Raw genomic sequence first — 69,521 nt, 5'->3', positions numbered from 1 at the left:
AATCCAGGCTGGCATCGTGAAATCCAGGACCGTGCTCACCGGCGCAGACTCTGTCCCACAGCTCCGCTTGCTTTCCCCAGGGACCTTCACCATGTTCACTGGTCTCCTGTACAGATACCAACTACCTAGCACTCAAGCACCTAGCTGTCTGGCCGCTAAGGGATCCTACACCCTTAAACCTCACCACACTACTCTCTCTGTCTTGGTGGCCAAAGCTACCCAAAATAGGCTGGGGGGGTGGCGCTTCAGAGAGAGGTGCAGCATCTCACATGCCTCGGAGAGGGGGCTGCCGGTCATGTTGGCTTTGTCGTGGAGGGGTGCCTATTTCAAGGTTTGTCCTAGGGCCAAACACAGTTGCTTGTACCCTGTTAGTCTGCCAATATGACCCTGTGGTGGTGTGTGGGGATTCTGTTTGGCACACAGTAGGCCTCTGCTTTTAGAGTGTTACGATGAATGAACAAAGCCCTAGCAGGAGAGGGCCCTGTCCCTTGGGTTTGCTTTGGGGTCCCAGGAGGTCTTCGCACCCCGGCTGCTTTCCTGACCTTCTGGCTCACTTCCACCACATGAGAGCAGGACCCAGGTGAGCCAGTCTGCCAGGAGCGCCTGTGTCTGGGGATGGCAGGCAGGCAGCCTCAGGACGTGCCCACACACAGCTCCCCCGCGGCCGCACGCCAAGCCCACGCCAGAAGCAGGCCAAGAGTCGCAGTCTCAGGGCCTGCCCACCACCCACGTCCTGCCCAACCTAACACGCCTGCTCTGTCTGAGGGGAAAACCTGGCAGGATCCAGACTCTTGGCCACATACCAGCCACCGGGAAGGACAGGCCTCTCACCCTGCCAGTCTTCCCGAGGCCGCTGCTCACAGGTAGTCAGAGACCTTTGCAAAGGTCGATCAGATCATGTTCCAAGTCCAGCCCACAGAGGCTCTCCAGAGCCTTAGCTTGGTGCTAAGCTCCTTGAGTCCTGTAGGGCCTGGCCACCCGGCCCCTTGCTCCTGGGTTCTAGGCAAGAATCCTGCCATTGAAATCTCCAGGCTTCTTGCCCTCACTAAGTTGCCCAGGCTGGGCTTAGAGAACTTAAAATCTGCCCTGGCTCCCAGAGTCGAGGGAAGGAACAGGTCTTCACCATCCAGCTCAGCTCCTCCTCAGGGTTTGGCTGTATATGTCACCTCTCGGGGAAAGCCCTCCCAAAGTGACCCCTGGGCACAACCAGGTCACATTCCATTACCCATTCCTCTTGATTTCTGAAATGGTGTCAGCCACGTGCGTATGGCTGTCACCTCCCTTCCATACAGGATTGTCAGTCCCATGAGGGCGAGGGTTGTGTCTGTCCCAAGTATTGATCTAAAAAGGGTGTATATAACAGGCTGTTGACATTCTATGGAGGTCTTTCTTCTTACTTTCCGGTTGCTGTTGTTGTTGTGTGTGTGTGTGTGTGTGCCAGAGATCACACTCAAACCCAGGGCCTTGAGCATGAGAGACAAGCACTGAATGTAGCACACAGCCAACTCCTCAGCTCTCTGTGGTGTTTGTCGGATGAATGCATGACTGACTGAGCAAGAGGAGACAAAGCTGAGCCGTGCCAGGGGTGGTGCAGACCTCCACAGAGGGTGGTGGGCACGCGGCTGTTGACACTTAGGCGGCTCTGCTGAGCCTTCCCCCCTTCCAAGGGTGTGTGTTGCTCTGGCTGCTCCGTGCCCTGCCTGGTGAAACCCTTCTGTAGCCATTCTACCGAGGAGGCCCTGTCTCCTGCCAGCTCCTGCTTCCACACCTGTGTCCTGGACATTCTGCTACCTGGAATGTCACCTGCTTTCTGGCCAACCCTTTCCCACCCCAGTACATAACCAGAGCCCATCTTTGCTCTCAAGCCCCTCCCATTACACCCCACCCCAAGCTGCCTCTGCCCCTGTTAGCTGGCCAGGCTGCAGGCAGGGCTGTGCTGGGGGGGGGGGAGGTTGAGGAGGTGGGGCTACAGCTCTCCTGGGCTTCTCTTGGGGCACTCACAGCCTCAGGCAGGTGGGCAGGGGGGGACAGGAGAGATGCCTGCCCACAGGTCAGCGAGGTAGATTGGAAGAAAAGGGGTCAGTCAGGCCTAAAAAAAACTCAGAGACAGGAACCCCTAACTTCAAATCCAGGAGTTAAGGGCCGCATTACTAGCTGCTTGGTTCAACGGTGGATTGGCAAGTCCGTTTGTATGACGGTTCCCTTCATTTGTGGAGTCACACTGTGTCTGGGGTAGAATAATTCTGCTTCTTCCCTCTCTGTGTAGCAAGCAGGCTCTGGGTTCTTAAGGGATAATGGGCCAGCCTGGTCTCCAACAAATCTGGGGGAAATTTACTTAGTTCTAATCCCAGGCCAGGGATCCACCAGCAAGAGCCCCCATCAAAGTTTGCCACTGTGCTGGAAAAACAAAACAAAAACAAATACCCAAGGGGCTGGAGAGGTGATCCAGCGGTTAAGAGCACTGGCTGGTCTTCCAGATGACCCAGCATCTGCATGACAGCTTACAACAGTCAGTAACTCCAGTTCCAAGGGATCTGATGCCATCTTCGTGCCTCTAAGGGCTTCACGAATGTATACGATGCACATACATACATATAGGCAGAACAATAATATATACAAAATAAAAATAAGTGCTAGGGGACGTCTTTCTGTATGCTATGAATATATGTTGTTCCCATTGGTTAATAAATAAGTTGCTTTGGCCTATGGCAAGGCAGCTTAGAGGCAGGCAGGAAATCCAAGGAGAGACTCAGGAAAGAGAAAGGCAGGGTCCAGAGAGACTCCAGCCTGCTGCCCAAGGAGCACCATGCCAGCAGACTGGTAATGCCATGGCCACATGGCGATACATAGATTAATAGAAATGGATTAATTTAAGATATAAGAGCTAGCTGGCAAGAGGCCTGCCATAGGCCATACAGTTTGTAAATAATATTAAGCCTCTGAGTGATTATTTTATACATGGCTGTGGGACCATGGGGATGGGCAGGACCGGGCAGGACCTGAGAAACCTTCTGACTACAAATAAGTGAAACCTTCCAGCTACAAGTGAGTACTTTTGGAGAAAAAAAATCAAAAGAATACTTTATGACACGTGAAAATGATAGACATTCAATCTTACTGTCTACCAATAAAGTTTTATTGGTACTCCACAACAGTCCGTTCATTTGTGGGTTGTTAGTGACTGCCTTTGCAAAACAAGTTGAAAAGCTGCAGCAGTGGCCGAAAACATTGGCCATCTGGATATTTTTAGAGGAGGTTTCCTGCCTCCCTGCTCTAGGTCCAACACCTACCATCCACCTGACCACGAACAAGTTATCCCTGCTCCAGAACTCAGTTTCCCCTTTTTATGATATTGGGGATGGATGCGTGCTAAGAAAGTATTGTATCTCAACTATATTCCCAGTCCTTTTTGTCCTTATTTTGACACAGGGTCTCCCTAAGTTGCCCAGGTTGGCTTTGAACTTACTCCATCGTCCAGGCAGGGGCTGGACTAGCTGTGATGATCTTTGATCTCTGCCTCCAGACCCTGCTTAGTTTCCTTTTTGGAGAATGTAATGAACAGCAGGGTCCTTAGAATGACAGCTCTCTCTCTCTCTCTCTCTCTCTCTCTCTCTCTCTCTCTCTCTCTCTCTCTCTCTCTCTGTGTGTGTGTGTGTGTGTGTCTCGGGCGGTGGGGGTTGGTAATTGTTGAGTGACAGAGCTGTGCTCCACCTTTTCTTCATTATAATGCATAAGAAGCACTTATTGTGTGCCAGGCAGATGTTGTCCTGATATCCGGGGCCTGATTTAAAGGGTCACACATCCAAGGACATGGTGAACATTCAACTGGAACATAGGTTAGGGCCAGGGGACCTAACCTGGGACTTTCACATAGCTCCCCAAAGTAATGATAAACAAGCTGAGTGTTGAAATTTGCATGGTGGGGCTGGAGTGATGGCGCGGAGGCTAAGGTTTGGTTCCTAGCACTCACGTGGCGGCTCACAACCACCTGTAACTCCAACTCTAGGGGACTCAACCCCCTCTTCTGACCTCTCCTCGGGCACCGCATGCACATGGTGCACATACATTCATGCATGTACACACAAACACACACATACACACACAAATATAAGTCTTTTTTTGTTTTGTTTTGTTTTGTTTTTTTTTTCGAGACAGGGTTTCTCTGTGTAGTTTTGCGCCTTTCCTGGAGCTCACTTGGTAGCCCAGGCTGGCCTCGAACTCACAGCGATCCGCCTGGCTCTGCCTCCCGAGTGCTGGGATTAAAGGCGTGCGCCACCACCGCCCGGCTCAACAAATAGAAGTCTTTAAAAATCAAAATGAACTATGCATAGCAATTTGTAGGTGAGAGGGATTAGCGTGCTGGGTGCCAGCCATCTTAGCAAGCAAGAGAACCCAGGCTGAAAGAGCAAGCAGACCTAGATCTGATGGGGGTAGTAGAGCCAGGTTGTGGGGGACTCTGGGTAATCAGAGGTCAGTACCCACGCCTGCCCTCTCACTGAGGTTTTGCTCTGGGTAGGGTGTGATACCAGCTAAGTGTGTCGGTCAGAATCTGGTGGAAAAGGAGTAGGGTATTGGAACCAGGGGGGGTGCACTCAAGTCCCCGTTCCTGGGCCTCTGTACACAGCTGGCGGTGCCATTGGCGTTGGAGGAGCCGGCTGCTGGTGGGAGGAACTTAGTGAGGCCTGATGCCAGGACTGAGGCCGCCCCGTCCTGCCCCTGGCCCCGGGCAGTTGATGGAGTCCAGAGTGAAGGCAGGCTGCCACAGGTGAGATGGGGGGAACCTGGCAACAAAGGTCTATTCTTCAGGGTTTAAAAGAGACTCAGAGCCCGTCCAACTTTCCTTCATTAGATGCTCCAAGATGTTTCCCCTTCCAGGCTGCCCGAGATATGTGGCTGATAAGGGTGCGATTTGAAGAGCCTTAATTACGGCCCTGAGACCATGATGTAAACACCTGTGGAGTGTTTGTTTTGCCCTCCCTGCTCGCTAGGTGTGAATAGGGAACGCAACTCAGGTGCCAGGGAAGAGGACCCAGTGACCCTGGCTTAGTGGAAGGAGGAAGCCAGGACCAGGGTTTAGTGTGCGCTTCTGCGGCGTGGCCCTGGGCTTGGGTCCTGCTGTCAGGCTCTCCTGACCATTTGGCCATAAGAAGCTCATCTGTGACAGCTGTAGTCCTCTCTCACGAAGGCACCAGTGAGGGCTGGGGAAATGCGGTGGGGAGATGGGGGGCAGCACTGTGAAGGGGATAGGGAGTTTCCCAGGCTGGCCTGACCTTGACATAGGCCTCGGCCCTCTAGGAGGAAGCATCTGGTTCCACAGGTCTTTCTGGCCAGCTGGATGACAGGGAGGACAAGGCTTTGGCCACTTAGTAGCCCCCCCCCCCCCCCCCCCCCCCCCGCCATGCTTCCCCGCAGCTACCAGCAGGCTGCACGGTGGTTAAGGACTGCCCAGGCCTCTAACGCTGCACCTTCTTGGGGGAGGGGACATGACTCCAGTGGCTCAAGGTTGCACAGGTTCAAGCCGCCCAGTGTTCTCCGGTTCACGCCGTCCTCCCATGCCCAGTCCTAGGTACCCAGACCTCAGTAGCCACCCGCATAGGATCCTCCACTATAAAAAGATTGGTTTCTTCCTACGTTGTCCCAAGCCTGGTGACCAGCAGGACACAGCTAAGTTTCATTTGGGAAGAAACTCCTTTTGGGAGTTAAGGGGAGTTAGAGATGGGAGGAAATGGTGCCCCCGACCCAGTCCAACACAGATGCGTGCCTACCTAGCTACACACACATACATCACGCATGAACACTGCAAGCTCACCGAACCAGGTCTCCACTGTTTCAAGGATGCTCACAGGTGTGTGTGTGTGTGTGTGTGTGTGTGTGTGTGTGTGTGTGTGTGTGTGTACAACAGCCAATGACGTGCTGTTCAGGAGTAGTCAGGAGAGAGACCCCGTGTGCATAGCAACAAGAGGGAAGCTCGCTTGGGCAGGGTCCCCTAAGATGTTAGGCAGGTGTTTTCACTGGTCTCCACTGGAGGAGCTTCAGGGACCTCATTAGGAAGGACCGGAGCTCAGCCTCCAGAGATGCCCCCACAGAGGTGCAGATCCTGCTCCCTTCTGTAGATGGCCACTTGTTTCAGCACCACCACCCCCACTAGGCCTCCAGTGGAGACCAGGAAGCCATTTTGATCCGTGATGAGAAGAGGAAGTCCTGTGGCCCCAAAACAGAAACAGGAACCTGGGAGGGGGATATGGATAGGGAACGGGAAGGGGGCACACACCCAGCAGATGCAGCCAGAACGCCTCAGCCTCCACTGACCCTGCACCAGCAGACAGGACTGAGCATCTCTGCCAAGTCCTGATGCTATGGTCCTTGCATCCAGATGTGCCTGATGAAGACTAAGCTTGTCAAGGGTCCGTCCCTCCTGGAGGCAGGGTGACTGGCTGTTGGGCTGTATTCAATTGCTCGGGCTGATCTGTCCCATGGAGAGAGTGATGGAACTTTGCTGTCCACTCAGGTGTCGCATACTTGACCATGTTCCTGGCTCCTGAGTATTGCGATATGAGATCGCACACAGAGTTTTCCTGCCTCACCTCAGCCCACTGTGTCTGTCACTACCCAGCCCATCTGAGAAATCCCAACTCCGGAGCCCTGCTCATGAGCCTTTTGGAACCTTCACTGAGCAGTGGATGGCTCCTCCTGCACTGTAGGATGTGGCAGGCCCATGGCCTCTACCTTACTGGACAAGTATACTCAGGATTGTCCTGGTCCATTCTGCACAGGCCGGAACCAGGAATCTGCCCCATGGGTACCACTGTTTCACACTATCCTGGGCCAGGACCATCCTCAGCTAGTAACTTCTTTCCAAGCCGGGCTTTGGGGAGGCAGGAGAACAGCTCTCACTCAGGGAAGCCGCTTGCCTGTTCCTCCTCCTTGGGTTTGGAGGTTCCTGCGGGAAGACTCTAGAGGCCGGTGGGCGGGGGCCAGAGCCGAGGGGACAGAGACATATGTCACCAATTTCAGTTCTGCCCCGGCTGGCCTGAGGCAGTTTGGGACTTCCCAGGGTGGAAGGACAGGCTGGGGGTCCAGGCCACCTGGTAGCAGGGCAGGCTCTTGAGTCCCTCTGCACACCCTGTCTACCGGGGAGGTAGGAAGCTCTGCACTGCTTGTGCCTCCATGGGGTACCTTTGTGCCTCCTCTCTTCCTGAGCCCCCAGAACAGGACTTCCTGTTAGTCAGCCCAACATTATCACAGTAAGATACTTTCTTGGCCCTCCAAACCCCCCAACCCAATGAAGCCTTAGAGGGTTGCAGATGCCCCCAGGGTGTCTGGGAAAGGTTTTCAGTATGAAAGTGGGGTGTGCCACAAAGATGACCTGCTTCCCCAGGTGAACTGCTCTTCCTCCCCAGACTGAAGGAGAAGGCAGAAGCCACAGGACATCCACCCTAAAGGGCCCCTCCATCCCAGCCCCCCGACTGTTCCCCAAAGGAGCATGGGGAATGGAGTGGGCAGGTAAGCAAAGCCCCACCTCGGCCGAGGGCGGTCAGCCCCGAAGTCAGCTGGGAAACGGCTTGGCCCGAGGTAGCACATCTGACCGGACCCTGTGCTTGGGAGATCAGTTGTGAAACTCGCTTCAAACCCCCAAACCACAAAAACGGCCGATTTTCCCAGCTCTGCTCACATTTCTCAGATCAGCCAAGGAGTCTGCATTATTTCCATCCGAAAAAAGCCAGGCCAGCCACCTGCCCTGGGTGGGTGGGTGGGGGCACAAGAAAATGCCAAAGGTGCAGAGCTGTGGGCGCTGTGGAAGCCCCTCCTGCATCGGCACCCTGTTCCTGTCAGATGTGGGGGCTGGGGAAAGGGCAAAGCCTGCTGGGCCTTCTGGAGAAATCTGGAGATCCAAGCAGAAAGATCTAGAAGCTACGAGGGCCGCCTCAGAGAGAACTCTGTAACATCCTTGCAGGAGGAAGATGGTGTCTGGCAGATGTAGGGCCGAAAGGCGGTGTCCTGGGGACATGAACTCGTGTTAGAGAGAAGGTGCCTGGCTTCTCCTCCAGTCTCTTCGCATGTGAGGAGATCTCCTTCCACTAGGACTTGGGTGTGACAGTAGACTGTCACCGGCATGTGTTCCAGGTGTGCTCAGGAAGGCGAGCACACCCCTGTGAAGGGCTACCTGGCTTTTCTAGCTATATTGTGAGTGACAGTTAAAGCCATCTCCAGAAAGCAGGAGCTGCCTCTGGGTATTTTGGGTAACAAAAAGCCTGGAACCCCCAAAGCTCCATTCCACCAAAAGGGTAGCAGGCAAGGCTGCCCTTATGGACCTGTCTCTATAGTCCCCCCTCTGCTTCCTCCCAGGAGATGCCCCATCTAGTCCTCGGCCCCAGACACAGCTAATTAGAAACCCCTGTGCCATCACTGCACCCTGCATCTGTCTCAGCTACCACATATCCCAGAAGCCCCTGCGCCCTGTGCTCTGCCTTAACCACCGCGTATCCCCAACGCCCTGCTTCTCGCCACGGCCGTCCATCCAGATCCCAGCCTCCTTTGGCAGGGACAGACAGATGCCCCGACCTGTATTAACTTCCGGGGTGAGTCTGCAAACAAAACCTTGGGCTGTGTGTGCCTGTCTCCACCTCCTTGAGTGCTGCTGGGCTTCGTTTTATCCCGTTACATCTGAGGGGGTGAATGCTGTGCTGTGTGTTGACCACAGTGCTGGGAAATACTGTCCGTGACAGGCACAGAAGCCACTTGCTGTGAGTGGAACACAGGGCAATTGCTGCTAAGGCTCAGAGAACCCTTCCTACCTAGGACGCACTCCCTGGAGACAAAGGCAGGCCCACAGAGTCCAGGAGGCCCACCTGGGGGAGGGAGGCTACCTGAGGGGCAGGTTGAGGAATCCGCTAGCTAATGTGATGCAATGGGCCTGGAACACAGCAGAAAAAAGTGTATATTTGTGTGAGTTTCAGCCATGTGTACCTCTCTGGGTACTTCCCTTTGTATGCCCACATCTGCCAATTTGTCTGTGGACGAGCCGCATGTGGCTTCTCTGGGGGCCTGGACTCATCTGCGCCTCAAGACGAGTTTATATTCCTGTTTGTTCTGCCCTTGCCTAATGTAGGCAGGTCCCAGGCCAGATACTGGACAGACAGAAGGGACACAGAAGAGTCCCTGTATCATTTCACCCACAGTCAGGTGGGAGACAAAGAAGAATCATATCTATGACAGCATGCGTGTGCTTTGAGAGCAGAGCAGAGGGGATCTGGTGTGGTTTGGCACTGGGGACCTTGGTTGTTTGGAGGAAGGGTCTGGACAGCAAGTGCCCTAGGCTGTGTGTGCGCGCGTGCGTGCGTGCGTGCGTGCGTGCGTGCGTGCGTGCGTGCGTGCGTGCGTGCGTGTGTGTGTGTGTGTGTGTGTGTTTGGGGGGTGGTGGTGTCAGGTAGCCTCACGCAGAAGGAGTTGCATGTGCAAAGTGAGGCAGAGAGACTTTGGGGGCCAGGCGGCAGGAGCTACAGAAACCAGGAGTTTAGAATGTGGCTGGAGCCAGGGTGAGAGCCGCAGCATCGGCCTACAGGCCAGAAGGGGGATCTATGTGCTGAGAGCGTTCCAATCACGTGGCTATTGGGTGCTCAGATGGGCTGTGGGGACCCTGGATAACACCAGCACAACCACGCAGTAGGAGCGACAGCGGTCAGGACGTGGGGTGTACAGGCATGCCCAGACGACGGAGCTTAGGGAGAGGTGCGATGCACAAGGCCTGCAGGCTCCCTGTGTGTCTATCCCACGTGCATGCCCGTGGCTGCCGCACGTGTTCATATGCTGGTACGGCTGTGCAGAGACCTGCAAGGGGCTCCATCCACCTTGGCCCTCCTCCTTCCCCCTCTCCTCACCAACCCTGGGCCCCGTCTCCCACAGCCTCGCCGCCTCCGCCGCGGCCATGACAGTGATGGTAAGACGGACTCCGTGTCGCAACTGTGTTTCCTCTCGAATCCAGGTCCGCCAAAGATTAGTGAGAGCTCCGGGTGCACTAGGCGATAACACCCCCATCTCGCCCCCCCATTTCCTAATCTCTGATTCATTTCCAACTGATAACAGGATGAGGGACAAGGGGACTAAGAAATAAAGTACCCCAGCAGGTCCTCCCCAGGCCGGAGGCAGCCGCCTGCAGGGGCACTGGCCATCAGCGTCCAGGGGCACCAAGCAGAGAGGAAGCGGTAGAAAGAGGATGAAAGGGAGGAGGAGGAGGTCGTCGAGATGTTGAGAGGGAAGACTAGAGAGAGGGGAGGGGGCAAGAGGGATGAAGGAGAGGAGAGAGGACGAAGGCGGGGGGGGGGGGGGGGGGCAGATGGGGAGACAAGCCAGGGAGGCGAGAGAGACCAGAGGGGGAGAGACGGAGAGAGAGAGAATGAGGAGAGAGAAGAGAGAGAGGTGGAGACCAAACACAGAGGCTAGAGAGCCAGAGGAAAGGTAGGAGGAAGTCGAGAGAGAACGGGGAGAGGGAGCAATCCGGGCCAGACAGGAGGCAAGGCCAGAGAGCTGGGGGCCAGGTGGTGGGAAAGAGCAGAGAGACGTGCTGACGGATGTGTGCGTCAGAGAAGGGACTTACTAAAGAGACAGGAAGGGAGAAAGGTGAAGCGAGGAAGGTCCAGAGAGGTGGCCAGTGTACGAAAATGCCATCACATTGTAAATGAAATATGCTAATAATGAGCAGGGGTAGAGGCGGGGATGTAGAGACCGAAACGGGGTGGGCGAAGCTAGCTGGTTTGCTACAGTCTGTGCAGCCTGGACATGGTGGGGGGCACAGGTACCAGCTGGGACCAGAGGACCAGGGCAGAATCCCTCCCCTGCATACCTGTCACTGACTCAGGAACCCAGACCCTCACCACCTCAAGGCTCAGGCTGGGGCTGGAGACGCTTACAGCTGGACTAGGCTGACGAAGGCCGTCGTCCGCTGGGCCCAGCAGAAGCAGGCTTTAGCTAGGGCAAAGGGATCGTATAGTCTGTGTGGGAACCTTGGCAGAGTCTGGTGGGCCTGAACCGTCCAGCCATGAGGTTTGTCCTGATGGCGTGAGAGCACTCTGGGCCTCGCTGTGAGGTGGAAGGACCAGGAGACCAGGAGAGGCGAGAAGTCCGGGCCTGGCTCTGCTGAGAGCTGGGAGGTGAGGGTAGTCAGCTTCCCAGCTCTTCCCTTCCCTGGCCCAGCTTCTCTCTGACCACAGAGGCCTGACCATGCTCAGTGATGCTCAGCCTTTAGGGGTGAAGAGAAGGGAGTCTGCTAGCCACCGCCTTAGCTTCAGGACCCCTATCCCAGCCCCTTTCCTAACCTAGATGGGACTCCAGACAGACAGCTCCTGGTCTGGGGGCACCGGGAGCCAAGAGGACATTCCTGGGCTCCTGGTGAGATCAAAAGGTCCCAAGATAGCCAGGTTAGTAGCTCCAGGCTCCCCAAAGGGGAAGGGTGCCAAGCTGCTCTGAGGGATGTATATCTTCAGTGCTCAAAACCAGGCACAAGGAGTGGGCATCTTTTAGAGGGAATGTGATGAGCAGATACCAAGAAGGTGCCAGTCCCAGAATCATAAGGCCCAGGGCAGCTTCAACCCCAAGTGGGTAACTTGTGGCATTTTAGCAAGTCCTTCTGTCTTCTCAGGCCATGAAGGATGGCAGCTGGCTGTGCCAGGCCAAGGGGACTTATGCCTCAGGCCTGAGCCAGAGAAAGCTCTCCTGGTTCAAGGAAGCCACCCCCTGATTTTGCCATGCCCACCTCCTGATTTGCCATTCGTGCCCGCCCCATGCCCTGACTACCGGCGACCACAGGAAGCGCTGCCCCAGCTCAGCACTTCCCTTTTCTGAAATCTGCCCCCAGCAGCCTGGTGGCCAGGGAAGGCAGACTTCCCGCTGCCTCCACCCTGGGCTCTTCCCACCGGTCACAAGTGGTTTGTGCCTGGGCAGAGGTGACCTTCTTGCCACAACCACAGATCAGTTATTTATCAGAACAGGAAAGATGGCACCAGAGATATGTCTTCACCCCACCCAGGAGGGCCTGACCTGCTCCAACGACCACACTCCCTGTTCCCCACATCACACAGTGCCTGCTCACCACATCACATAGAGGGGTGTGGCTGGCGCGTGCCAGTGGGGCTGCGTTGGTGGGCGGGAACAGAGCAGGAGGTCTGGTGGCCAGGTATGGTGGGATGTGGGGCCAATGGGCTTGAGCGAGGCTCTCTGTGTGGCTGGAAACTGTTGAAGCATCTGGTAACCTTTGGGTCCCATGGAAACCACCTTCCCTCCAGACCCACTGGACCTCCTTGGGATTGGGGCCCTGCTCAGAACGGAGATGTGGCTGCCCTAGAGGGCTCAGGACTTATCAGTGAGGAGTGAGAGAAATGGCCATCAGTGTCCTCAACAGTAACACCCTTGACACTAAATAACTCTGTTCTCAGGGACATCGTGTGCATTGTGGGTATTGAGCTACCTTCTTGGCCAGGACCCACTCAGAGCCAATAATACTCTTCCTCCACTAGCCATCAATCATGATCATCCCAGTTGTCTTTGGACATTGCCAAATGCCCCCCCTGGGAATGCAGTATTGTCCCAAGTCTAGAACCATTAACCCAGGTGCACAAAAGGCCTTGATTTTTTTAAATTTTATTTTATAATCTTGTATTCTGAAGTCCTGGATGAAAAAGACTAACTAACCAACAGCTGGAGTTTCTTGTCTGAAGACTCTGCCCGTAGGGACCCCTCTGGGGTTCTAGATGTAACTGTGGCATGGAGCCCGGAACCAGAAAGGGCTGTTGTGAAATGGGGGAGGTTTCTTGTGAGGGAAGACTGGGGAGATGTACTGTGGGGTAAAAATGGGGTCACACTGGGGCCACATGGTACACAGGGTCTTGAGCCACAGGGAGCAGGAACTCGGGGCAGAACACAGGGCAGGGTGTGTCCTGCGCTCCCTGAGAGGGTGAGCTGGAACTGATCCTTCCCTAAAGCCTGGGGCTACAGGACTGCAGTGCGGGCACTTGAAAGCTGGCCGGAAATGGTGTGAGGGTCCTTTCCTGAAACCGTAACTGCGCCATGAACACGTGTGGAGTTCAGGTTTACACAACCCTCTGCTCTAATCCTCCAGACATTCTTTTTTTTCCTATTGTTGTTTTGAGATAGCCACATATAAGTCTTAGCTGGCCTCAAACTTGCTTTGTAGCCAAGGATGACCTTGAACTTCTGATCTTTCTGTCTCTGCCTCCCACTTCTAGGATTATAGGCATGTACCACCTAAGAGTTAGAGATATTGGGAAAGCCTGTCTCAAAAAATAAACAGATAAATAAAAAGCAGGTCGATTCCAAAAGAAATCAGTTTTGTTGGTTAAATCTTAGCTGTCAACTTGACGGGGTTGAGAGGCACTTAGAAGGTTTGTAGAACACCTCTTAGTATGTCTGAAGGCATTTCTAGAGAGGAGGGCAGAAGCCCCACCCTGTGTATGGATGTCGGTCATCACCCCACAGGACGAAGATCTTATTCCACCGGATCGAAGGAAGGTGTTTCAGAACTCTTCAGAAGTACCTTCTCTCTGCTTCCCAGCTGCCATTTGTGTTTTCTACATATGTGTTTGTCACAACAACTGAAGTCTAGTGCACAGTCCTTCAAAAACACCCCCACCACAATACTAAACAAAATACTCAGTGGGATTGGGTTAAACAGAAAATTAGTAGGGGTTCAAAGTGGAATTAGGAAACTGGAAAACACATCAGGGGAAATTTCATGAGATACAGCACAGAGGTAGGAAAATGTGAGAGGTTAAGTCTTGTTTTAGAATAAGAAGGGCCAATGTGCATATAATGTGGACTCTGTGCTAAAACATCCAAAACCTAATCCTTGAGAAATTTTCAATAGTGAATATCTTCACATTGAAGATAACACACTGAATCCTAAGAAGGGTCAATGCATGATGCCACATGCCTGTAATTCTACCGTTCAGGAGGCTGAGGCCATATGGTGAGAGCCTGTCTCAAAAAATTAAATAATTAATTTTTTTTAAAAAGCACTTCACACAACAATGAAACTACAGAACGTTAAAGACAAAAATATTTCTTTACAATACCAGGGAGAAATGAAGACCACAGAAGTATGACAATCATACTAAAAAGAAGCTTCTCGTCAATGGCTCCCAGAAGATTCCAGGTGGCATCTTGGTGGATCAAGAAATAGAGAGCCTGGGAAAACAATCTTCCACTCAGTGAACCAAACTACAGACAGATAGTGAGGATGCAGAACGCTGTACCTCCCCGGCAAGGTCTTAAGAAGAAGGTGAGTCTTTGGAGCAAGTCAATACTGGATGGGCAGGTGGAGGCGATCCAGGCGGCCTGCTGGAAGACGGCTTCACTTTGGATGGAGGCTTTCAACTCACAAGTGGTCAAACCCCGGCAGGCGGGCAGTGGTGGCGCACGCCTTTAATCCCAGCACTCAGGAGGCAGAGTGGATCTCTGTGTTTGAGGCCAGCCTGGTCTACAGAGCGAGTTCCAGGACAGCCAGAGCCACAGAGAGAAACCCTGTCTCAAAACAAAAACAAACAAACAAATGGTGAAAGCCAAAGTAAAAAGCTGAGCTATGCCCTGAGGAGGAGACAAAGTAACGAGAGAATCCTGTCCTGCGGGTAGGGTCAAAGGCCAGGGACGGTCCGAGGACAACGCTCTGTCTCTTGGGTGCTGTCACTCGTTGCCGATATCTCGCACAATCTTTCTTTGCATTCTATTCAAATATTGCCTCTTTCATGTGCCTTCCCTGGCCCTGCATCTAATGCAACTTGTCACCCCTACGAGGTACCTTAGGCTCTGTTATTCCTCCCAGTAGAGAGGGCACCTGAGAGAGGGGACAGGGTCTGCACCTGCACAGCCCAGCAGGGAACATCCTCAGCTGGAAATGCCCTTACCAGGGAGGGCACCTGGATTGGTTACTTCCCTTGTTGCTATGTTCAAATAAATACACAACAGGAGCCACTTAAGGCAAGAAGGAGTTCCCTTGGCTCACAGTTCATGGGATTTCAGTCGCAGAGGCAGAGAAGGCATGGCAGTTATGGCTGACTGACTGCGGTGGGGAGAGCTTGCGGCAGATCTAGGCAGATCTACTGCCAGCTGGGTCAGTCTCCCAGAGCAGCGCCACCAGCTGGGGACCAGGAGCTCAAGCACACACGCTGTAGAAGACACTGCATATTCGCACCGTATTAGCATTGGCATTAGCATATGCATGAGCATAGTTCCACGTGGGGAAGCTGGTACACGTGGCTGAAGAGGGGAGAGCAGTGTGGGTACCATGCTAGATAGAATAACAGTGACGATAAGATCAAATACACTTGCATCTTGACTCACGATGGCATTGCATCCTGGAGTTCACTCTGTAGACCAGGCTGGCTTCAAACTCACAGAGATCCATTTGCCTCTGCCTCCTGAGTGCTGGGATTAAAGGTGTGGGCCACCATGCCCAGCTTGGTAAACCTATAAGTTGAAAAATATCTGCCATGGTTCTCCCAAACATTCATGTGTCAGGAAGCAAATAACTATGTGAATGGTATTTGAGGGTGAGGCTTTGGGGTGTTATTGGGGTTGCGTGAGAACATAGGGGTCAAGTCCCCACAACATCACCAAAGGTCTCATGGGAAGAGGAAGAAAGACCAGAGCTATCAGGTTTGCTTGTCCTGGCATGTGATACCCTCTGCCATGTTACAGTGGACCAAGAAAGTCCTCACCACACGCCAAGCAGAGGCTGACACCTCTGCATTGCCCACACTCCAAAACTGTGAGCCAACCCCAAACGATCTGCTTGGTAACTCTGGGGATAAGGTCTCTCTCAGCTCTCCATGCTGGCCTCAAACTTGGGGCCCTCCTGCTTCAGCAGCCCCTCACACAGCTGAAATCACTGTGCCCAGCTTAAACTTTGCTAAGGCTTTACGTTATAAATTATCCAATCTCAGATCTTTTTTTTTTTTGCTATAGCCGTACATAATAGATGAAGTGGAGAAGGCATTAGCTACATCCACCCTGCCAGGCATCCTAGCTTATCAGCCCAGAACAATGGAGAATATCAATTCTCTATTGTTTACTGCGGCCACTGCCTAGCGTCACAAGAGAGAATCATACCAAATACCACATGCATGAGAAAAGGTCCACATCCAAAATTTGAAGTATGAGCTCTGTTGAATGCATCTCCCCTTTGCAGCATCATAAAGAGAAACAAAGAAAGTACATCAGGCTGCTGTAAGTCTTACGGAGCCCCTGAGGTTTGCCAGGCCCTTCTAGCCCACTTTGCATGGAAACTCCCAGGAGAGACTTCCAATCCTGCTGATGATGGGAAGGTGGCATCCCAATCTCGATGACCAAAGAAACTTGGGGAGCAAAGGGTTTATTTGGCTTACACTTTCCGCATCACTGTTCATCATCAAAGAAAGTCAGGACAGGAACTCAAGCAGGGCAGGAACCTGGAGGCAGGAGCTGATGCAAAGGCCATGGAAGGGTGCTGCTTACTGGCTTGTTCCTCTTGGCTTGCTGAGCCTGCTTTCTTATAGAATCCAGGACCACCAGCCCAGGCATGGCCCCACCCACAGTGGGCTGGGCCCTCACCCATTGATCACTAATTAAGAAAAATGCCCTATGGGCTTGCTTGCCATCTAAACTTATGGAGGGAGGCATTTTCTCAGTTAAGGCCACCTCCTCTATGATGACTCTAGCTTGTGTCAAATTGACATAAAACCAACCAGCACAGTGATGGAAGCACTCTAGGACATCCACAGGACCCGAGCTCAGAGCCTGCTGTATAGGAAAGAGAGCTGGAGCCTGGCTCTGTGCAGGTCTTGATATGGGACAGAGGGAAGTTGTCCCTGCTGGGGCAGGATCCAGCAATGGGTACAACCAGAGGTTGTCAGTAGGGAAGTCCTCAAATTCTCCAGATTTCAGGCTTTTTCCTGGGTGCAGTGAGAATCCAGAAAGTCCTTGAGAGAAGAGGAAAGAGACAGGGTGGGGCTCTGTGTCCCACCTCTAGGTGAGAAAGCCGACGGGTGGGCAGAGAGAGGCAGTGGGCAACTTCACAGACTGGCTTTCCATGACCAAGGGACAGCAGAGATATCACAGGTAGTGAGCCTGGCTGGTCCCCAGCAGGCAGCTTGACTGTGGGACTTTGGGTCAGCCCCAAGGAGGCCTGTGGAGGCCTGTGGCATTTCCCAGAGACTTGGTATAGGGTTCCTGACAGAGTGACTAAGGCTCTATTCAGGAGTGCCACCCCCACACCCAGAAAGAACGGCAGGCGGACACTTGCGTGGCACTGAGGGCCACTTCCTAGTTTCATCTTGTGCTTGCTGGGAGTATGACTCCTGCCCAAGTTGGCTGCCTCACCAGCCTGAGAGGACCAGAGCCAGGGCATGGAGGTTAGAATTTGCAGCTGAACAGAAGGAGACAGGGTCCAGGCAGAGCTAATTTAGGCAAGATGTCCTTTCCAGACCCAGCATGGGAACCTCCAGAGAGAGGGTATCTGTCACCCTGTAACCCCTGAAGCACATCTTCCCAAGGGACCCCTGCACCAGGTGGGAGTGGGCATGGGGGTCCGTCCTCTCGAAAGTCTGCAGCCTTTTGCTCTCGTTCTCTAGGTTATGACTCCAGAGATCAAGTGGCATCTGCTCCCACCACCACTGATGTCTCTCAGGCAGGAGGCCTAGTGAGCAATGGCCAGTGCTCCAGCTGTGGCCCTCAGTGGGCAGTGAGGAATCGAGAGCAAAGGCCAGCGCCATTTTACCCACGAACTCACTGACGCTACGGCCACCTGCCTAACACCACGTCAACATTCCAGCAGACAGCACCGACTGGACTCATTGGGTCATTAACAACGGCAAAAGGGGAAACCGAGCGGGCGTGGTGGCCCATAACCTTAGTCCCAGCACTCGGGAGGCAGAGGCAGGCGGATCTCTATGAGCTTGAAGCCAGCCTGCTTTGCAAAGCCAGTTCCAGGACAGCCGAGGTACATAGGGAGACCCTGCTTTGAAGAAAAAGTGGTTGCTGGGTGGGGGGACAAACGGGGAGAGACATATGTTGGTTGGGTGCGTCCAGACATTGTTTACACATATGAAATTATTGAGAAATAAATAAAAGATCTACTCTTTCAAGAAGAGTGGTGGTCGAGAGTGGGAGTGACCTTGCTGGGCGTGAGTGCTCTGCCTTACCCAGGAGGACCACAAGGCAGCCTCTCAAAGTGCTGCCTCAGCCCAGCACCTGTCCAGTTTCCTTTTTCTTTTCCTTATTTTGAGATGGAGTCTCGCTCTCTAGCCCAGGCTAGCTTCAGACTTCAAAGCTTCCTCCTGGCCTTTGCAGGGCTGAGATTCTAGGCACGCACCACCACACCTGCCTCCGCCTCACCCTTTGCACCCTGCTGCTTCTGAGCTGGCCCACCCCGAGGAAGGCGTGGCGGCCTTGGTGCTCGGAATCCCACTGCCCACTGCCTGTGACCTCTCGGAAGAGCCCCGAGGCCTACAAAAAGCCAGCTGCTCTCAGGAACCCACACAAGACCTCACCTGCTTTCCCTGACCCACCCTTTCTAACTAATTCCCCAATGGCCACCAGTTGGTTCACATTTTAGTAGAGCCTGGGGCTCTTTGAGGCAGCAGGGTCTAGCTCCAGGGTGGAATGTCCAGCAGTGAGTCAGAGTCTCCAAAGCCTTGATCTCCAAGATGGGCCTTTTGCCCCTATCAGCTCACAGTTCAAGAATTTGAGGTCGGGGACAGGCCTTCTTGTGGCCTGGGGCAGATGGTAGGTCTTGGCTCAGATCAAAGATGTCTCCTGTAGGATAAGCCATTCGTTCTGGGCACAAGATATGGGGACGCCCACTCACATCTGAAGTCCTATGTCTCAAGACAAAGGGTTATCAGGGAAGCGGTCCTACCAGACACCTTGGGCCAACCATGAAGGAGTAAGTGGGGTGTTCTGTGCCCACTCAGACTCCAGGGTGTAGGAAGGGACACCCGGCTCTCATGAAGCCCTTGAGGCTGTCCCTTAACGCAAGCTTCTCCTTCCAGCTCCCCGCCAGGAACTGCAGCCTGACCCCTGCCTGCCTCCCCGGTCTTGCAAGTCCCTCCCTGTGTCCTGGCCTTCCAAAGTGCTGGGTGGCCAGGTGGAAGCCTGAGAATGTCTGGGGGTTAGGAGGGACCATGTGGCTGGAGGGCTGCTGCAGGTGAACTGTACCGGCTCTGCAGTCTGTGTCCAGGATGGGTGGAGTGAGGACGGGCAGGCACTGTGTAGCTGCAGGTGAGGTCAATGTGATATGTGTCTCCGTGATTTCACGTCTGTGGGCTGTATTGGGGTGGTATATGAGTGCTCTGTGTGTGTATGGGGTGTGTCTGTGTGACATCTGTGGACTGTGTTAGTGTGGCACATATGCTGTGTGTGTATACGGTGTGTGTGTGAGAGAGACATCCATGGGTTGCATCTGTGTGGTGCATATGCTCTGGGGGGTGGGGAGCACGTGTCTGTGTTAGTATTGTGATTATCTGAGCTGTGTCTGTGTGGTTGTGTCCTCCATATGTGTGTAGCATGTATCTATATGTGTGGTGTGACATGTGGGTTGTGTCTGTGTGGTTTGTGTATTCTGTGCGTGTGATGTGTGTCTGTGTATTGTGTGGCTTGTGTCACTGTGTGTTGTGTGATATCGCTGGTCTGTGTCTATATGATGTGGCTGTGACACATGTGTGTGATTCTTTGTGCAAGGCATGTGTCCATGGCCCTGTGGGAGCAGCCACCTCATCAGAGCCTCCATGAGCACTAGGCGGCGCAGTGTGCTGTGCTTGACCTGCCCGCAACAGGAGATTCGGGCCCCAGAAACAATGAGAAATAGAGAGAACCTGGTTTTTCCCGGGTGGATACCTAGTTTCCGGGCTTTGTGGGGGACCAGCTTAGGACCGTGATCCCCACATTCTCTTTCCAAACAGATGTTTAGTAGACTCGGCTGGGGAAACTGGGCCCACTATCCCTTTTCTTGTGTCCAGGTGGGGCTCTGGGTACTCACTCACAGGAACAGAGAAGCTGGTAGCAGACCCACCATGGCCATGGCCAAGCTTCTAAACTTATAGTGGGTTGTTAATTCAGTGCCCAAGGAGTCCACCCAAGTTCCAAGTTCATCCCCAGCCCCTGAGCCAACTCCCTTCTCAATCCTGGTTTCCCAGGAGGTCCACTAGTGTCCCAGACGCCTGAGTGGGTCCATCTGCATGCTGCACACAGCCCTCTCTAAGCCAGGACCGCGTGGCAAGGAGGGTTAGATTACTCCCACCTGACTGACCTGTCTTGGCTACGGAGGCAACCCCTATCCTCAGAGAGGTTCAAAGACTGCCAGAAGGCTGGCCAAAGACACGGCCAAGGTCATGGTGTGGGATAAAGGCCTCGGGACCACTAGTCAGCTGAGCCCGGTGGTCTACGTCTGTAATCCCAGCTACTCGGGAACTGGGGAAGGAAGATTACACACACAGGACCTCTCCGGGTAATTTAGTCAAATCTTGTCCCAATGCAGAAGAAGTAAAAAGAGAGCTGGAGTGGGGCTCCGTGTGGAGCACTTGTTCAGAACCCCCCAGTGAGGTGTTGGGGTGGGGCTAGGTGATAGAGCACCTGCTCAGAAACCCCCAGTGAGGTGTTGGGGTGGGGCTTGGTGATAGAGCACCTGCGTACAATCCCCCAGTGAGGTGTTGGGGTGGGGCTAGGTGATAGAGCACCTGCTCAGAAACCCCCAGTGAGGTGTTGGGGTGGGGCTTGGTGATAGAGCACCCGCGTACAATCCCCCAGCGAGGGGCTGGGAGCGGTGACCAATGATGGAATACTTGCTTAGCATACATGAGTCATTAGGTCCAATCCCCAGGACTGCAAAACAAACAAACAAAAAAGCCCAAGTTGCCACAGCTGGACCTTCGGCACTACGCACTGAACTCTGGGCCTGCTGCTGTCTCTCTGCCCTGATAGTTCCCCTGGGAGAGCAGACAGGCAAGACCTGGACAGGGCAAGGGGCTCCCTGCAGTGGTCAGGACTTTTCCCAGGGCCAGTGTGCTCCAGGCTAGTGGGGTTGAGGGAGAGATGAGTCCCAGAACTCTGGGAGGGGCGCATGTGAGCATCCATCCTCTCCTTCCCTGTTTACACCTTCTCTAAGCTGTGTCCCCTTCTGCAGTGTGCTCCCCACCAAACGCTCACTCCCCATATTAGCAACCTCTCACACCGCTCCTCTTCCCTGCCCTTCCTCTCTGCTCCTCTTCCTCTCCTGGGAGGGGAGGTTTCTCTGAGCCATTGTCCTTCCCTGAAGCGGATAATCATGGACCTGAGACACAGAATAGCTGAGCCTAGCTAGGACCTTCAGAGTACCCCAGGGAGCAGAGGGCATCTCCTCTCAAGAGCCGGGTAAGGGTCACATATTTGTCCCACAGTCTCTGGGTCAGTGGTGTTTTCCAAGGAGCTCTGGAGTCCTTAAGTTGCAACCCGAGTGGGTCAGAAGAATGGGTTCCTGGTACCCCTGGCAGATCCACCAGCAGATAATGTGCAAAGCTTCCCAAGTGGAGCAGGATGAGTGGACAGGACAGAAGTGAGCACATCAGTGACCCTCCCAGCGGAGCACAGGACATACGACCCAGGGAGCACAGTGGAGGCATCTGAGCCGTCCTTTCTCATTCCCAATCCAAGTTGCAGGGCTGCTGGGTCTGCGGCTGGCAGGGGCTGACTTGCTGCTGGGAGGAACCCTCCGGGTGAGAAAGACAGTGTCTCCCCATCCTCAGGTTTGTGACTGGCCCTAACGTTGGCCGTATGGCATCCCCTACTACACCCCATTTCAACCAGACCATGCTGAAAATGGGGCTGTGAGCCCCAGAATCCAAGCCCATGGCACAGGAATTTGGCACTACTAGGTACATTTGGGGGCACTGGAGAAAAAGCAGGAAAGCGCCCTGAGGCTGGAGCTCCCTCGGCCTCTTAGCCTCAGAAAGGTTTTCACATCTTCCACTCATAGCCTCCTGGGGCCCTGAAGCACCTAGGGGCCCACACACACAGCCTCCACGGCACCCCTCAGCCCCTGGTCTAGAGGAAAGGGAAAAGACTGGACCTACAGGCCTCCCTTTCTCTCTAAGGCTGGGCCAGCGCCAGGGGCCAGCCCCTCACCCACCCCAGAGACCAGGGCAAGGATTGGTGGAAAGACCAATAGGTTCAGGGGTCACCATGTGTGGCCAGGTCACGGGTCAAAGATTTGCTGACAGTAGGCTGGGAGGTATTGATCTAATGGGGGAGGTGACAGAACTCTGACCCTGCCAAGGACAGTGGGCAAGGCTGGTGGTCAGCACGCTGGACCCCACACAGCCTGCTCAGAGCAAGGCTACGCAGCTCATGCCTCCGGAGCCCCTCCCACGGCCCCGGGTCTCTCAGCAGCAGGGACAAATGATGGTGCCACTAATTATTTCATTGTCACCCTTGAACTGACGTACCAGCATGCTGGCCGGGGGACAGCAGGGACCAGGGCCTCCAGCTTCTGAAGCTCTTGAAGGTTTGAGACAACCAAAGAATTGAAGGAATTGAGAAGGGCTGCCTTGCTGGGCATGTTGGCACACACCTTTAATCTGAACACTTGAGAGGAAGAGGCAGGCAGATGTTTATGAGTTCGAGGCCAGCCTGGTCTAACATAGTGAGTTCCAGATTAGCCAAGGCTACACAGAGAAAACTCTGTCTCAAAAAAAAAAAAAAAGAAAAAGAAAAAGAAAAGAAAGGTGGAGGAGGAGGAGGAGGAGGAGGAGGAGGAGGAGGAGGAGGAGGCAGATGGAGGCAGCAGCCCCACCTCCAGCAGGGACAGGTGCTGGAGGTCTTTAAGACAGCAGCAGGCGGGGGGGGGGGGGGGGGGGGGGGACTGAGTAGCTCAGCTGCAAGGTGCCCCATTGACGCTTCAGCCCTCACAGTGCCCACAACACCCACCTCAGCTCTCAGGTCAGTTCACGTCCCTGGACTGCAGGAGGAATTTCAGGTCCTCCACCCCAGACGGCTGCAGTGGGTGAGCCTGGCGGAGGCTCCCTGCTCTGACCGGGGAAGCCCCAGTCACGACTGGACACTGCAGCTGCCCCTCAAGCCTCACGCTCCCATACACCCGCCAGTCCAGAAGCGGCAACGGGGGCTCTCTGCACCTACCTACAAGAACCTGGGGACAGGGAACAGGAATGTATATGAGCGAGTGTGTGCATATGCTCTGTGGTGTGTGTGTGTGTTTGTGTGTGTGTGTAAATGTCCACTTGCACAAGGACCTCAGCACTCAGTGCACTTGATTGTGTGTGCTTGTGCTATTTGTGCATGTACGTGTGTTGGTGTGCATCAAATGCAAGCATGTGCATATGTATTTGCGCACACATATGGGTATGGGTGCATTTGCCTGTATTGGCATGTGTTTGGGCCCTGTCCAAGGCTGAAATGGCCCCCCTTGAGGCTCTGCAGTTGTCCCTTGCAACGGCTTGGCCCTGACTTAGAAACTTACCAGTCCCTGTAGTACTGGCCTTGGCTGAGGGCTACTGACCAGTGTTTGCCAGCTGGCAAGATGGCCAGAGGGCAGCTCTGTCCACTGGGAAGACGAGTGGTGGCCCCTGGCTCAAAGCAGACCCAGGCTGGAGGTCACTAACATTAAGGCAGAAGCACGTGAGCCCTCTTGGGTCTGCAGCTTCAATACAGCCAGTGTCTAGTTGGGACTTCCTTGTGATGATGCCACCTACTGGGTATGTTTGGTACTGCAGACTGACTCTATTAGCCCTTGTCATGACAAGGTCCCACCCTACAGTGTACAGGAGCTGGAGTTTGTCTGGTGGTGCACCTGGGAGCCTCTGGGGTTCCTTCAGCTGCTTTCAGAGCTCCCCCACACATACATTGGAGGTTCAAGGCTCCTTACTGCTCTCCTTGAAAAGGGGCAAAATCTCCAAACACCCTAATAGTTGTGCCAGAAACCCCATCCAAGGACTGAGAAATCTGGATGCAGACATCCACGGCTAGGCCCCGGGTGGAGCTCCGGGAATCTAATTAGCGAGAAAGAGGAGGGTTTATATGAGCGAGAATTGTTGCAACCAAGGTTGGATAGGGCATAGGGACAAATAGCCAAACGAATGGAAACACATGAACTATGAACCAAAGGCTGAGGGATCCCCAACCGGATCAGGCCCTCTGAATAGGTGAGACAGTTGATTGGCTTGATCTGTTTGGGAGGCATCTAGGCAGTGGTACCAGGTCCTGTGCTCATTGCATGAGTTGGCTGTTTGAAACCTGGGGCTTATGCAGGGACGCTTGGCTCAGTCTGGGAGGAGGGGACTGGACCTGCCTGGACTGAGTCTACCAGGTCGATCTCAGTCCTCAGGGGGGGCTTTGCCCGGGAGGAGGTGGGAATGGGGGGTGGGCTGGGGGGAAGGGGAGGGGGGCAGGAAGGGGGAGAACAAGGGAATCTGTGGCTGTTATGTAGAGCTGAATGGTATTACAAAATAAAATAAAAGGAAAAAAAAAAAGAAAAGGGGCAAAATCTCTAGGCTAGTTTTACCTGTGTACATCTCCATAGGACATTTTGTTTGAATGATGACGACATGGATTTTAATGCATTTACATCTCAAATGTCTATTAAAAGGTGTATGAAATCACTTAAAAGATGCTGCATATGCCCAATGCCAGGGGGAGCTGATTTAAATATCTCTTGGAGACCAGAAGAGGCAATGGGAGTTGGGGTCACCCCTGGAGCTGAATGGGAATCTCCCAGTGGGAGCTCTGCATCACCACAGCCCTAACATGGGGGACCCTAATAGCAAGACATTCCAATGGCCCACTGCCTCCTCTCCTAGATGGGACAGCATCCTGAAGGCCTGACTCTCCCTGAGGCATTATCTCTTCCTTACCATGTGGTTTCCTGATTCCTGCATGTCCCCAGAGTCATAGGGGTACAACATACCACAACGCCTGTAGCCCACGCCTTGCCGTCTGTGCCCACGGTCACCAAATGCAACTTGCCAAAGGTAAACCATGAGTGACAGGGCCACAAAACAAGGTAGCTTTGCAGTGGTCTGTGGCTTTGCCACGTGGGCCTCAGGCTGTCGGCCAACTCTAGCCTAGACAGCCATGAGAAGATCCCCCCATGAGATTTTTCTCTAGGGGATGGATGAAAGCTAAGGCCCAAACCCTTGTTCTGCCATGGCCAGATGAACTCAGAAAGGATGGAGGCAGCCTTGCGCCTTGCACACCACTCACCTCATTCACCCACTCATTCGTGCATGCCTTTGTTGCCATGTGCTAACACTGAGCTAGGTTGTATGAGCTGGGTCCTGTCTCAGCAAAGAAGCCGGAGTATTCAGCTTACAGCAGAGTGTGGGTGACGGGAGAGGTGAGTAATAAACAGGTAAGCCGCAGGCCTCGTGGCACAAACCTGTAATCCCATCTACTTGGGAGACTGAAACAGGAAGATCACAAGTCTTAGGACAGTATGGACTGTATAGTGAGTTCAAGGCCAGCCTGGGCAACGTAGTGAAACCTTGCATAAGACAAAATGTAAAAGGAGAGTAGGAGTGTGGCCATCAGTAGGGTGCTTGCCAGAATCCACCAGTGGAGGATTGGAATGTAGCTTGGTGGTAGATCGCTTGCCTAGAATCCCCCAGTAGGGGCTCTGCCACTGAGAGCCCCTGCCTAGAATCCCCCAGTGAGGGGCTGGGGTGTGGCTCAGTGGTAGAGCATCTGCCTAGAATCCCCCAGTGAAGGGCTGGGAGTGTGGCTCAGTGGTAGAGCCCCTGCCTAGAATCCCCCAGTGAAGGGCTGGGAGTGTGGCTCAGTGGTAGAGCCCCTGCCTAGAATCCCCCAGTGAAGGGCTGGGAGTGTGGCTCAGTGGTAGAGCCCCTGCCTAGAATCCCCCAGTGAGGGGCTGGGGCGTGGCTCAGTGGTAGAGCCCCTGCCTATAAGGCCCTGAGTTCAATACTTCAGTGTTGAAAGAATGAAATAAAATAAAAATAATTAAGTGAGACATCTAGAGTTTCAAATGCTGATCAGAAGGAAAAGCAAGACAGTCTGAAGAGAAAGAGCTGGGGTGTGCTGGGATGATGGGGTGAGCTGAGATGGGGTGAGCTGTTCAGAGGAATGGTCAGAGCAAGCCCTGAGGGAGCGAGGGAGTGGGCTCTGCGAATTATGGGTGAAGAGCCTCCCAGGTGGCGAGAACAGCCAGTACAAAGGCCCTGAGGCAGGACAGAGCTGACTCGGGGAGCGGTGTTGCTGGTGCCATGTGGGTGAGAGGGAGGACAGTGAGATTACAAGGTGGCTGTCACGGTTGGGTCTTGGGGCTTGCTAACGTGGGGGCAGCCGAGTTCTGAGGGCTGAGGCAGACCAGCCCTGCCTGCCCAGGTCTGTCTCAGGTTTCAGCTGCTTCTCAGCTCGTAAAGATGTTAGGGCTGGGTCCTGTGTGGCCCTCTGGGCCATGGCATCCTGTCTTTGCAGCCTCCACGAGTTCCAGGCAGTACGAACACACCAGCTAGAATGTTCCAGCTTTTTTGCCGAGGGGTTAGATCCTGAGGGGGACCTGGTGAGAAGAAAGCAATATGACGCAAAGCTCTGGCTTCCTACCCACCAAACACAGCGCCCAAGGTCCACAGCCTGGGTGGGGTCTAGGAATCTGATTGTCAAGGTAGACCTGGGTGGGGAGAAGGGTGGGGATGTAAATGAGGTATCTTCACCTACTTCGCTGAGGCTAGCAGGTAGGGGAGGCATGGGGTGGGGTGCTCCTACCTGGAGGTGCTGCAGAAGGTCCCCTTCGGAAGCTTGGGTCTGTGTGGGTGGAGCAGAGTGGCTTCTATAATGTGTCCTCATGGATCAGACTGACATCTCAGCTGACACCGTGACACACTCGGGAGTGCCCTCTACCTGCGGCAGTGGGAATGAATACCTGAAGGACGTGGGGTTCTGGCTCCTTGGTGGAAGGCGGGGAGAGCTTTTTCACTCCCATGGGCTCCTAGTGACACCTAGTGGCCAGTGTTTTCTTTTGCATTCTCTGCCTCCATTTCCCAAACTTGCTTCTATCTTCTGGGGTTATCCAACAAAAGCAACCGCACCCCCTGCCCAAGGTCTCCACCCACAGACTTGTTCTCACAGTCCCCCTCCCCCACGCGGGCTCTGGGACATCTGCGCCCACACGCTCACTCTCACACCTTCATTCATGGTTCATCCCTCCCACACACACGCTCAGTGACAGCTCATGGGGCCCACGGCAGGGTGTCCTCGGGCCCTCTGGGCAAAGGGTCTTTCCTAGGCTAGCTGCACCTCCCCGCTCCCAGCCATGTGTGCCTGCCCAGGAGCACGCCTTGTAACGCTCTAGTCCATCTAGGGAGGTTGGCCTAAAAAGAAGGACCCAAGGCTACCCTGGACTCCTGTCCCATATCCTCCCAGCTGGGTCAAACCCACAACCGAGCCAAGACAGAGTCAAGAAACAGTCCGAGGCCAGGTAGGAAAAAGGCTGCCACTTGACCAGACGCCTAGAAGGACTCAGCCCAAAAGCAGGCCCACAGGGCGACAGTCCCTCTCCTAACTCAGGCCAGGCTCACATTAGCCAAGAGGCAGCCACTCTCTGAGCTGAGCCAGGCTGCCTGCGTCACCCAGAGGAGCCAAGGAACTGGGGGAAAGGCCTGGTAGGCAATGGTGCCCAGAGCCCTGCCAACTGAGGTATGGGGCACACACGGTCAGGCGTACATGGCGGTGCCAGGGGCCTGAAGCTTCAAGTGCAGCTGACCAGAAGGTCCCACTGTGGACATGCCACCGAAAGATGAAGGTGCCTGTCACGTGACTCTTTTCTCAGCTGGAAACAGCAAAGCCCACAACAGGGGCACACGGCAGCAGATGTGGGGGAGAGCACCCCTGTCTCTCAGCTTGTCAGGGGAAAACTTCCCAGGCCTACTTTCTGCAGCGTCCCTGGATTCGGGGGGCTCTCAGCACTGCATGCCCAGGCCTGCCAACTTGGAGGTGGCACCTCCCTTCCAAGCACTGTTTGCAGTGACTTCCAGTCCCACAGCACAGCGCAAAGCAGAATGGGACAGGGTAGGTCTGTCTGAAGGCAGTAGAGGCCCAGTGGACTGAGGAATGGATGGATGGGGGCAGTCACAGCCTTGTCCTACCCCTCCTCATGAGTCTAGTCTGCTTGATTGGCACACAGCAATCTGGGCTGGGCAGGTTTGGGGGTACATAAAAAGGGGAGGCGATGCTGTCGGTTACCTGCCGTGCTTGCCCAGAGCCCTAGGGACCTTTTGGGAACTGGAAATTTAGGCTTCCCAGAGAACTGGCCTGAAGCCATAGACTTACAGGATCCCCCGATGGGAACGAAGGTGCCCCAGCCTCCTGCTGATCTTTTTCTGTTTGGATTAGAGCTGTTGTTTCCTGGTGGCTATTTTCAGACACAGATATCCCATAATCATAATCCACCCAAAGGAACTAGGGGAAAGGGCTGGGTAGGCAACGGTGCTCAGAACCTTGCCAACTGAGGCACCTTGCCAACTGAGGAAGTCCTAGTATCAGGTGGTGGCCCCTGGTGAGGCGCCACATTCTAATGTGGCAGAAGGCGTAATATACGGAGTCAGAGAGAGCATTCTCTCATGACAGAGCTGTTCCTGCTGTAGCCCATTCATCACCAGGTGTGGCACATGCCTGAAATCCCAGCATTTAGGAGACCCAGGTAGAGGATCACAAGTTTCGGACTAGCCTGGGCTACATAGTGAGGCCCTGTCTATAAATCATAAATACATAAATAAATAAGAAAAACGTGGGTTTTGGAGATGGCTCAGTTGGTAAGATGCTTGCCATACAAGAATGGATTTGGATGCTCAGAACTCATAGCAAGCTGGTCGCTGTGACATGTGCCTATCATCCTGTGCTCTTCCCTTGAGACTGGAGGCAGGGACACGACTCTCAGGAGACCCACAGGCCAGCTAGCAGCAAACAACAGACCCTGTCTCAAACAAGGAGGAAGGAGCAGACAAACCGAGGTTGTCCCTGATCTTCATGTGCGTGCACTAGAGCATGCGTGTAACCACACTTGCACACAGTCACGTCTTCCTTTTTAGGAGAGAGAGGTGTGTCTGGCTGTGTTTATGAGGACAGTGTAGGGAAGTGAAGAGGTTGCCCCTGAGGGTTTTGTGGTGCTGGGCATGGGACTCAGGGCCTTGTACACATTGGCAAGCATCCACCACTGCGCTACCTCACCCTCTTCTCGGGTTCTTGTCTGTGAAACCACAGGCAGCAGATGGAGGTGTGCCCTGCCTATGTCGGGAAGGGCAAGAGGGGCTAAGTATGAAAGCAGCCCCACGACTGGACGCTGCCCACCCGACCATCAGCTTGAGGGTGGCTGAGCACAAGCGACCGAAAGATCTTAAGCAGGGTCGGAAGCGGAGACTGTAGGCCTAGAATGCACCCCGAGTAAGAGAAAGAGAGGCCCGGGGGGAGGGGGGGAGCGCAGGGCTAGGTGAGGACATGCGGTGTATGTCCGAGCAGCAGGGACTCAGGTCCAGAGTGGCTTGGGTTGGAGGGAAGGCAGAACAGACTAGGAGCCATTCCCAAAGAAAGACCTGGGTGATTCTGGGGTGGTGGAGACACTGTACGGCCCAGACGCCCTCTGACCTGCCTGGAGGCTTCCCTCTGAGACCTACTCTTCTGGGAAGAAGCCATTAGGCCCCACTCGGGCCCGTGGGGCTGGCAACACCTTGCCGCTGGCAGGCTCATCAAACTGGGCAGGGCAATGGTGAGTGCCTGGACTGGGGAAGATGACGCAGAGGACCCCGAGCCATGTGACGACAATGCCTTCCGGGGACTAGGGGTTTACTACCTGGCTGTTCCAGCTCGCCACTTATCTCCTCTCTTCATCTTTCACTTCCCACTCTAAAACAGAGGAGGATAACAGGTCCTCCGTCCTGTGCCTCACACAACACCCTGATCTGGCTAAGCCATGACCTTCTTCCTGGCAGAGTCCAGGCTCGGCCAGGTGACCTGGGCCCCACCCTTCACATTCCTCCTCCCAGGTGAAACAGCCTTAGAGCACTGTCATCCTCTGCCTTCAGGGTCTTGGAGCTAGCGGCCCTCTGTGACCACAGGAGAGGAGACACTCATATCTCTTTCCAACAGAGATCTCAGACCAGTCCCCTGGAGTTTTGGGTTCAGAGAGGAGAGGCCAGGGTGGGAGTTCTTCAGACCCTGAGACATGACGGCACCCAGAACCCATCCACTGTGGGCCTCTGTTTCCCCACACTTCATCCTGGAGAACTCGGATCCTCACTCTCCCCACTAGAATCGGATGCCGGCAGAGAGGTGCCTCAGAGAGCCTCATGACCAGACTTTCTGCATAGAACCTACTGACCTTTCCGCCACTGTCTTTAAGGCCCCCCAAACCGAGGGCATGCCCAACTCCCAGGACAACCCCAGCTCATGTCTAGAAGAGGCTGCCTACCTCACAACCCCATAAACCCACTCACTCTCTCTGTGTTTTGTTCTTGGAGACTGGGTCTTGACATAGGCTAGCCTCAAACCCTCCATCTCTCCACCTGGAACTACAGAGGTGCACCATGGTCCTAGACTCAAACCAGCATAGTCTTAAATCCAGCACAGTTCCACTTTCTCTTTTTGCATTAGAAACATTTGTCAGAAGTAAACATCTACAGCCGGGCGGTGGTGGCGCACGCCTTTAATCCCAGCACTGGAGAGGCAGAGGCAGGTGGATCTCTGAGTTTGAGGCCAGCCTGGTCTCCAAATCGAGTTCCAGGAAAGGCACAAAGCTACACAGAGAAACCCTGTCTCGAAAAACCAAAAAAAAAAAAAAAAAGTAAACATCTACATTTCCCTGCTTTCTGCACCCCAGTTTGACCTTTCTTTAGGCGTCAGAGAAGCCAGCTTGGCTCCCAGCCCTACGCTGGCCATCACACTGCCTCGGAGGCCCAATCGGGCCACCCGCGCCTTTCCCATACTCCTGGTAGGTGGGCCTCTGAGCCCAGGGCCTGCCGCGCCCCATGAGACCTCCATGATGGGTCTGGCAAGGCCTTCGCTGTGAGAAAAGCGCAAGCCCATCAGATAAGGCTGGGGCAGCCCCCGCAGCCACCTGGGCCACCATATAGCCTCTTAGCCCTCCGAGCCTTGCCCCGGGGCAGGTGCGCTGCACGGAATGAATCTCACTGCCAGATTGTTCGGGTTTCACTATGAGTTTCCTGACCCAGGCCAGCGCCCACGGGCCTGGGGGGGGGGGGGGGTTCGTCTGCACCTTCCAGGCCAGAAGGCAACCCCCACTGGGGCTGCAGCATGAAGGTGCCTGGGGGACTGAAGCCTGGCCTTCACCGCCTCTGAGCATCTTGGGAGAAGCTGGGGCCTGGTGCCTGCTCTCCTGAACCCTCTACCAAATCCAGGTTCCTTAAACACTCAGAAGCTGGAGGTCCCGCTGAGACTTTTCGGCGGTGAAGTCTGAAAGACAGGCTGCCCTCTAGTGTCTGTATTTGGGATGGACGGTGTCTTTTTTGTTTGTTTGTTTTGTTTCTTCTGAGACAGGGTTTCTCTGTGTAGTCCTGGCTGTCCTGGAAACCGCTCTGTAGACCAGGCTGGCCTCAAACTCACAAAGATCTGCCTGCTTCTGCCTCCTGCGTGCTGGGATTAAAGGTGTGGGCCTCGGTGTCTTTGAATGAAAGACGGGCATGAAGATTCATGTGGGGAGGGGTCTCCACCCATCTCCACCCCTAGTCCCAATCCAGAAAACTGGTCTGGCCCAATTCAGGTTGAGACCACCTGGAGAGAAAAGAGTTCCAGATTCCAGATCAGAAACCCAAAACCCAACTTGCCGATGTTCCCTAGAGATCCTTGTAACTCCCAATGACCCACAGTGGGATGCACAGGGTGGAGGACATGAGGACTAGAAAGGCCTGGCCTCCAGAGCCCGGGGACAAGGAATAAGTCCACAGAATTTGCCAGCTGGAATGCTCAGAGACACCACGTGCTCCCTCACACAGAACAGGGACTCCGGATGTTAAGGACGCATCCAGCTATAAGACAGAGACAGGGCTAGAGTGAAGGTGATTCCTGGGTCACATGCTTCTTGGGAGACCTGCCTCACATCCAAGAGTAAGGTCAGCTCTTGAACAACAATGTGGGTACAGAAGGGGCCCGCCATTCACTCTGGGGACTGGGAAGGCCTCCTGGAGGAGACAATACCCTGACTCACTGGCTGAGTGAGCCAGTTCTCATATGCAGAGCAGAGGATGGCGGCTTTGAAAACGAGTGACCAAGGCTGGGTGTGGTCTTTAATCCCAGCACTTGGGTGGTAGAGACAGGCAGATCTCTCTGAGTTTGATGTCAGCCTGGTCTACAGAGAGAGTTCCGGGCCAGTCAAGGCTGCACAGAGAGACCCTGTACCACCAAATTAAATAAATAACATAAGTGACCACACGCCCAATGTGTGTCTTTACCTTGGCTCATACTCGTGTCCTGGATCAATTGTTAATAGTGCCTTTTTTTTTATTTATTTTAAAAACCATTTCCACTGGGGACATGAACGGCCTGGCTGCCAAAACCTCACCGTGGGGGAGATCCTTGTCACCTGTGGCAGCACTGGGCAAGGATGGCTCGGGATGGGGGAGGGGACTGAGTGTGCCCTCTGGAGCAGCGGGAACAAAGCTACTTACTACCCACTTCAAGGAAAGGGTGTGGGGTGTCTGGGATGAAAGGGCAGCAGTCAGAGCTCCAGGCAGGCGCACTAGGTTCTGGGTCCCAATCACAGGAGGAAGCTGGTGCTTTGCGGCATTTGACCACTCAAGACCTGGGAGTGACATCTTCTGACCATTCTAGAAGCGCTGGCAGATATGGAGCCGGACCACAGGGTGCGGTACCTGGGCAAGACGGTCCATACTGTGGACGCCACTACCACTACCCCCACCAGGGAGAGGCAGATGTCACGGGCATCTGCGAGGTTACCTTTTTTAATTTCAGTGTCAGAAGGTTCTCAAGTTTGCTAGCTAGTGGAGCAAAGGTGAAATGTGGAAGAGGTGTGAGCAAAAAGCCCCTTAGATGAGAGAAGGCTGGTGTGTATGCAAGTGTGGCAGCGACTGGGTACTTGAGTTTGTAGGAGAATGTGTGTGTGTGTGTGTGTGTGTGTCTGTGTCTGTGTCTGTGTCTGTGTGTGTCTGTGTAAGAGGTGTGGGTATGCTCGAGCCTGTGTGGGTATACCCGAATTCAAGTATGCGGCGCATGAGCGTGGCTAGATCAGTGTCCTACTCTCCTCTCGTCGCTATGATAAAACTCTCACCAAAATCAATTTGGGGGAGCAAGGGTTTATTCTGGCTTCCAGTTTGAGGGTTCGGTCCTTTATGGGAGACAAGCAGAGACAGCAGGAGCGGGAGGCAGCTGGTCACGCGGCACCCCAGGTGGGAAGCAGTGAATGCTACCCCCTTATTCAGTCCAGCACTCCGGCCATCTACCGTGAGTCCTCCTCCTCGATTAGCCCCTCTAGAAGCTCCCTCACACACGTGCCCAGAGGTTGCTGACGATATCAACCACTGCAGGGTTATTACTAGGGACTTATGAGGCACCCCTTTATCCCTTTAACTCTTCTGTCCTGGTTGGGCCACCTGGTAAGATGTGACTTCCCTTGGAAGCAGAAGTGGCTAGACCTGTGCCTGTCCCAGGACTTTTAAATCAATAGGACAGGAGATGTACCTGAAGACTAGGTCTCTTAGAGGTGTCCTGTCATCCCTTGATTCCCAGGACCTGGCTGATCTGAGGCAGGGGACACAGTGTCGGCTGCTCTGTTAGCCACCCTGTCTTGGCTGGCTTTGCTCTCATGGTCTTGTGTGGCTATTGACTACCCAGAAGGTTGGTTACATCAGTCCCGAGGAACAAATGGTGCTTTAACAGCCAGCTGCTCTACAACACTTAGATAAAGCTGACAAAAACGGTTTTTAATCTTCATTTTATGTATATGGGTGTTTGGCTTGCATAGATGTCCGCGTGCTACATGCATGCAGTGACTGTGGAGGCCAGAAGAGGGCGTCAGATCCCCTGGAGCTGGAGTTATGGGTGGTTGTGAGACACCATGTGGGTGTTGGGAGTCCAACCTGGGTCCTCTGCAAGAGCAGCCAGTGCTCTTAACTGCTGAGCTGTCTTTCCAGCCCCCTCACCTCAAAACCACTTTTAAAAACATTTTGTTTTGATTTTAAATTCTCCTCCTCCCTCTCTTTATCCCTCCCTCTTAGTTACCATGAGTAAGCAACTTGGCTTCACCCTGTGGTCCTCAATAAGATATGCAGCCTGAGTGCAGGTCCAAAAGCCATGGGGCTAATCCATTAGGGACTAGAACCTCCAAAGCTAGTTGCTAAAATAGATTTTTTTTTCTTGCATAAAAAGCCTTTGATGAAGTTCAAGATCTCATGATAAAAGCCCTGAAGAAATCAGGAATAGAAGGGACATACCTCAGCATACTCAAGAACCAACACAATAAACCTATAGGACTTTATGCCAAATTGAGGAAAATTGAAAGTTTTCCCTCTAAAATCATGAGCAAGATAAGCGCAGTGCTTTAAGTCTCTGCTAGAGCAATAAGCCAAGGGGAAAAAATGAGAGCCCTGTGGTGGGGGGGCCTGCCCCCAGTTTTCCCCCCAGGGTATTCTTGAGCAGGGAGAAGTGAGAAATATTTAGATAGAAATATAGAAGGAGAGAGACAGATAGAAACACAGGATTGCCTTGAGAGGGCCTGGATCAAAACCCACCAGCCCCTTCTGTCTCTGCTAAAGGGCTTTTAAAGAAATGCCAAGGGGTGGAGCAAAAGACCTCTCCCCAGCACAGGCAAGTGCAGAACATTCCAAACACCTAGTAACCATGCACATGATCATGCCATCCCCTAATGCAGCCCTGTTGTGTAAAGCAAGCTCAGATCTCACTAGGAAACCTCTGTGGAGTCCCACAGATCTGTGAATGGAACAGGAGGAAGTGAGCTATCCCATGCAGACTACACTTAAAAGACCTGGAAACTCTACCAGGAAACTCTGAGACCTATAAACACTTTCAGCAAAGTAGCAGAAAGCAAAATTAATGAAGAGAAATAAGTAGTTCTCCTATATGTCACAAACAGACTTACAATGCACACTTACACACATCTGGTTTCCTGGTTGATGGTGCAGTATGGAGGAGGTTTAGGTGGCGTGGCCTTGCTGGGGCAAGCACATCACTGAAGTGGTGTCTTAGCCTGGGTTTCTATTGCTGTGAAGAGACACCATGACCATGGCAACTCTTATACAGAAAAACATTTCACTGAGGTGGTGGCTTCCAATTCAGAGGTTCAGTCCATTGTCATCATGGTGGGACATGGAGGTGTTCAGGCAGATGTGGTGCTGGAGCTGAGAGTGCTACATCTGGACTCAGAAGCAACAGGAAGTTGACTGACTGTCACACTGAGGGCAGCTTGAGCAAAAGACACTTCAAAACCTGCCCCCACAGTGACACACTTCCTCCAACAAAGCCACGCCTCCTCCTAATGTGGGCCATTTTCTTTCAAACCACCACATGTGGACTTTGAGATCAAAAGCCTCACATTACTGTCAGTTTGCTTTCTGCTCTGTGCTTGTGGTTGGAAAGGAGCTCAGCTTCCTTCTTGGGCCTCCATGCCGGCCACTTACTGCTAGGCTTCCCTGCCATGGCAGACTCCTATCCCTCTAAAATTTGAGTCAAAATACATTTTCTCCTCAAGTTGCCTTTGGTGGAGATGTTTAGTCACAGCAGCAGAAAAGTAACAAATGCAGCCTGTGTAGAAGAGTGAAACTATGTAAATCAATCCAAAATGGACCAAAGACTTGCAACTCTCAAGTTGCAAAGGAAAAAACACTTCAAGGTCCGGTTGTGACAAGGACTTCTAACCAGGACCCCAATAGCCCAGGAAGCAGCCCAGGGTTGGCAAATGGGATTGCATGAGCTTAAAAAATTTTCTTTGCTGCAAAGGAAATAACCAGAGTGAAGAGTCAGCCTACAGTGTGGAGAAAAGAAATTCTTTGTTAGCTATACATGAGAGAGGGGGTTAATACCTAGAATCTACTAAAAGCTTGACAAATACAAAAATCCCAAACCATCTCATCGATAGATGAGCAAATGAGTTGAACAAATAGTTCTCAGGAGATTAAATACAAATGGCCATAAATATTTGAAAGAAAGAAAAAAAAGTTAAACATCCTCAGCCACCAGGGAAATGTAAATCAAAGCTGCTTTTAGAGTCCATCTCACCCAGTTGGCAGAGGATGGAGGCCAAGGACTCAGCGTGGTGTTGATGGGACTGTAAACTGATGCAGCCACTGTGGAAATCGCTCTGGAGTTTTCTCTAAAACCTAAAAGTAGAACTACCACAGGATTCAGCTATCGAAGTCCACAGAAATACCGGCACACCCATGCTTGTTGCTGTGATATTCACCATAGTCAAACAGCCTGGATGCCCATCAACAACGAATGGGCAAAGGACATGTGGTACATAGACACAATGGAATTTGATTCAGCTGTAAAAAAATGAAGTTCTGTCATTTGTAAGAAAATGGATGGGACCAGAGAGCATCTTGTTAAGGGGAGTAAGCCAGACTCGGAAGAATAAATATCACCTCTCTTCTCTTACATGTAGAACTGTATCTATGTATTATGTATTTATCCATCTGTGACACTATGAATTATGGGAGGTCTAAAAGGCGTGGAAAGAAGGGAACAGGATAGGGTAAAGGGGTTGTAAGACAAAATACCACGTGTTTTCTCACTTATGTGGAATCTGAACTATGTACACGCGTACATATGTATGTATGTATTTCTGACATAAAACAAAATGAGGCCCATTTGAGGAGAGAAAGGGGACCAGCGAGAGGTGTGTAGGAGGGATGAGGAAAGGCAGTGAGGGGCAAGGTACAATATTAGATGCATATGAAAACATTATCATGAGACCCATTGCTTTGTTTGCTAATCAAAGCATTTATAAAATAAAAAGCACTTTCTCTCTATAAGTTAATTCTCAAGTATTGCAGTATTAGAGGCAAATGCAGATAGGTTATGGGTACAACGTGAAGCAAAGTTGAGAGAGTTTTGTTACCCACCAGTATGGAGACTCTGGCCTGTCACAGTGCTTTGAAATGGCTGTCTTCACCCCACTGCTCTGCGGCATCACTTGGTGGTGAGAAGCCTGAGTGGGTGGATCTCTAGGATCCATTCTATCTATGAACTCATCTCTGTGGTGCCTTGATTTACCTTTCCTCAGTGCCATGTGTCTTCTACACGAGGGGGTACATCTTCCAACATTATTCAAGATCAGCTTGTCATCTTCTACCCCTGCCTGGGGGGGGGCGGGAAATAAACACAAAGATATTGAGATGTGTCAACCAACAATCTATTCTAAGGTTAATTTAGCGAAACTTTTTTTTTTTTTTAAAGATGAAGTCTCACTGTGTAGTCCTGGGCCTGGAACTCACTGTGTAGATCAAGCTGGCCTTAAACTCACAGAGATCTGCCTGCCCCTGTCTTCTGAATGCTGGGATTAAAGGCTTGCACTGTCACTCTCAATGGGGGAAAAACTATTTTAAATTCTAATATCCAAACATAGTGTATTCCTGAATGTTTTTTTAAAGATTTTCTTGTGGGATGGTGGTGGTGCATGCCTTTGATCCCAGCACCCAGGAGGCAGAGGCAGCCTGATCTACAGAGCTAGTTCCAGGACAGCCAAGGTTACATGAAGAAACCTTATCTAAAGAAAAAAAAGATTTTTGTTAACATTTATAAGTGTGTGTGTGAGCATGTGAGTTTATGTGCACTGTGTGTGCAATACCACCAGTGGCCAGAAGAGGGTGCTATATTTCCAGGAACTGGAAATACAGATGGTTGTGGGCCTTCCTGTGTGTGCTGGGAACTGAACCAGGGTTCTCTGCAAGAGCACTGTGCTCTTAACTGATGAGTCATCTCTCTAGCCAGAGTATTTGTTTTTATTCAACTATAAACTTATTTTTAATTGTTGCTGGTATACAGAAAGATAATCCATCTCTGTATACTGAGCTTGTATCCAGTTACTGGACCAAATAAACTTATTAACCTGCAATTTATTATTGTATTTTACTTCCTATGCACCCAGTTGTAGCCTATGTGAATGATAGTTTTTGCCTTTTCCCCAATCTTCAAACTGCTTTTCTCCTCCTCCTCTTCCTCCTTCTTTTCTTCTTCCTCTCCTCCCCTCCTCCTTTCCTCCTCCTCTCTTCCTCCTTTTCCTCTTCCTCCTCCTCCTCCTCCTCCTCCTCCTCTCCCTCCTCCTCCTCCTCTCCTTCTTTGCCTTATGGCATTGGCTCGTACCATATTGTGTAGCACTGGTACGTGCTCCTGTCTCCCGGTACTCCAGCCTCTGTGGTACAGCAGTTACTATTTCACCCTGTAAGCACGATGGTAGCTGTAGAGTTTTGGTTTTTTGCTTCCTGGACACTATACTTTTAGATGGAAAATTCTGTTTTCTTTTGTTTTTCTTCAGATCAAGGCGGCTGTATTTCTAACTTGCAGATTGCAGTTTGCTTTGTTTAAGTCATGAATGACCATCTGTTGAGAAGGTCCCACATTTGCCTCTTAGTCTAGTCTTAATGAATTTTGGGTCCCCTTTTAGTTTGCAGATTCTATTCAGCTAAAATGAATATGCCTGAGCTATGCCCCAGGACAGAGACAAGCAAACTCCATCCCGTGCAGAGCCCCAGACTCAGCCCTTCCTCTCCACATTCTGAGTCCGAGGAGAGACTCGGCTTTGAAAAACGGCTGGCTTTTGGCCTGTGACTCTGATGCCATACTCTGCCCCTTGGCAACCAGCCTTGGCGGAATACTGGCAGGAGCCTCGTCCAGCAGACCCCGGCATTGCAAAGACAATGGCGTGTCCGTCGAACCAGAAAGACCTGCGACCACCAAGAGTGTCGTAGGGATCAGGACCACTCTCCCACCCCACCCTGCGCGAGGTTCCTTTAAGAGAGCCCGCCACGTTCCGCTTAACGCGGGGCGCGTCTCTGGGGCGGGAGGCAGAGGCCGCCAAGAATGCTGGCCTCCGTCGGGAGTGCGAAGGATGAAGCTCTGCCTGGTGGTTTCCCCCTCCCGGCGCCCCCAGAGTCCGCCCTCTTCTATTTATCAAGTCCCCGCCCCAACTTCGAAGTTCCCTCCTGCCAGTAGAGCTGGGCCTTGGCCCAGCTCCCACCTCCATGCTCCGCCCCCAGCCCAGGCTCTTGGACTTCCGCGCTTGTTCCATCCCAGGTCCTCCCTACCCTTCCCCAGCGAGCCCGGAGGCCGCAATCGGGGGAAGGACCAGTGGCCCCGCGTGGCCTCATCCACATGCAGGGGACGGTGCGAAGCAGCGATCGCCAGCAGCACACAAAGGCTGTTCCGCTGCCGCCGGTCACACCGTGCCAGCCTCGCTCCGCCCGCCGCCCCGGTGGCCTAGACCCGCCCCGCCTCCCCCAGTGTATCTGCCCCACGATCCGGGCTGCACCATCCGATGGCTTCCGGGAGGAGGCAGGCTCCCCTGGACCCTGGCCTCTGAGACCTCCTTGCTCCCATAATTGCCCCTTTCGTGACTCCCTGGCACTTCCAGTAGCCTGGTCACCTTGGGCCATGCTGGACGGCTTGGGGCCTGGGCTAAAGTCCTAGTCCACTGAGCCCTGACTCTGGACCTCTGTAGAGAAAGGAGTCTGCGGTGGGGACATAAGGTTGGACTCTAAAGGAATTCAGAGAGGCTGGGATGGATTTGGTGATGATGGAGACTGTCCCGAACTCCCAGGATAGCCTGGGGCTCCCTAAGGGACCTCTAGGGTCTCTGAGGTCTTCATCTCTCCACAAGCCTTTGACCTCTAGAATTGTTCTAGGGACAGCCCCCACTCATCCTATGACTTGCCCGCCAGACACGGTCGGAACCCTTGGAGGCCAGGGAGCTATCAGGAAAAGTTTGCACCGAGGCCCTCACACTGTGAGGTAACCTGCCTCTGGGTCGCAATTTCATCTGTGCTATGCCCACCCTTCCTTCACTAATGGGGCAGGAGGATTTAAAAAGTGCATGTCGTGGCATGCAGCACCCCCCACCCCGCGTGCCTTGCATAGACTCCTTGAGGGCAGGGACAGTCCGGTCTTTGAGCTTCGCTCCCCCACCTCACCCAAGACTGGTTGTAGCCCCCTTCGTTCCCTCAACTAGGAAGTCCTTCCTAACTCTGATCCATTCCCTTTCTGTCTCCCCAGGCTAGGGTTGGGGGGAAAGGGGAGTTTCCTTTAAGGGCGGTGGGGGAGGGGGCTGCCGGCGGGCCCTCCTTCCGTCCCTCCCTGGATCCAGCCGCTCTGGGGGCCCCCGGGGGCCCGGGCCCCGTGCCAGCGCATGCGCCCGCCTGTGGGCGCTGTCCCGGGCTGCGAGGGCCGCGAGCGCACCAACAGACGGACCGACCGACGGACTGGCGGCGGGCCGGACGGACGGGGTAGCGCAGGGAGCTGGGATGAGGCGGGACAGCGACATGACAGGCCACATACAGCAGCCCGGCGGGCGCGGGAACCCCGGCCCTGCGCCCTCGCCTTCCCCGGGCCCTGGACCCGGCCCGGGCACCTCGGAGCGGGTGGCGCTCAAGAAAGAGATCGGGTTGGTGAGCGCCTGCACCATCATCATCGGTGAGCGGGGCGCGCACAGGGTGGAAGGCTCTTGGGGACCCCCTTGGTGTTCCTCCCTCACAAGGACCCTAAGACCCCAGGGGCAAAGAACCCCTTTGAGCACCTGCTGCTGTGGCTGAGGGTACACTTGACCCTATTCGGAACGGATCTGGCATAGTAGACCCAGATCCTCTGGCTCCTGCCTCCCCAACCTCTCTGGAAATTTGTGTCCGTAAGTGGCTCAGCAGATGTGGGGGGTGGGGAGGGGCGCTCTCCTTGTTGCAACCTCCCCTGGCCTTCACTCCTCTGTGGGCTTTGTCAAGGCAATTAACCCTATTCCCATCTGGGAACTAATGGCTGGGGCTACTTTCAGTGGCAAGTTCTGGACTGCAGGGCAGGCCGTCTGCATCCCTACTGTGTGCGTGTGTGTGTGTGTGGGGGGGGGGGGGGGGTTCAAGTGCCAGAGCAGTGAAGCCGTCTGTTCTTGGAAAGCAGGAAAGACTGTGGGTAAATGGCCAGATAGAGCCTAAACCGGGGGAAATGGCCTCCGAGCCATCCTTCCCGGCCGCTGTGGCGACAGAACCCAGGGAGAGGCAGTGGTGTGGCCAGCCATGAGCAGACTAAGCCTCCGGGAGAGCTCCCATTCAGTCCTGGGACCTGAGGGGGTGCCCCTGTGACCTGGGGGCCTCTGAGGGCGTGCTCTCATGGCCTGGCTCTCTCGTTCTCTCTACAGATGGGGCTTTCTGGGTAGGAAGAACGCTCAGAGACAGGACAGTGGTGGTACCGCCCCCCCCCCCCCCCCCCCGCCCTCCACACCTCTGTCCCTTGACTCCTGGAGAACTGGGCGAACCCTCTTGGGAGGGACCTTTTCTGTCCCCCTGTGCCCAGGGGTTGAGGGTCTAAAAGATCAATAATTGGGGCTTTGACTGTCCTCTTCCCCGGCAGTGGGAGCTGCAGTCCCAGCATTGCCCTTCTGTCCTTTGACCCCTGAAGATGGAGAAAGGCTGAAGGTCTCATTGGAGCAGGCAGGGGTCTTCACCTCTTCCTGCCCCTCCATGAGAAACTCCAGCTGGAGAGATGTAGTGTCTCTTGGATACCCACCGCACTCATACCCAGAGTCACCCAGCTCCGGACAGTTCCATCATCTTGCCCTCTAGAATGGTCCAGGTGATACCCAAGGAATCTCTGCCTGGCTGCCTAATAATTGGAAGGGTTGAGTCGGGGGCTTGGCCAGAGAGTACTGGTTAGAGCTTTGCCTCCAGCCAACACCCTTTTGCAGGGGCTGCACTCGCCCACAAAAAGGGAAGCCTGTGTGTCCACGGTGCACAAGGAGTCAAGAGGCCGCCCACGTGTGGGGCTTGCCAGAGAGGTTCAGGGAGAGACAAAACCTGGCGTCCACATAGTGCACATTACTCCTGTTACTATCCTATCCTCAAGGAAGTCCGAGGATGCCAGGGCTCCAGCCCTCTAGAAGAGGGTGGTGGTGGCCGTGTGGGGAGTAGAAGAGGCAAGCTCCGCCATCTTGTTCCTTCTTCAGCACAGGCTTTGGAGGAGCTGTGCCCCGGAGCCTGGCTCTGGCCCGCCAGCTCCCTTCACCTTTCAGCCTGTTCTTGCTTCATGGCTCCCCCTTGGCCTCCAGAAGCTGAAAGCTGAGGAGGGTGAAAGTCAGCTGGGCTAACCAAGTATGCTAGATGTGGGAACAACACGCAAACGATCCTCTCCGGCCGTGGGCCAGGCTCATGGAGCGCCGAAGAGTTCCAGCCAAGACACTGGACCAGGCAGTGGAGAAACCAGAGGAGGAGGCCAGATCTGCACCTCCTGAGGCCCCACGGGTCCCCTTCCTTTCATACAAGGCCCTGGGGCTACTTCCCCCACAACACGACTCCCAGTCCAGGGTGCACCTGCTTCTTCTCCATTCCTAACTCGGGAAGCTCGGTCAAAGTCAGAAGTCTCCACAGCCATAGTTTAACACACAAATCTGGAAAAGTCACCCTCGTCTTTATCGGTTAGCTGTTACTCACTGGATTTTTCCAAAATGGTCATTGATTCTGTATTCATTCCTCAGTACGTCATCAGCCTCATCCCAGGCGGAGAAGTGAGGCTTTTGGGAATGGGAGATATGGACGATGGGCTATAGAGAGGATGAGACTGCACCTCGACTGTAGGACAGTGCTCACAGCCAAAAAACCAAGCAAACCTGGAGAGGACGAGGCAGGAGGGAACAGCCAGCTGGGGCAGGACTGTGCATGACACCGGGGCATCAGATATCTGCTCAAAGTACCACTTCACGTCCACCCTGTGGGGCAGCAAGTTTTGCACCCATTACACAGATGGAAAAACTGAGGTTGAGAGTTACATGGCACTGTTCACAACTGGTGAGCTCAGAATTTGGATTTAAGTCTCCAGTGTCTTTTGTGAGATGGAGGCTTGGCAAAAATGAAGGCCCGACTCAACCCTTTTGATGGGGGACATCTGGGGACTGAGTCAGGTAAACCGAGAACTCCTTCCACTAGGTAGTAACAGAGCCAGGAAAGTCAGCCCTTCCTGTGGCTGTGCACACAGGGTCTCTCATCCTGCCGTGGAGACCTTAGCTACCCCCTCACACGGTCCACACAGCGTGCCCAAGCCCGACAGGCCCAGTCTCTGTGGCTTTGCTGCCCAGGTCGCCCATCCTCCTCCTGGGACTCTTCCTTACAGATCCCGAGGATACCCCAGCCCCGCCTACAAACAAGGAAACTGAGCCCTAGGGCTGCACCCTGCTCAAGACCGGATGTCCTTAGGATAGCGTAGGACACCATTGGAAGTCAGGGCAACGGCAGGCGCAAGGCTGAGCGTCTCTTGGCCCCAGAGATACTCATGCACCCATTCAACAGTGCCAGGTGGGTTAGACGTCCAGCAAGGCACAAGGCAGGCTGGTCCCTCTGCGAGGCCTGATGCCCCCGGGGTCAGTCAGCGTGCAAAACAAGCAGCCAGGCGCGCAGCCGTGGCCGTGAGAAGTATTGGGACCAGACGACTGAGGCAGGAAGGGGCGGGTTGTGTTGGGGCAGGGGGGAGTCCGGTAGGGCTTGCTGGTGGGTTGTGAGCTATAGGCAGACTTGGCCTTCTTTCCTTTAGGAGGTGGGAGCTGGGGCGGGGGGGGGGTGACCTGAGAAAAGATGGGTGGGAGCTTAGCTTCCCGTGGAGGAGAGGCTATGGGGATAAAGGTTACAGAAGGGAGGCCAGGCGGGAGGCCACGTGGACAGAGGCAACGGTGGCTCCAGATGGGGCAGCAGTGGAGGGCAGAGAGGAAGTTCAGTTCTGGATGTGTTTGTGATAGACTGGGCACGGGGGCAAGAGGGGAGGGTCCAGGGCAACAGAGGTGGTGGCCTGAGCAATTGGGAAGATGTTTTGTCTCTGACTGGTCAGGACAGCTTCAGAAAGGATCAGATCCGCAGAAGGGAGAGGGGGTTGGGAGTTCTGTTTGGAGTTACGTGGGATAGGCTAGCTGGTGGGAAGTCTGTGGCCTAGGCTGAATTTGGTAGGAGGTCCCTGCTCCAGTTATACATTTGGGAGTTGCCATCGGGGCCAGGATGAGATTTCCAAGGGACTGATTATAGAAATAAATAGGGTCAAGGGCCCAGGTCTGAGCCCTGGGCACCCAGTGGTTAAAAGTTGGGCTTAAGATGAAGGACCTGCAAAGAATTCCAAGAAATAGGGCATGGAGGTATGCACCTGTCACCCCTGTGCTCCGGAGGATCGTGAGTTCAAGAACAGCCTGGGCTACACATTCAGACTTGGCTCAAAGCTGAGTGAGCAGCATGCAGGGACCTGCCACATAACACCATTTAATTGTGGAAGATGTGGGCTGGGGCTGGAGGGTCAGATTTAGGATCTTAGAGTTTGTTAGTGGCCGTGACAAGTCTGGGCCTGGAGACCAGGTGCTGGCGAGCATACTGGACTTGATGGGACTGGATGGTGAAGGCCAAACCGGGAGGTCTCCACCTATCTGCCCGTCCTCTCTCCAGAGGAAAGTGGGTTAAGCTGGAGGTGCAGGCCGGCTCGTTAGCAACCCAGGGCACGTCCTGGATGTCCCCACTCACTTCCTTAGTATCCTACCAAGACCTCAGTGGGGCCACTGTCACACCACAGAAGGACACACACTTACTAGAAAGGCCTGGGAAGAGAGGGCAGACTTCACCCAGGTCTCAGCAACTTTCTGCATGTCACCTCAGGGTGCTGAGGTCCCTCTGGGAACTGGGTCTCCAGAGGAAAAGCTGTGTGGGGCACAGGGATCTCCTGGGTTTATAAAAATAGTGAGATCCATAAGCACTTCCCTTGGCAACTGATGTGCCAGCCAAGACATGCCAATTATTAAGGAATCCTTTTACGGCCTTCCTCCAGGGCTATGTGAATGAGGCAGGATCAGATTCTCGGGGCCCAAATGGGTAATCTGGAGAGAGACCTGGGGGTGGCGCTGCTTCAGAAAGTCCGGTGACTAGGGCCATTCACAACAGCAGGGTACAGGGGGCCTGATCAGGATCGAGATCCTAGACAGGGTGCTTCCTCTCTGACCAAGTCAGATCAGGCCATCTCTCTGCTGACCTCTAGCCCTGGGGCCACACTAGCAGGTGGAGAAACAGTCCCAGAAGAAAGCGCTTGCTAGGCATATAATCCTGTATGTGTTTCTAAGGATAGGGATGTTGCCAGTGTCAGGTCCTCCCTGTCCCTTCTCAATCAGACTGCATGTACACACACACACACACACACACACACACACACACACACACGCACGCACGCACGCACGCACGCACGCACGCACGCACGCATGCACGCACGCACGCACATGCGCACACATGTTCTCAGGCCATGGGCATGCAAGCAGCTCATTCTGCAGACTTGACCTCCACAGTCTACCCCTGTGACCTCTATGGTCTGCAACTGCCTTCCAGAAATAGGTCAGTGAGCACCGCAGGGAACAATGGTCCTTTCTTCATTCCTCCTGGAGGCAAGTAAGCCCCATCAGGCCAAACATCTTAATGTGATAAAACCACCCAGAGAAAGCACAAGGGATGGGGGTGGGGGAGACTTGAGGGTCCTCCCACCTGCCTGCCTGGGAGGATCAACCAGGACCAGAGAACAGTTGTCCCATTGAATGGACAGGAATGTTGAGGCCTCAGGACTCACATCTTTTTGGCTGTCAGTCAGATGCCCACCCAAGCACTCTGTAATATCTTCATACCTTGGTCCTGCTGGGCCCTGGGTCCCACCCTCTCCTCTTCCTCCTCCTCCTTTCTTTTCCTCCTCCTTTCCCTTCTTCCTCCTCTTCCTCCTCCTCCAATGCAGAATTCCTCAAGAGCTGGTTTGTACATTGTACATCCTTTCCGTAAGACAGATCTACTGGGTTTGAATGTGGGGCCAGAGTTCTTGGTCTACCACTGGTAGAAAACAAAACAAAACAAAAACAAAACAAAAAAAAACCCTCTAAAACAAGATGGATGGATCTTGATCTCAATCTGTGGGTCATGACCCCTTGGACAAACTTCTATCTCCAAAAATATTTACATTACGATTCATAACAGTAGCAAAATTACAGTTATGAAGCAGCAACAAAAATAATTGTATGGTTTGGGGGTCACCACCACATGAGGAGCTGTATTAAAGGGTCACAGCATGAGGAAGGTTGGGGACCACTGCTCTAAAACATCAGCTCTAGGGACCCTTCCCACATCCATAATCATTCAGGTACTTAGGACCACCCTCCTTAGCCTTGCCCGCAGCATCCCTCCGCCCACCCCCTTGTCACCCAGGCCCACCCCCTTGTGGCTGCCTGCATCCATCCCACCCACACGGTGCCAGAGCATCCATCAGAGATCATGGTTTCTTTGCCACTTTCAAGCACTGGATCAGGTGCCTGGCAGAGCTCTCTGGTCCCCCGGGACCTCCGAGCCACACGAGAGAGGTTCCGGGTGGTAGCCCGAAGCCATGAGTCCAAAACAATCGTGCACCTCCACCCATTCCCAGGCCAGCACCGGGGTCTCAGCCACGTGGCTCAGGGCTAGGGATGCAGCCCTGACCCCGAAGACCCTCTGTGAGGCAGGGCTTCCCCAGGGGCTGTCCACATGTCACCAGACTGAGTTGTGCAGAGCAATGGGGTCTCTACAGGAGGAGGGTGCCTCAGAACCTTGGATGCCCCCAGCTCCACCATACTCATCTCCTTCCAAGGCCACCCAGCCCCCGCTGGCTTCAGACTTCACTGGCTTTTGGCAAATCCTGTTCCGCCAGGTCCTGAGAACTGCTGCCGGATGGAGCAGACTCAAAGGTTCTTTACAAACCCAACAGCCCACCCAGGCCTTGGGCCCCTCATCTGAGATATGGAAGGTGGTTCCTCCCCAGCTTCCCCAACCCCAGCCCCATTCCCAGAAAGGGGACCAGGGTTATGGCTTACCTCTGGGGACTGAGACACAGGAATTATTCCATCCTTATCTGGATGCATTTAGGGCTCCTGGGATGTGACCAGAACACCAAGTAGGGCGTCGTGGCTGTCCAGACTGGAAATCTGTGTCGGCCGGGGGTGGGGGTGAGGGTGAGGGATGGCAGGGTAGACCTGGAGTGAATGCAGATTGGCAACCACAGCTGTGTCCTCTGCCAGCCCCGCCTGTGGACCTGACAGGTGAAGTAAGCAGACTACACACACACACACACACACACACACACACACACACACACACACACACACACGGCCCTACTAGGAGGGGCTGAGCTGATGGCCCCACCAGTGCTACCGTTTTCATACATGTAGCCAGTGACTGGAAGTCTTTGCTGTGGGCAGGCTCCAGTGCTCACCCTGGGGGTGGACGGGGACTAGAACATCCTGGGGTCTGGACAGGGACTAGAACATCCTGGGGTCTGGACAGGGGGACTAGTGTGCATCCTGGGGTTTGAAGGGGGACCAGTGTGCATCCTGGGGTTTGGAGGGGGACCAGTGTGCATCCTGGGGTTTGGACAGGGACTAGTGTGCATCCTGGGGTTTGGAGGGGGACCAGTGTGCATCCTGGGGTCTGGACAGGGACTAGTGTGCATCCTGGGGTTTGGACAGGGACTAGTGTGCATCCTGGGGTTTGGAGGGGGACTAGTGTGCATCCTGGGGTTTGGAGGGGGACCAGTGTGCATCCTGGGCTTTGCCCCACCGGTGGTTTAGACACAGACTGCTGCCCCTCTGCTGCCCATTACACAAAGTAAAACTAGGGCTTAGAGGCTTTGGGTTCCCCCCTCACCTTGCCAGACAGGTCTGTAAAATGGCCTATTGTAAAGACTCAGAGAGCACAGGCATGGAGCCCTCCTCTGGCTCACAGCTTGGTGTCCTTACTGAGACCTTCACCAGCAGGCTGTGGGGCACCTGCCTTCACTCAGCCCTGGGCCCTATACCGCTGCTCACTGCAGGTGCTGAGGAAACTAACAGATGGCCAGTCATCCTGATGCCCCATGAGGCCTCCAGGCATGGGCGGGAAGGCATTGCCCACTACTTAAACATGTTAATAGCACCGGGTCTTAGGGTGGGTGGGGGTCTGTGTTCATGGCCTGGGCGCCCATGGGCGCCTCCAGGATGGCGACTCCTCATTTGTAAGATGGAGACAGAAGTTTCTGTTTGTCGCTGGTGTGGGTGTCTGTGGAGAGCGGCAGGGTCCTGAGGCTTCATGCAAGGGGAAGCTGCTGGGGTTCTGGAAGGGCTGCCTGGTGCAAAGGTCTCGTCCACTCATCCATAGAGTCGGGAATACAACTGGGGGCTCTGGATGTCTGGGAAGGGAGTCTGGTCCACCACTTCCGGGGATGTTCAAAGGTCCACAGAGCAGACTCTGGAATACGTGGGATTCTGGGCATCCGTTCAATCTCATACTTCTCAGCAGGAAGAGCAGGGTAGGGCCATGTCTGGATATTGTAGGATTCAGCACCTGCAGTGAGCAGAGTGCAGGGCTGAGTGAAGGCAGGTGCCCCAGTGCCTGCTGGTGGAGACGCCGGGCTGTGAGCCAGATGAAGGCTCCATGCCTGCCTGCACTCTCTGAGCCTTTACAATAGGCCATTTTACAGACGGCCCGGCAAGGCGAGTGGAGAGTGCAAAGCTTCTAAGCCCCAGCTAAGGCCAGCAGTCTGTGTTCAAACTTCAGGCAGGACAAGAATCTCTGTTATGGCCTGTCCCAACCCTGCTGTGTTGGCTGCTGATAGCCTCTAATGCCCATTGCCCTTCCTCACCCCACTGACCCTTGCCCAGCACTTAAACATGTTAAAAGCACCAGGTCTTAGGGTGGGTGGGGGTCTGTGTTCATGGCCTGGGTTCTAAGTCCCCAAAGGAAAATAGAATAGGAAGAAATCGAGTAAGAGTAAGGCTGCTCTTGGGGCAGCACCTTGGTTCCATCACTACTCTTTAAGATGCCCCGTGAGTCTGGACTCTGGCCAATAGGAGAAGGGCAGGTAGATGAAAGACAGGTCAAGGTCTTGCTGGGGAAGGCCAGCTCTGGCCAGCAGGTAGGAGGGCAACAGATGGCTAGATCTGAGGGCCCGAGCCGAGGTGTGCCCGGAGTATGTGGATTACAGATCGGTGCCCATTCTCTGCCATTGTTCCGATGGCTGGGACACCTTCCTCTCACCTGGAGTAGAAGCCAGGGAATAGGAGAACTCAGGAACCAGTGGCATGGGGAATGGCTGGGCAAGGTGCCATTCCCCATGCCAGAGATAGAGAAAAGCCAGTGGTGATCCCAGAGTGGGCTTGCCCAGATCCAAGAGGCTCAGTGACAGCTCATGCCTCCAGATCACCTGTCTGCGCTCCCCCTGAGTTTAGACAGGCTTCCTTCGTCACTGAAGCATCTTGGGCCTCCGACCCCCAGGAAGCCTGAGCCGCTGACTGGTCCTCAGTCTGACGGCCCGTGTCTCTCTCCACAGGAAACATCATTGGCTCAGGCATCTTCATCTCACCCAAAGGTGTCCTGGAACACTCGGGCTCCGTGGGTTTGGCCCTCTTCGTCTGGGTCCTGGGTGGGGGCGTGACCGCTCTGGGCTCTCTCTGCTATGCAGAGCTGGGCGTCGCCATCCCCAAGTCTGGTGGGGACTACGCTTATGTCACTGAGATCTTCGGGGGCCTGGCTGGGTGAGTGAAACTCTGGCAGGGCAGGGGATGCGCTCTCTACTGTGGAGTAGGGGTAGATGCAAATGGTGCCTGGGGGTGTCTGGCAGCCTTCCACAGCTAGAGTAGGTAGCACCAATGCCTGCTCCATTTCTCTGGTATCAGACCCTTGCCCTCTCTGGGCTTCCTTTATCTTGTTATTTTCTCTCACTTGGTCTGGTATTCTGGGACAGCCTTACCATATAACCCACATTGACCTTAAACTCACAATCCTCCTGCATGTACCTCCCCATTGGGGTCACAGGCCTGACAGAAAAGGGGCACTCACTTCTGTGTCTCCTTTTAAATGGAATGCCCTTTCCGGTCTGCTCCCCTTGGGGCGTTTAGAGGGAGGGATGCTTACTCTCTGAAGCCACCAGAGGATGCTAGCACGCTGGTCAGGAGGGTCTTTATTCTAGTCAAGCTGTCTCTGTAAGCGGAGAGAGGACGGACGTGGTGTGTCCTCCCATGTATTTCACGTGTTTGATCACACACACACACACACACACACGCACACGCACACGCACACGCACACGCACACGCACACGTTGTCCCCAACCTCAAGTTTCTCACAGAACAGAGCAGAACAACCCTCGAATGGGATTCAACCCTTATTTTGAGGGTGTGACAAAGGTCAGTAGCTATGCAGCCGAGAGTGGGGTGCACACCATGTAGGGAAACCCCATTTACACTGCCTTGTTTAAAAAAAGGATATGGTTTTTATCAGCCCCCTTAGCAAGGAGAGCATCCTTCCATGGCTCTGAGAGCATGGTCAGAGAATGGTCTGCCCAGGGAGTCTGTCTGCTGCGGGCAGGGGCTAGGCCAGGTTCATAGCAGGATTGGGGAAGATGGGGGATTGAAATTGCTGTAGTTGTCTAGACAAGTTCAATGAAGATTCTTAAGGTCCCAGCCTACTCCAGGAGGACATGGTAGCCAATGTGTCATGAGGGTCAGATAGGTGCATCAGGGGTGACACCCACTGTCCCATTTCAAAGGCTCCAGAGATGATGGTCTTAGTAATAGAGGAGTCTTGGGGCAGGACTTGTATTATTGTGGAGGTCTGTGGCATGTTGAAGGAGGCCCTCAGTCAGGTCTTGGGTAGAAAGGTCTAGGACCCACAAAAGCAGAAGTCTGTTACTGTGGGTCTGGAGATAATCCTCAGGGAGAGGGTGAGAGAAAAGGGGACTCCAGGGACTCCACTTCATGAGCAACCGGAACACAAGAATGAACAGAGGGGATGGACTGTTGATCTGTAATGCCTGAGAAGCCGAGGAGTTGGGTTATGCAAAAAGCTGGGGGGGGGTGGATCAAAGATGAGGATTGAGAGGCATGTCCCAAGGGACTCTTCACCCTCAACGGTGAGCCAGGAGCTAGCTAACACCATCCCCAAGGGTGCGGGCAGGACCACCTCTCTGGATGAAGGCAGTCCTTGAGCATATTCCTAAGCTGAGAGTCCCAGTCTCCCACAGGTACTGCAAAGGTGAGGGTCTGGAATAAGGGACATAAATCACTCTTCTTCCCAAGTCAAGGCAGGAACATTGCTCACCATCAACCATCTTAAGCCACAAAGTGCTGAGAGCCCCAGATGATGCTATAGCTTGAGGACTGGGATTTGCCTGCCTGGGCTCAGGGGGCAGCCTGGGATCAATTTCCAATTGTTCCAATACCCACCTCCCCAGCCTCTGGCAGCCCACCAGCTCTGGGGGGGGGGCTGGTTCTCCCCTGTCCCAGACCCTCCCATCTTGGCCAGGCAGGTGTGGGTAGGAGGACTGAGGGTGCCCTCTACCATGCTGGCCCTCACTGCTTACAGATTCCTCCTGCTCTGGAGTGCTGTCCTCATCATGTACCCCACCAGCCTGGCTGTCATCTCCATGACCTTCTCCAACTATGTGCTTCAGCCTGTCTTTCCCAACTGTATTCCCCCGGCCACAGCCTCTCGAGTACTCTCCATGGCCTGCCTGAGTGAGTGTCTTTGAGCCTCTGTCCTCACAGCAGCTGGCTGCCCCACCCCCATGATACTCTCTGAGCACTCCGCTGGGAGGAAGGTGGGGTGGGAGCCACCACCTGCCGTCACTTGTAACATCTACCTCCAGCCCCAGGGTGCTGGCTACTGAAGAGTCTGTGCCCCTTGTTGTCTGGCCTCAGGTGCCCACACCCCTTTCTTCCCTAGTGCTCCTGACATGGGTGAACAGCTCCAGTGTGCGCTGGGCCACACGCATCCAGGATATCTTCACCGGCGGGAAGCTGTTGGCACTGGCACTCATCATTGGTGTTGGCTTTGTCCAGATCTTCCAAGGTAGAACCAGGGTGGGAGCATTGGAGAGAATTGGGGGGTAGGTGCTAACCCCTGACATCTGGACTCCCCAGGACACTTTGAAGAGCTGAGGCCCACCAATGCCTTCACGTTCTGGATGACACCGTCCGTGGGTCACCTTGCCCTGGCTTTCCTGCAAGGTTCTTTTGCCTTCAGTGGCTGGAACTTCCTCAACTATGTCACCGAGGAGCTGGTTGACCCTCGCAAGTGAGTGACGCACCTGGACAGGCACTGGTAGGAAAGCAGTGGTCCTCACAGATCTGCTGGTACCCAAGGTTCAGACTGGCCATCCGCCTGACCACACTTGCTGCTATGACAACAGGCTCGAAGGAGAGTCCTGAGGCCATGTTCTTCCTGTCTGCAGCTGCAGCTGGGCCCCTCCTGGGACCTTGGAAAGACTTGAATATCATTATGCTGCTGTGTTGGTGATTTACATTTGGTTCAAAATTATCCATATGCACACAACATGGTTCTGAAGGACAGAGCCCATGATGTTCCATCTGATGCTCAGCCAGAGGCCTTGGCAGGGACAGTGGCAGCTGGGGGGGCAGGGGTTTGTGGAGAATCCCCAGGGAGACCTCAGACTTGAGGGCTGAGCTCTGAAGGCATTTGAGATTTTCCACGCTGACTTTGGCTATATGCATTTTCTCTTTCTACCCAGACATTAATTAGATCCTGCCCTCAGGGGATGACATGTCCTCATCCCAGTGGCCTCTGTGCCTCATTCTGTGCTCAGACAGGGCTTTGGGGGGAAGGCAGACAGCAATATGTGCCTGTCCCCAGCAGCAACGCCGTTCCCTTTCCTGCCTGAAGCCGCGCCCCCTCCCCCAGCGCCACGTCCCTGGACGGAACTGACACTCTAATCTCTGTCCCCAGAAACCTGCCTCGCGCCATCTTCATTTCCATCCCGCTGGTCACCTTCGTGTACACGTTCACCAATGTTGCCTACTTCACTGCCATGTCCCCCCAGGAGCTGCTGTCCTCCAATGCAGTGGCCGTGGTGAGTGGGGACCTCAGCCCCCTGCAGCCCCCACCCCATCCCCGGCCTCATGCCTCGCCTCTCTTCTGTGCCCATGCAGACCTTCGGTGAGAAGTTGCTGGGCTACTTTTCGTGGGTCATGCCTGTCTCTGTGGCGCTGTCTACTTTTGGAGGGATCAATGGCTACCTGTTCACCTCATCCAGGTGACTGGACTGAGGGAAGGGGAGAGGATGTATTGGCAAGACTAGGTAGGAACCTTGCTGGGTGCAGGCTGCACTAGGGACCTTGGCAAGGGAAAGCTGAGGCAATGAATTCTCCAGTAACAAATATCTGAACCCAATCCTGAGGTAAAGAAAGCCAGGAGACAGACTACATGAGGAGAGCTGGTAGGGCCTGGAGGGCAGAGGGCAGAGGTCAAAGGTGACAGCTGGGTTCTAGCGCCACAGAGAAGCTCCGACGCCAGACTCTGGTCCTTATCCATCTCCCTCCCTGTACCCAGGCTATGCTTCTCTGGAGCCCGAGAGGGACACTTGCCCAGCTTGCTGGCCATGATCCATGTCAGACGCTGTACCCCAATCCCTGCCCTCCTCGTCTGTGTAAGTTTGGGAACCTGATCAGCCAGTGCACATAGCCAGAGACATCTAGCAATGGGTGGTTGTTGTTGTTTTTAAATAATGGCAAAAACCTCATTCCTGCCTATGGTAGATGAGCCATGGAGGGTGGGAGAGGGCTGGGACTTCCCTGACCTCCTGACCTGAGTGGGAAGGCCCAGAGCAGCCTGCAGGGATGGTCAGAAGCAGGTGGGAGGCCAGCTGTCAGCCCTCGGTCCTCTCCCAGTGCGGGGCCACAGCGGTCATCATGCTCGTGGGTGACACATACACACTCATCAACTATGTGTCCTTCATCAACTACCTCTGCTACGGAGTCACTATCCTGGGCCTGCTCGTGCTGCGCTGGAGGCGGCCAGCACTCCATAGGCCCATCAAGGTGAGGCTGGAAATAACCAGGGCCAAGTTGAGCCTCAGAGGCAGGTGTGGGTGACAACGACCAGGACTACAGCATTTGCAGAGCGCAGGGCTTTCCATGCACTGACATATTCTCTCCTCATAGCCCCAGGAAGCATGTGCTTTTAATATTCCCAGTCCACAGACAGGGACAATGAGACCAAGGTCACATGGACTGCCAATGACAGAGCCTGGCATTCTCATGATCTCACATGAAAGAGTGACAGAAAAGCCCCCCATCTGTATATAAATCCTGAAGATTGCCTGAAATACGAAGCACCAAAAAATAGTTGAGCTGCAGCCAAATGCAAACGGCAACAGATAGCTCAGCACTCCTCAAATAGACAGCCTCAGCAGTTCAGCCAACTGGTCAACCCAGGAGTTGCTCCCCAGTGCACTGGGCTGCAACCAGTGGGGCCAATGCAGGCCCCGGTTCCCAAGAGATGGAGAGAGTGCCTCTGATCCCCGGGGTGGTTCGGGAAGGAGAGCTAGGGTGATGCCCTTCCCCGGTGCTCCTGTCCATCCTCTCTCTGTTAGGTGAACCTCCTCATTCCTGTTGCGTACTTGGTGTTCTGGGCATTCCTACTGGTCTTCAGCTTCATCTCGGAGCCCATGGTCTGTGGGGTCGGTGTCATCATCATCCTCACTGGGGTCCCCATCTTCTTCCTGGGAGTGTTCTGGAGAAGCAAACCAAAGTGTGTGCACAGACTCACGGGTGAGCCGCCACCATGACTCTTGGGGGAGGGTGGGCATCTCTTTGATCCCACCCCAGAACAAGGGCCTTCGACCAGCCTGGCTGGTGACAAAGGACCCAGCGACCTCCCTCAAAATCCCTGCTACATGGAGATGTGGCCAGGATCCATCTGCAAAGGAAGCGACTCCCTGCCCAAAGGAGGTGTATGGAGTTCGGGTCATCCCTGTCTCAAAGGATCAACCGTGATCTATCTGTCTGTCTTATCTGTCTGTTCTTAGAGTCCATGACACGCTGGGGCCAGGAGCTGTGTTTCGTGGTTTACCCCCAGGGCTCCCTGGAGGAGGAGGAAAATGGCCCCATGGGCCAGGCCTCCCCATTGCCCATCACGGACAAGCCCTTGAAGACACAATGAGACCTTGTAGAGACTGAAACAGCTGATTCTGTTTACATGTTGTTTATTGAGGAGGGTTTTGTGTTTTGTTTGTTTAAAAATTTTTTTTTTCTGGAAAAAAAAAAGAGAGAGAGATCCGACCCTTCGAGGCCTATTGTAAGGGACCGGCCACTGGGGTCGGGTCTCCTGCCTTAGCACTGCCCTGCTAGCTTCTCCCAAAAAGCCTGCAAATAAACAGGGCTGGTTGTTGCTGTGCACAAGGGGGGTCCATGGGGATCAGCACGGCATATCGGTCGCTAGGTAGGAAGGTACGATGGAGGGGGTTTTCTGGCGAGTTTTGCTGCTGGAGCCTGAGGCTGGCTCCATGGGGCCCATAGGACACAGTGAGACTCCACCTGTGACCCTCCATCCCACCTTGAGCTCAGCCACCCAGAATAACCCAGAAATCCCTAGCTGGGACTAGCCTTCCCATAAATCACCAAAGTGAATGCTACCACTTCTGATAGCACAGCGTTGCCCTGGCTTTGGGCGGTTAAACCGAGGCTCTGAAGCAGGACAGGATAGATGTTACCATTGTCACTCAGTACCTTAGCTTCTGTATCCTGAGAAACCATAGAATGGCCTCTGTCATGGTCATCCTCTCTCATATTTTCAGTCTTACCATTATGCTTAGGGACTGACCCAGCAGCCAGTGGGCAAAGGGCCCCAGCCTAGCCAGGCCCCTGCTGCCGCCCCAGGCATGAGGATGGGACAGAAGCCACTAGCCCATCTCCCCCAGGGGCCCTGTGGGGAAGGATGAATAACACACTCACCATGAATGAGGTCCAACACCCCCTATGACCTTTTCGGGCCTCAACTACAGCTCCTGGCAGAGTTCTGGGATGGGCAGCTGGTGCCACTGCCGGGTGAATGAACTGAGAAGCCACAGAAAACATTGTGGAAAGCCTGGCTCTGGCTCTCCTGCTTTTCTGGAAATGAATCCCCAGATTAGAGTTGCAGGGAGCAATTTGACATGAGACTCCCGGGGGCTGTGCTCTTGCCAACCTCAAAGCTGGTTTTATCACCCCACCCTCCTTCCCAGGCCAACTAATGGGCCCCTAAGCCCCTGCCAGCAATGCCCATCAGGGCTATGGGCGTGCAGAGGTAGCCCACTGGCTGAGCGCCCAGGCCTTCCACCGGGGATGCTAGGTGGGCCTCTGTTTGTAAGAAAGAATGCAGAGGCAGGGTAGAAATGACTGTGTATTCCCTGGTTACAAAGCGGGGCTGTGGCAGTCACCAGCGTGTCCAGTGGGTCAGCAGACCAGCAGGGCTTCATCGTCACTAGCCTCCAATATTGGGGAGCAGGTTGGTGGGGGGCTCCTGCAGACTCCCAATGACTCTGGTGAGTGGGGATCTTGGGTGCTGCTGGCAGTGGGAGTCTGGGGGTAGGGGTCTTGGGCCAAGCAGGGCTCTGGAGGCGTGTCCACGGGGGCTGGGCTGTCTTCCGGAGGGTCCTCACAGGCCTTTCTCTCCTTGTCCTCTGGCCTGTACTCTGGGTCTCGCAGGTTCAAGGGTGGGGGTGGCACTGAAGGCCCCACTTCTGGCACGTGGCCAGGGCCACTGGGCGGCCCATCTCCAGCTTCCCTGGGGCTGCCCGTGTCTGTATGGGGTGCTGGGGGGTCTGGGACAGATCCCGGTGCTGCCTGGAGGAGCCCATCACCCAGCACGGTCTGTGAGGTACGCGCAGCCGTCAGCAGCGGGATCTGGCCTCGCGGCGCCCGTGGGCGGTGGAAGAGCCTGTTCCAGAGGCGGCCGAGCCTGCGGCGGGATGGCCCCCTGCGGGAGGCATGCCGACGCATCTGCCGTCGCATGGCTGTGCGAAGGTTCTGCAGCACTGAAGCCTAGGGGTGGGGAGCGGCTAAGGTAGGGGCCAGGTCATTTGGGAACAACCCCCTTCCAGACCAGAGACTAATCTGAGCTTCCTCCACCTGCCCCACTCCCAACACCCTAGCCCTAGCTGGCCCCTGGGCCTCCTGGTCGTGGGGGCTCTCAGACCCAGCAGGAAAGAAACCTGGGCCTTGTAGGATCTCAAACTCATGGAGGCTCACCTGGGATGCGCTGTAGACAGGAAAGTCCTCTACCGGGGGGATGAGGCCTTGTGCGATGAGCTGGCCGTAGGATGGGGGGGCCTCCCGCCGCACAAACTCTGCCTCTAAACGTGTCATTTGGGTCTCAAAGGCCCTGAAAGCAACGGGCAGAAGGGAAGAATGATAGACACCTGCCATCACGGCAGGATTTAGGGACCCCACCCTTGCATCCGGACCCCTGCATGCACACACCAGAACAGTCTTCCTGTATTGGGATGACCCAAACCCATAGCGTGGAATGTGGTGAGCTTTTCTCCAGGGAGACTTAGGAACTGGGGCTCCTGCCACCACGTGGTGCCCACCTGTACTCCTGCGTGCGCAGTGAGTAGAGTTTGAAGGCACAGCCTAGGGCGATGACAAGCAGCAGTCCGCACACCAGGCTGCCAATGAGGGCGGCGGTGATGACCTTGCGGGGCACGGCGGCCAGGCACCCATGCTCATCGCTGCCGTCTTGGCAGTCCTCCTGGCCATCGCAGCGCCACGTCTCAAAGATGCACAGGTTGGTACCACAGTGGAAGGTGCCCGGCTGGCAGGAAAAACAGTTCTTCTCATCGGCGCCGTCGGGGCAGCTTTTCTGGTTGTTGCAACGATCGGCAGGTGCGTAGCACAGGCCACTGCCCCCCTCACAGGGGTACTGGTCCGGAGGGCATGCGGGGCAGCCCTGTTCATCCCGGCCACTTGCACAGTGCCACCAACCGTCACAGCGCTGTGGCTCCGAGAAGCAGCCCTGCTCCCCGGTGCTCCCATCATCTCCCTCACTGCTGCCCCCACACGGCTGCTCCCACGGAAGGCAGTAACCTTTCACCTGGTACGTGGCATTGAAGCCATGCCCAGCACTGCGGGCACGAGCATGGTAGGCCACGGTGAGGCGGCCCTGCGCCGCCTCAAGGCTCACAGGCCGGTGGTTGCTGCGGTAGGAGAGTGTTTGCAGGAGACGGTCCCCACGCTCGCCTAGGCCTTCATACACTTGGACATAGTCATCATAACCCAGCCGCAGCTCCAGCTGCAGCAGCACACGCCGAGGGTCCTGTGTGTCCACCAGCCACGTGCAGTGAAGGTCCGAAGGCCCGCGGGCAGCGCCAAACAGGTCTGGAGAGGCGAAGGAACCATAGAAGCTGCCCAGCCTACGGCCGCATGCTAGGTCGGGGCAGCCAGCCTCATCAGAGCCGTCACCACAGTCCTGTGTGCCGTCACAGCGCCTCTCAACCGGCAGGCAGCGCGTGGAGCGGGCTCCACTGCATGGGAAGGTTCCCCCGGGGCACAGGCTGCCTGGCGGCTCCGAGGCGGGTGCTGAACAGTTACCCTCATCCGAGCCATCTCCACACTCATCCACCAGGTTGCACTGCCAGGGGCCAGGCAGACACTTGCCGTTGTCACAGCGGAACTCATCTGTCTGGCAGGAGGCCTGGCCCAGCTTCCCTGGAGGCAAAGAGGGACAAGATGAGCCTCCTTCCAGCACCAGGCCTGAGGCTGGGAGCAGGTAAATGGGTTCAGTCCCAACTGGGGCTCTGTACAAAGAAGCAGGGCCACCTACGGGGCACAGACTCATGGACGGAAGGCTAGGTTCAGTATCGGAGCTGAGCTTAGGCTGAGGGCAGGTTCACTTCCAGCAAACTGGGGTCAATTACCCAAAGAGACGCTGAAGCACCCCCAGACATCAGCCCTACCCCTACCCCAGGATTAGTAAGGGAGGCAAGGGGAGCCCTCGCAGAAAACCGGGGCCAGAGGAAAAGCTTGCTGCATCACCTCGGATATAGGAGAGGCGGAAGCCCTGGGCCTGGCCGGAGCTGGAGGCGTCTGAGTGGAAGAAGATCCAGACGTGGTCGCGGGCAGAGATGAAGGCGGGTGGGATGGCTGAGCCGCAGAGGCGAAAGGCCTCCTGGCGAGGTGGAGCTGCTGGGCCCAGTAGGAGCCAGTCCAGGGAGCACTGGTGAGATTCTTCCACATCAAAGTTCCGGAAACTGTGGGGCAGAGGGGACCCCAGGGATGGGCAGGAGGACAGGGGCCTCATGGCCCAGGACGGGCCAGCAGTCGTCAAGCTGGAGCGCATGGCAAAGGCAGCTAGCTAGCTCCGTCTCACCCAGTGGCCCTCCTTGTATCTCCCAAATTGCCTGGCTCTGCGCTCTCAGCCCCTCAGGGCCCACTCTGCCCCTACCCCAGGGTCCAGAGGCAGCTCCATGAGAGATCATGGCATCCATGGGCTGCATCCATCAGTCCAGCTCCCTTCCAGCTCTCTGCCCCATGAGCACACACATAGCACCCCCAGCTCAAAACTGAGTTTGGAGTGTCAGCAGCCCTCTGACACGGTCCCCTAAAGGGTGGTAACCAAGGGCTCAGATCCCTCCCATCCTGAGTCAACTGGACTGCACGAACTCCCAGGATTGCGCACTGAAGGTGGAACTCTGCCCACGAGGTTACCCCACACTGCAGCTGGGTGACTGCAAGCTGCCCAGGTGAAACACTGGCACCAGAGCTGAGCAAAATAGGCACAGAAACCAGAACAGCCTCCGCTCATACCCATCCCATTCCCAGCCTTCAGATCTATGGAGTAATAGACCTGGACGGTGGGGCAGGCTTCTGGATTGTAGCATTTACAAGTGTGGCACACAGAACCCATGGAGACTCCCTAGCCAAATGTCCCCATGATCACCCTAGGTCCGGGTTTCTAGCTCTTCAGTGACACTCACTAGCACCTTTCCCTGTCGCCCTCTGCCTGTATCTACAGCTCCATTCACTGAGGGACCACCTGAGGTCCCTGCAGAAACCCTGACCTGGGCTCCGTGCCAGTCTGGCCTCAAGCCACTCCTCAGGACAGAAACAAACACCTTTGCCACCTTAAGCATCCAGACTCCCCACCAGCTCTTCAGGCTCACTTTGGGGGGACTGAAAAGAGAAGTCTCAGTACAGGAAGTGACCCAGCTCAGAGCACCCAGCCAAGGAAGTGGGCAATTAAATGATCATATGCTCACATAAACACGCAGGCTTATAGCTCACACATGGCCACACAGGTCTCTCAGCTGTCTGTTCCTAAATGTGTCTATACACCTAACACACACATCTCTCTCTCTCTCTCTCTCTCTCTCTCTCTCTCTCTCTCTCTCTCTCACACACACACACACACACACACACACACACACACACACACACACACACACGTCATCCCTGCTAAGTCCTGGGCTTCTGCACATCACACCTGTCCACACCCACATGTGTGCCCTCCACACCTGCTAGGCCTACACACATGCGCAGTCGCACAGAGGCTCCGCTTACCTGATGGTGATCATGTCACCACGGTCACCCTGAATATACCAGCTGCAGTTGGTGCCCGGCGGGTAGTTGAGGGGCCAGGCTGGGCTGTAGATGACCCCTCGCCGTTCAGTGTGCTGTTCCAACTTCCCACTGCAGGCAGCTGTTGGGAGAGAAATGTCCGCTCACCTATGGGTGGAAAGCGGGTTTGGTGGGGTACTCTGCTCATGGCTTGAACACAAGCTTCCACTGGGCCCAGCCAGTCCACAGTTCAAGTCTTCATGAAGTCATGTGTGGGTGGAACTCAAGGAGGGACCCTCTAGACTTGAAGCAGTGTAGCCCAGTCCTGTAGGATAGTGGAGTCTTGACCCTGTGTGTCCAGTCTCCGCCCCCCCATTTCAGTAGGACAAAGAACAAGACATGTTTAATTCCCCTTGGCACCCAGCACATGCCATGTGAGGTCTCAAAACCGCAGCTTAGTGGGGGTCTTACAAGTCAGCCTTCTGCATGGAGGCCTCCACAGGCCATCCTACTACAATGTCCTGTGTGACCATGTGGAACACAGCCCCAAGGGGGCGAAAGAGATCGATCAGCGGTTAAGAGCACTTTCTGCTCTTGCAGAGGACCCGGGTTCAATTCTCAGCACCCACATGGCTGCTCACGACCATCTGTAACTCCAGTTCCAGGGGATCCAAGGCCCTCTTCTGACCTCCATGGGCTCCCGCACACATGCGAGGCACAAACATACACTCAGGCACACACATATGCACATAAAATTAAATAAACAAATATTAAAAACTAACACAGTGCCAGGAAAAGAGGGGCTTTGTCATCTGATACATCTTACTGGACACCTACTATGCACCAAGCAAAAGTTGACAGGCATGTCATCCCTGTGCACCTCGCAGGCTGGGGTTGAAAACACAGAATTTAAGCAGAATCCCTGGCTGCCAGTGTAGTCTGGGTCTCAGCACACTTTGTATAAAGTTGGGTTTGGGGGACTTGAGGGGATGGCTCAGTGGTTAAGAGCACTTGCTGCTCTTGCAGAGGACCAGCGTTTGGTTCCCAGCACCCCCCGGTGGGCAGCTCACAACTGCCTGTAACTCCAGCTCCAGGGGATCCAATGCCCTCTCTGGCCTCTGCACACATATGTGCAGCCCATCCTCCCCCACATTACACACATAAGTAAAAATAAACCTTTTTTCATTTAAAATTTGAGATTTTTATCTAAAATATGTGAAAAGACACTAGAGGTATCCTAACCAGGTAAAGAAATAAGGCTCAGAGAAGGTAAATGTTTTCCAGGGCACACAGCCAGTTAGTAGCAGAGTCAGGATTCACCTGGTCCTTTGGTGGGCTCAGCCTCTCACCGCAGGAGAACCTAAGTTCCCAAACATTTATGGGGCGTCAACTGAATGCCACATGAGAGAATGAAGATAAAGCCATTATTAGCCAGCATGAGTGAGAGACACCACACCTGCCCTGCTGTATGGGCTCTCCCAGGGCCAGGCAGGGCACCCTTACACTCAGCTGCAAGTCTGCCATGACTTCCAAATGTTTATCTAATCCAACCTGCTACAAAGGCCGGGCCCACTTTACAGACGGAAGAGCAAGGCTCTCTCCGAGTTTACTTCCTCAGTGGACTCCAGGCACCTGTCATGATGCCTCTGAAAAGTCATTCTCTCCAGTTGTGGCCTCTGACTGGGAAGCGCTGCAGGAGGACCCCACTTCAGCCCTCTGTACCCCAGTCTCTCAGGAAGATGACATGGTCGCCTGCCTACCAACTGCCTCGTAGCTCCTGTGTCTTTGCTTCCCCCATCCTCAGGACCCCTCCCATGGAAGTGAGGGCTGTCCCCACTCTCCTATCCCACTCCCTCACTCACTCCTCCTCAGCTTCAGCTCTTTGGGGTCCCTTCATAGGGAAGCCCTCACCATGTCACCCCCAATGGAGCCCCTATCCTTTGCCCCTCTCCTCCTCGCCTCTGCCACAATAGTGACTTCCCTATTGTTCCAGAAACTGTTTGATGACAAGTCCCCAGAGGAGGGCAGGCTGGGACACTCTGGCCTGACACCCAGAGGCCAGCACAGTGCCTGCCATACAGCAGGTGCCCAGCATGAACTACTGATGGCCAGTCCAGTACCTTCTGAGCATCCTATTATCCAATCTGCTCACAAGAACATCAAAGAGCTAAGTCAGAAACGCCATCTTTGAACAAGGTGTGGTGGCTCACAGCACACAGAAAGCTGAGGCAGGAGGAGCCTGATTTTGAGGCCAGCCTGGGCTATATAGTGAGTTCTAGGCTGGCATGGACTACATGAGACCCTGAGGAAGAAAAGAAAGAAAAGGGAGAGAGAAAGGAAGGAAGGAAGGAAAGAAGGAAAGAAGGAAGGACCAAAAAAAGAAAGTAAGAAAGGAAAAAAGGATTTGAGGGAGGAGTGGAGGGAAATGGGAAGGAGGAGGAGAAAGAAGAAACAGGAAGGAGAAACAAAAGGAGGGAAGGGAAGGCCACCTTTGTCCCTAATGTGGGGGTGGCCATCCTCAGAGCTTCATTCTCTGCGGCATCAAGGGTACCAGCTCAGTGAGGTGCATGCCAGCTCCTCTGCTCCTGATGCTCACACGTGGCCCGAGGATGCAGCCTCCTGCCCCAGTCTCAGGTGTTTCGCCAAGGAAACAGGAGCTGTGCACTCCACTCCCAGCCCAGGAGCCAAAGCTAGCAGAACAGGGTCTCAAGAGAACCCGCAAGGTGCCCCCAGGCTGGACCTGGCTCCTGCCGACAAATAAAGCCACTAACCGGAGAATCCTGTGGAGACCTCGGTGTCCACCTCATATGACCTGGAGGATTTCTCCTTCCTGAGGTGCAGGGTGAGTGGTTCCTGGTGGGCAGAGCCCAGTGAGATTGGGGTTGTTTTCCTCCTACACGGACTTCATCAAGGTCCTAAATCAACATCTTGCTTTCTTCCTGTCTCAGCCAGAACACTTGTCCATCTGCACCCACATTTGTTCTGGGTTTAGGTGGCCTGTCTGTCCAGACGACTGGACCACTGCCAGCCCAACTCAGCCTTTTCACAAACCCTCTATCCTATAAGGCCCACAGAGCATCACTGTTACCTGTTTCCTCATCTCTGGGGGGTGTCACGGGTACCGGACCACGATTCTACAACTACTACTTGGGTCTCACATCAAGAGGGAGAATGGGTCTGCCCTGGGAGCTCCATGAAGGGCTCTTGACTGCTTAGCAGTAAGCTTGGAGATGTGTCTAGCTTGGTCAACACGCTGAACCCCAACTCTCCAAGACAGTAGGTTCATCTCCACTCCAATGCACCACACTAGGGCCTAGGCCTAACCTTCATGGCCATATGTATCCCTGTGTGAGGATGCACCTTATACGTCTATAAAAGTAGAGCTGGAGAATGTTGCTATGGTTAGAATCAAGAAAGAGACAGTCTTGCTGGGCGGTGGTGGCGCACGCCTTTAATCCCAGCACTCAGGAGGCAGAGGCAGGCGGATCTCTGTGAGTTCGAGGCCAGCCTGGACTACCAAGTGAGTCCCAGGAAAGGTGCCAAGCTACACAGAGAAACCCTGTCTCGAGAAAAAAAAAAGAGAGAGAGAGACAGTCTCGAGGCAGACAGTCATGTGATGGACAGACCGGTGGGGCAGAGGAGTCTACAGGAATGTCTTGTGGGGGGTGAGGATTTGACAGGGTATAGCAAAGTCAGAGCAGAAACAGGACTGTTGGTGGGATACTGGTATAGGAGAGATCCTGGGGGTGTTGGGGCATCGGGGAGGTCCCTCTGATGTTCAGGTGGAGGCCAACCTTTGCTCCTACAGGAGACTGTCTGAGCTCTCAGTGACTATATAGGAAAGGGATGAACAGCAGTTTTATAGGCAGTGTCTTAGTCGTGGGTCTGAAGAATTGTCAAATCCTCTGAGAGGGCAGGGGCAGGGCCCGATGCAGCATGACTTGTAGATCTGATTTCCAGAAGCTATTGGTAACCGGGACAACCTGCATGTTATAACCTGCCAGCAGGCTTCTCTCACCCCCAGGCACTTGGCCAATGCCTGACTGACTAGTAGGAGACAGTGTGAACTTGATCCAGACCTCCCTAGCATCACATTGGGAGCAGCAGGATGCAGGACTCAGGAGGTAGGTCTTTTGATCCAGGGAGGACCTGACACAGGAGGAGCAAGGGATGGGCTGAGGCACAAAATGCATCTGGTGCAGGCTGAGAAAGGGCTAGGAGACGGTAGGACCACAAAGAAAGTATTTGGAAATGCAGTCATGAGGCCCATGCTGGGAGGGGTCCACTAGGCCGGGGAGAAGCTGGTCAGCAATGCCAGAGGGATCAGAATTGGATTCCAGGAACACTAGGATCCACCCTACCACCTGTCACTGCCATGCAAGCTGTGCATCCTGCTCCCCACATCAAGGACCTCACACACAGACACCAATGTGTGAACAACCACTGTGGAGGTGAGTGATGGCGCTCTGCAGGGCCTCAGGTCTGCACAGCTAAGGAAGCCAAACATGAGGACCCGGGTCATTCTCTCCCAGGCACTCCCTTGTCCCTTGAGGACGGGGGACACATCTGAACAGCACTGCCCATCCGCCGGTTTGGGGTTCACACTTGCAAGATATCAGCCTTCGCTCACCCCGCTTCCCGCACCGTACCCTGGCCACAGACACCTGACCTAGTCAGTGCTTTCCTGGAAACGGGATGTGAAACCGAGCTGTCCTTTGTGGTCAGTACAGCAAGTGGGGCCGGGCTGGTCAGTGCTGACTAAGGCAGGGCTCTGGGCCAGCCTGGGTCAGCAGAGGAGGCCCAGCTGTAGAAAAACACAGAGCTGGGGTACAGAGAGGATTGTGGGGAGCAGAAGCCCAGTCTTCTAGACAGGCAGGGAAATTGGACTCTGTGAACGTCTCCACCATGCTTCGGCCCGCCTCCCATAATCCTTGTGATCACCACCAGATAGCTCTACCCACCTGGAGTGTCATGGGCTCAGTGGCACCTAAAACCTGACATGCCACATGGCTCCTGCTTCACCGTGTGGCACAAGTTCCAGTCGCCAGACTTGGGGTCACACATCCTTACTGACCACACCCCGAGGCACCGTGACTCAGGGTACTTCTGCCAATTACTTAGCCTTTGAAACCTTTGCTTTACTTTTGAGGCAGGGTCTCTCCATGTAGCCCAGGCTGGCCTGGAACTTGCAACTCTCCTGCCTCAGCCTCCCCAGTGCTAGGTTACAGGCATGCAACGCCACACCTGGCACTAAACACCATTTTAGGGTTTGCTGAAGATGGCCAGACGTTGACTAAAGAAGTCACCCGCCTCACAGCTACCCAACCTATTCATTCTCCAAACAGTGGGAGCCTCGCCACCACCAAGGAGGGGTATCGGTGGCTGCTCTTCCCTCTTCTGACACCAGATCAGAGCTCAGACAGCCATCAGATGGCCAGCCAACACCGACAGGCAAGAGGCCAGCACTTCTCACTGCTTTCCCACACCTTACATGCTGACCTCTTTGCTGCAAGCTGGCTTGCCTGGAACAAGCCTGTCACACGCAGAGCAGTCGATCCAGGGCTGTGTTCTTATCCACCATCCTCCAGACCCTCACACACAAGCCAATACACTCTTCTGCCCTGAAGAATCCCAGGGCCAGGTACCAGCCAGTCAGAACCTGCCCTAGAATTAGCCTCCAGAATGACTCAAACTGGCCATTCTAAGCTTTCTAAGTTGTTTGCCTGATTCTCTGCCTTTCTCCTGGAAACCACAATGAAAGCTGTGGCTTCTGCCTTCCCCTCATCCTGAGTCAGCCTGGCCAAACCTACTAAGGCTTGATCCCAGGTTAGGCAAGTGCTCCACCACTGAGCCACATCCCCTGCTCCTCACTGGTGAATTCTAGGCAGGGGCTCTACCACTGAGCCACACCCCAGCCCCTCACTGGGGGATTCTAGGCAGGTGCTCTACCACTGAGCCACACCCCCAGCCCCTCACTGAGGGATTCTAGGCAGGGTCTCTACCACTGAGCCATACCCCCTGCTCCTCACTGGGGGCTTCTAGGCAGGTGCTCTACCATTGAGCCACACCCCAGCCCCTCACTGGGGGATTCTAGGCAGGTGCTCTACCACTGAGCCACACCCCCAGCCCCTCACTGAGGGATTCTAGGCAGGGGCTCTACCACTGAACCACACCCCCTGCTCCTCACTGGGGGATTCTAGGCAGGTGTTCTACCATTGAACTACATCCCCAGCCCTTAAAAAAAAAAGTTTTAGACAGTCTCACAAAGTTGGCCAGGCTTTCCTTGAACTTACTTTGTAGTCTAAGCAGTCCTTAAGTTCAATCTTTTTCCTCAGTCTCCTGAGTAGCTGGAATTACAGGCCTGTGCCACCAAATCAGTCTTAAAGGTCCAGTTTTTTTTTTTCCTCAGTGGTACTGGTCTCTGTGGCAACATTAATCTTACCTCTATAAGTAAAGCCTAGGCATGATTTTAATACACATGAGCATCCAGGGGCCCTCAGGAATGCCACCACCCACAAGAGGCACATCTATCAACTAGACAGGGATTTTGACAGTCTGTGGTAGTACCAAGCCACAGAGCACCAGATCCCTTCTGAACATCTTAGGTTATTGCTTCAGTGGACACTAATGGCCAAGTTTGCGGTAGTCTGGCATTTCACCTATTTTACCAGAGAAATCAAGGCTCACTAAAGTTAAGTTTGCTTAAGGCCAACAGCTCCTTTGTGATGCTGTAAAGGTGCACAGGGGGAGGTTTTTCCAGCCAGAGGCCTGATGGCCACAGGGTACAGCCAAGACTGAAGGCCGTCCTGAGAAAGGGGCTTACTCACCTAAGGCAGGAACCGCACTGCTGAGTCTCCCAGTGAGAAAGAGGTTCACTGTGGAAGACACAAAGAGGCATCAGTAAGGGACTTGGACTCCAGGGCACATGTTTGGGCTGCAGTGAACACAGGACAATACAGTTGAAATCAAGGGAGGCCCCTTTATCTCACTGGGCATGGCCCAGATCACTGCCAGAAACCCTCCCTCCCAGCTCTGTTCCATCTGGGATAGGCAAAGACAGGAACTCAGAGGTCTTAGGACCTGCCCTCATATACCCACAGCCAGAAACAGCAGTGTGCTAGCCTGACTGTATTGTCCTGCTTCAGAATCAGCTGGTTTTCTGTCAGGCTTGAGGCTACCCATCACTTAGGCTTAGTCCCAAGAACTTTGCATTTCAAGAGGGTTTCTACCACCCGAAGGGCTTCCTCCTTTGACGGGCATCCCACCGTCCTAAAGGCAGAGTTTGCCTGCTCCCACCGCAGTAAGGGTCCACCTCCACAGGAGTGTCCATAGCCTCCATCTACTGTTTTACTTCAAGGGCTCCAGACTGAAACAGAGAGTCTAGGCCAAGTGAGAAGCAAATTTCACTTCCTGGGGATCAGGGCATCCCCTCCCCGATTGAGGCATTCATCTCCAGAGCAGTCATTCTCCATTTGGTGAAGAAACAGGGAGTCACCCCATCCCCACCCCAGGGCATCCAGGCTCTGCTAGACCCAGACATGGACCCTAGACATGGACATCTCCTGAGCAAGGAGAATCTTAAATCTTACCTCTGCCCTGCCCACCTGGGGAACACAACAGCCAGGACCCAGATGCCATGGCCACCCACAGCATGTGAAGCAGGCACGTTGGGCATATGCCACTACTTCGACAGCTCATCCAGCCTGTGCAGTAACACACACACACACACACACACACACACACACACACACACACACACACACTCACTCACTCACTCTTCTGTATTCTTGGAGGCCAGATGAGAGTTACAACTTAAAATGAATGAGCTCCCCGTCCAACTTATCATTTCAGTGGTTTCAGGGAGCCTGTCAGGTTCCTGGGCCCTCAACGGTGACATCATAGGGTGTCCCCTAATGACCCCAGCTCTTCAGGGCCTCCCTCCTTCATCAAGGTAAATAAAGAGCCATGTGGGTTGGGGATTTAACTCTTTCCTTCCCCTCTCCAGCAATGGGCCCCGAGAAAGTGGACCAAAAAAAAATGTCCTGGTCTGGGAAGGAGCCTTCTAACCTAGGTTCCAGTCCCGGCAGGTTCTTGGCCCTCCCCAGAACAGACTCCCACTCCCCTTAGGGCTGAACAGCCTATGGCCGTCTGGGTCTAGGAAGACACAATGGGAAAATGAGTTCTCACATCTGCCTCCCCCAGCCCCCCAGCCCCCCAGCTGATTCTCCATCTTTGGCTAGCTCCCAGGCCTGCCCTGACTCCAGGCAGGAAACGGTTTCTTCTTCAGGGAGCAGCAGTCCAGGCCTTTGTCCGCAGCTCTGGAGGCCAGAGCACAGCTCAGGCAAGCCGGCCCGAAAGCGACAGGCAAACCCCAGCCTCCCCTAGGAAGCCAAGGCCGGCGTTCTGGCTCCCACCGCCCACACTCCCCACCCCACCCCCGCCAGCTCCCGGGCCTGGAGTGCCGCTTTGTGGGAGTCGCCCTCCTCGGTAGCCCAAGGGTGCTGGGGAGCTGCGTGCTCTGCAGCCCGGGCACGGGAGCCATCGCAGTGCGGGCTCCAAGCCTTACCCTGGCCGGCCCCGCGCGGCCCACTCACCCAGGCAGACGACTGCGAGCGGCGCCCTGGCGCCCGGCGCCCCCTCCGGCCCCGCGGCCGCGCGCTTCTCCATGCCGGGGCGAGCCGCGCGCGGGCGCCTGCTGCCCTGCGGCCGGGGCTCCGCCTGGGGCTAGGGCTGGCGCGGCGGCTGCGGCCCGGGTGCGGACGGCGGCTGCGGCGGCGTCTTTGTGCGGCGGCGGTGCAGGCCCGCAACGCGCGGGGCCACATCGGCCGCGGCGTCACGGGCCCCGCGGGGGCTCAGCGGCGGTCGCCGGGGAGGACCGTCGCCCGCCGCTGTCCCCGAGCCGCGGCCGGCTCGCCCAGCCCGGCCTGCGCACGGAGACCCCCGGCGCGCCCATGCCCCGGCGCGCCCTGCCCGTCCGTCCCCGGGC

The 69,521-nt window shown here is 54.6% G+C and overlaps 2 protein-coding genes across 4 annotated transcripts; one reads left to right on the top strand and one right to left on the bottom strand.

The window, feature by feature from the left end:
- Positions 1-40,379: 40,379 nt before the first annotated feature.
- Slc7a10 (solute carrier family 7 member 10) lies at positions 40,380-55,395 on the top strand. Of its 2 annotated transcripts, XM_006985006.4 has the most exons (11): positions 40,380-40,647; positions 49,540-49,744; positions 51,570-51,721; positions 51,930-52,055; positions 52,127-52,280; positions 52,950-53,073; positions 53,153-53,256; positions 53,553-53,649; positions 53,891-54,040; positions 54,595-54,772; positions 55,030-55,395. In XM_006985006.4, exons 1-11 carry the CDS (start codon positions 40,479-40,481, stop codon positions 55,161-55,163), a joined length of 1,593 nt encoding a protein of 530 aa, XP_006985068.1. In that variant the 5' UTR covers positions 40,380-40,478; the 3' UTR covers positions 55,164-55,395. The 2 variants fall into 2 exon arrangements, with proteins under 2 accessions (XP_006985068.1, XP_042131576.1); XM_042275642.2 differs by lacking the exon at positions 53,891-54,040.
- A 973-nt stretch (positions 55,396-56,368) lies between these two features.
- Positions 56,369-69,269, bottom strand: Lrp3 (LDL receptor related protein 3). 2 transcript variants are annotated; one of them, XM_076577741.1, is made up of 7 exons: positions 69,130-69,269; positions 67,363-67,410; positions 60,539-60,677; positions 59,015-59,229; positions 57,571-58,687; positions 57,230-57,362; positions 56,369-57,022 (listed from the first exon to the last, which is right to left on the bottom strand). In XM_076577741.1, exons 1-7 carry the CDS (start codon positions 69,200-69,202, stop codon positions 56,435-56,437), a joined length of 2,313 nt encoding a protein of 770 aa, XP_076433856.1. In that variant the 5' UTR covers positions 69,203-69,269; the 3' UTR covers positions 56,369-56,434. The 2 variants fall into 2 exon arrangements, with proteins under 2 accessions (XP_076433856.1, XP_042131559.1); XM_042275625.2 differs by having other exon boundaries at positions 60,539-60,703; positions 69,130-69,170.
- Between the last annotated feature and the right edge of the window lie 252 nt (positions 69,270-69,521).

Source organism: Peromyscus maniculatus, chromosome 1 (genome assembly GCF_049852395.1).
Source record: "Peromyscus maniculatus bairdii isolate BWxNUB_F1_BW_parent chromosome 1, HU_Pman_BW_mat_3.1, whole genome shotgun sequence".
Taxonomy (NCBI): Eukaryota; Metazoa; Chordata; class Mammalia; order Rodentia; family Cricetidae; genus Peromyscus; species Peromyscus maniculatus.
The sequence above is the reverse complement of the archived record's forward strand: the minus strand, read 5'-3'. Positions and strand labels throughout refer to the sequence as shown.

Bases quoted from the DNA above. Each gene is read 5' to 3' on its own strand.
- Slc7a10 (XM_006985006.4), top strand. From the start codon at position 40,479: ATGAGGCGGGACAGCGACATGACAGGCCACATACAGCAGCCCGGCGGG. The intron at 52,281-52,949 runs GTGAGTGACGCA...CTCTGTCCCCAG, and splicing joins GAGCTGGTTGACCCTCGCAA to AAACCTGCCTCGCGCCATCT. The intron at 54,041-54,594 runs GTGAGGCTGGAA...TCTCTCTGTTAG, and splicing joins CACTCCATAGGCCCATCAAG to GTGAACCTCCTCATTCCTGT.
- Lrp3 (XM_076577741.1), bottom strand. From the start codon at position 69,202: ATGGAGAAGCGCGCGGCCGCGGGGCCGGAGGGGGCGCCGGGCGCCAGG. The intron at 60,678-67,362 runs GTGAGTAAGCCC...CTCTCCCAACAG, and splicing joins CAGTGCGGTTCCTGCCTTAG to CTGCCTGCAGTGGGAAGTTG. The intron at 57,363-57,570 runs GTGGGCACCACG...CGTTGCTTTCAG, and splicing joins CTGCGCACGCAGGAGTACAG to GGCCTTTGAGACCCAAATGA.